The sequence below is a fragment of the Malaclemys terrapin genome, chromosome 1 (genome assembly GCF_027887155.1).
Source record: "Malaclemys terrapin pileata isolate rMalTer1 chromosome 1, rMalTer1.hap1, whole genome shotgun sequence".
In the NCBI taxonomy this organism is placed as follows: domain Eukaryota; kingdom Metazoa; phylum Chordata; order Testudines; family Emydidae; genus Malaclemys; species Malaclemys terrapin.
In genome coordinates, this window is record NC_071505.1 from 106,750,928 (window position 1) to 106,810,129 (window position 59,202).

At 41.5% G+C, this 59,202-nt stretch overlaps 1 protein-coding gene across 5 annotated transcripts; it reads right to left on the minus strand.

The window, feature by feature from the left end:
- Positions 1-2,792: 2,792 nt before the first annotated feature.
- On the minus strand, positions 2,793-55,204 carry DNM1L (dynamin 1 like). Of its 5 annotated transcripts, XM_054034380.1 has the most exons (21): positions 55,033-55,108; positions 44,291-44,375; positions 41,783-41,930; positions 35,274-35,312; positions 33,618-33,664; positions 31,704-31,775; positions 30,380-30,466; positions 29,055-29,217; positions 25,714-25,834; positions 24,242-24,373; positions 23,714-23,920; positions 23,354-23,474; positions 21,733-21,888; positions 19,937-20,026; positions 17,372-17,464; positions 15,817-15,873; positions 14,601-14,678; positions 11,545-11,712; positions 10,786-10,895; positions 7,905-8,064; positions 2,793-6,274 (listed from the first exon to the last, which is right to left on the minus strand). In XM_054034380.1, exons 2-21 carry the CDS (start codon positions 44,318-44,320, stop codon positions 6,218-6,220), a joined length of 2,136 nt encoding a protein of 711 aa, XP_053890355.1. In that variant the 5' UTR covers positions 44,321-44,375; positions 55,033-55,108; the 3' UTR covers positions 2,793-6,217. The 5 variants fall into 5 exon arrangements, with proteins under 5 accessions (XP_053890355.1, XP_053890334.1, XP_053890344.1 ...); XM_054034359.1 differs by lacking the exon at positions 44,291-44,375 and having other exon boundaries at positions 55,033-55,204; XM_054034369.1 differs by lacking the exons at positions 35,274-35,312; positions 44,291-44,375 and having other exon boundaries at positions 55,033-55,204.
- Between the last annotated feature and the right edge of the window lie 3,998 nt (positions 55,205-59,202).

Here is a 59,202-nt window from a genome sequence, read left to right on the forward strand (position 1 = left end):
GTCAGTGTTTACTATGCAGACAAGAAAAGTTACATTTGCTGTTCAGCCGTTTGAAAATTAAGTGTTACTTAAAAATTTTGAACAAGGCATTTTAAGTTGTTAGTTCTCCTGTATTGGGGTAGGTAGCAGAGCAGTACCATGAGATGAGTAGAACAGGAAGAAGGCAGAACTGAGACCTTTCAAAGTTTTGGCGCAAGCGAGGGAATATGGGGTTATTTGAGCTCCCCGCCTCAGATGCCAAAATATTGTGGGCTGGCCCTGGCTGGGCGGCTGCCACACTGGGAATTTAGGGGAGCGAGGAGCTGATGGGGGGCTGCTGGTCCACCCTGGTTGCAAGCCCCCACCAGCTAGCTCCAACAGGCTGCTCTTCCTGCAAGCAGTAGACAAAGCAGATGGCTGCCAAACGTTATAAGGGAGCATTGTGCAACTTTAAACAAGCATGTTCTCTAATTGATCAGCAAAGAAACAACGTTAACCTGCACGACTAAGTGAGGAGTTACTGTCATTCCTTCAGTTTTGTGGGAGAGAATGTGTCTTCTGGTGGCTGGGTCAGGTTCCTTAGAGGCTTCTTTTGCCTAGGACTAGGGAGTGATGTTATTTGCTGAACCTTCAATTATCAGTTTCCCTCTAAGTTTTGTCTAGACTTTAATACAGTTGAACTCACTTGCTGCTATGGTAAGAGCCATAATTTAAAAAACAGTTCTCTCTTCCCCTGACCCTTATATTCAATATATGTTTTTATAACACACTCATTGCCATTGTCTCTGAGCTCTTTCCAATATAGTTCAGTAAGGATTAAGTCATGTGACTACACCTCTGTCACATATTTGGTCTCTCATCCTCTTCTCAGAGGCAGACGTGTGTGTAGAAGAGTGGTTTAGTTTAGTAATGGATGTCTTTTTATATATAAATGTACCGGTTGTGTATTTATATTAGAGAAGGCAAGGTCAAAGAAATGCACCTTGCACTTGGAGCGGAAAATGATGTTTGTTCCTGGGCAAGTTCATTCTACAGTTTCACACCACCCCTGGAGAAAGCTGTATCTTGCACAGACGAGCCTTACTCTTATTACACAAAGTTCCATTGTGCCAGAGGAGAGTAGTTGTAGACCATGGTCTTCCTCCTGGAGCTTTCAGGATTGTCCTGACCCAGGTCATGGAATGCTTTGCAGATAAGGGCTGAGACTTTGAACTTGATTTGAGATTCTATGGGAAACCATCATAGGGAGCAAAGGACATCTTCGATGTGTTCCTGGAAGCCTGTATTGCTGAGGAGACATGCTGCAAGATTTGTGTACTAGTTGGAGTTTCCTAAGTGCTGAAGGCTTTATGCCCAAGTATATTGCATTCCTGTAATTCAGGTCGAGAGGTGACGAAGGTACTACTAACTGAAGCTAGGTCTTCAGCTGCCAAGATGAGACAGTTTCCTAGCCAAGTGGAGATGGCAGAAAGTATTACTTGCTGATACTGCTATGTGAGAGTTCAGCATCAGCAAGGACTTCAGGAATATTCTAAGACTACGGCCTGAACTGACTAAGAGTGGGTATAAATCTTCAACCAACAGAGACTGCACCATGGCTATGAGATCTTGCAAATACTTTCCTCTAACCACCAGCGTCACCTCTGTCTTGCTCAGGTCCACCTTCAGGCAAACATTCATTATCCACTAGCTGATCTCATCCAAGCACTGGGCCACAGTGATAGTAATATAGTCAAATGTGGTGAAGGACAGGTAGAGCTGTGTATCATCTACATATTGCTTGCACTTGAGTTAGTCTCGTGTGACCAGTTAACCTTGTAGTTGCATGCGGATATTGAAAATGACTGGACAGAGAATAGATCCTTGTAGAACTCCACAAATGGGGTATAGTGGTAGAAGTGCAGTTACCCATCAGTACTTCTTGCACTGTTCTTCCAGGAAGGATTCAAACAATTTTAGCATATTACCCTGGGCCCCTGCCATCTGTCTCAGGTGAGACAGCAGAATCTCACGTTTAACAGGGTTGAATGCTTTAGAGGTCCAGCAAGAGGAAAATAACCCATTGACCAGAGATCATACATCAGTGCCGCTAAAGCAGTTTCAGTTCCATGTCCTGGCCTGAATCCAGAATGTGCTGGGTCTAGAATGTTAACTTCAGTTACACAAGCCTGTAGTTTGCCTTTTGCTAGATTTTTTTTTTTTTTAAATGAGCTTGCTTAGGAATGGGAGGTTTGACATTGGGTGGCAACTGGCTAGGACTAAAGTATCCAGGGTGGGTTTCTTCAGTGTTGGTTGCACCAGTGAGTGTTTGAAGGAGGAAGGGAAGATTCTCTGAGAGAGGTGTTAACTATTTTGGTCAGGAGTGGTGCCAGCTGTTCATGATTCTTTCATAAGCCAGGAAGGACATGGATTGGATTCACAAGTCTTGGGTTGAGTCTCATTTAGGGTGTCCAGAACTTCTTGATGTGTTACTGTACTGAACTCTGTGAATGTAGGTGGGCTGTTGGTTGATGGAGGCGAAGCAGATCCTTACTATTTGAGAAGCCTTCCCAAATGTGCATGGTCTTCCTAGCAAAGTAGGATGACAGCTCTTCACTAAGGCTAAGATTTTGTCATGGTTATTTTTAGTAAAAGTCACGGACAGGTCATGGGCAATAAACAAAAATTCACGGAAGCTGTGACCTGTCCATGACATTTACTAAAAATAACGACAAAATGGAAAGAAGGAGAATCCAGCACCCAGTTGATTGGGAATAATGCCCTTAAGTATACACACATATCTCACTCCCACATAAGTAAAATTTAAAACTGACCACTTAAAAAAAGTAATTTATTGATATGAAAGCTATGTGCAAGTCTTTCACACTGTCAGTTTTATTTACAGTAACATACATACGTCAGGTATATTAAATGTCAAATTTCTATTTCTCTGACTTTTCTCCCTTGATTACTTGCTTATGCCAATAGTTTCATTGGATACTAGATTTGTTCAAGGGGTGTGCAAAAAGAATAGCTGTTCTTGATGAACAAATGTCAAATTAAATTTCTCAAGAGGTGTTAGACTTTCATTTCCACAGATTTAGGTTTCTATGGAAGAAAACTTGTAACAGCTTGTGTGCACAAAGCAAAAAATAGAAAGGATTGGAAATGAAGTCAAACTCCCTCCCTATTCCCTGCCAAGTAAAACCAAAGAACTACAGCCTGGTCTACACTAGGTTTCTTTCACTAAAATTTCCATGCCTTTTCTTCCATCGATGGAAATAACAACCAGAGTGCTAGCATAGACAAAGTGCCAGTGACTGCTGGCATTTTAACTATTCCATTATCTAGCACTGCTTAAGGTAGTTGTAGACAATACCGTGCTTAAAACACAAGCAGCCACCCGAGTCCTGTTGACACTAAAACTCCCACTGCTGTACTAGAACTAGTGATGGGAAATTCTGGGAGAGCAAATCACAATATAGAAAAAGCTGTACAAGTGATGCTACATCAGAAGCCTAAAGATAGTGATGGGTATCTGACCCAGTTCCTCATAATTCACAGTTGCGTATCTGGTATAATCAATACACTATATATAGCAGGGGTTCTCAAACTTCATTGCACTCTGACCCTCTTTTGACAACAAAAATTACTCCACGACTCAAGGAGGGGAGGTACGGGGACACAAAGCCTGAGCCTGCCCAAGTCCCACCACCCTGGGTGGGAGGGCCAAAGCCAAACCCAAGGGCTTCAGCCTGAGGCAGAAGGCCTGTACCCTGAGCCTCACTGCCCAGGGCTGAAGCCCTTGGACTTCAGCCCCGAGTGGTCAGGCTCGGGTTTTGGCTCCGGGCCCCAGCAAGTCTAAGCCAACCCTGTCAACCGTATTAAAATGGGATCGTGACCCACTTTGGGGTCCCAACCCACAGTTTAAATAAGCTATAGTTCAGCGGTTCTCAATCAAAGGATGAAGTAATATTAAAGCATGGACTGATTTGTTACAATATGCAGTGATAATGGCAGACCAAATTCATTTCTTTCAAATCATTATATATCCTCAGCTTATTTACAAGTTAGTGAGATACCAAAATATTATCACAGCATTTCCAAAAAGAATTCAGATCACCAATGCTAATTAACACTTAATCAATTGTATCATTTCTTGTGAAATTTACCTTTCACTTGTGAGAATTTCTTGAGTAAACTGCATTCATTTGCTTTGTGCAGCCTTCTGAAAGTTCACATGATTAGTGTATTTCCTGACAAGGAGAATAAATTATATTTGCCAATTAATCACTGATTAACCTCTGTCAGCCACTAACATGTTGAAAAGTAGCATTTCTAAACCAAGAGGGTATATAGGTGGGTGGATGGGGAGACTAGGGCAAGAAAGAAGCACAGTTGCAGAAAGATGAACTGTATTAAAAATGGATTCCAATTAAAAGACGTTTAAGGCATTTAAAATAACTGTTGGTTAAATTAGTATGAAAACTAACAGTTTGAGACCCTCTCTCTTTTAGCCTCATGTTTCCAGAACCACAAGAAGCATTTTTCCCCGGTAATTAAGAATGTAAATTGGTTTCTTTATGTTGATTAAATAGGATATTTAACATGTAAAGTTCTAGACTGCTTACAAATGTGGAATTTAACGTGGCATATTAGAGAGACAGGATTCTTAAGCCAAATGTTGTTTCCATCTGTTGATCTTAATTCAGTGTGAATGTATCAGTGATAAATGAAAACTGAGAATTAGCCATTATTGTAAACTAGTCCCTTAAATGTTTGCAAATGATCAGGTTTGTACATTTATAATTTTAGCAGCTTAAACAGGAATTCAGTTTCTGTTAAGTGATGAAATAGTGAAGGAACTGTGTGTGTGGGAGAAGAAACCCAGGCCTGTTGCACAGAGAAAAGCCATAAAAATGTGGACAGTGATGTCTATTTAATTCTTCTACAAATAAATGTGCACGTGAGAGAAACAACATCAGGAAGAGCATCATGAACATTTCTACTTTATCAAATAAATAAATCTATGTGAAAAAATACATGCAAGTGTGCTGGAGTTTAAATTCAAATTGTAGGAAGCTATAATGTATAACAAGATTTTAACTTTTAAGAGGCTAGTGTGATCAACGTGTACTGTGCTGGCTATGGCCAGAAGAAAATAACCATCAACTTTATTCCCAACCTCACATTTATCTTAAAACAAATTGGGTTCTCTTAGAAAAATTCCTCATAGCACAGTAAAATTTGTTTCCCCAAACGGCAGTATTTAAAGTAGACTCTGGTATAAACATTCTAGTCATGCTTTCTCTTCCACAGATACTCTTAGCCTTCATACTTTCCAAAATTATTTGAAAAGAACTAAAACAAATCCCACCTCCTTTCTGTCCAACTTAATTTTAAAAGAAACACTTACTATCCCACAACAGTTTTGAAATTCATTTTATTTTTAAATTCTATGAGAACAATTTTGCTAGTGGATGGTCCAGAGGTTTGGTCCCAGAGGGGGGAAAAAGGGGTTCTTGCACTTGATTATCATCCCCAACAATGAAATGCAAACTCTGGTGCACATTCATTGGTTTGCACCAATTCTTTAGTACGTCCTCCTGTTTGTTTTTTAAAGTTCCAGGCTAATTCACCTACAGTGAAATTCATTTATCCAGTTCAAAAATGTGTTTTATAATGCTGCTTTCTTTTAAAATTCTGAAAAAAATGGGTGCACATATACTTATATAGAAGACATTTTTACTGTGCCTGCTATCAAAATCAGGTCTCCGTTTGCCATGGTGCATGCAGTATACTCATGAAAGAATACCTGGTGCCTTCTCATCTTCATGGTATTTAAACCTCTATTATAAAAGCAGCTTAAAACTATGCAACAAGACTACACTGTCCATCTAACCCATAGGCAACCTGTTTAGCAAGCCAGGCACTGGAACTTTAATGGTTCTGCCTAAGTTTAAATGAGACTGTCACAGGACAGTAAACTTGGTCTGTTTTATTTGCACCAGATAACTGGTAAGGAAACATTTAGAGGCATTTATTATGTGGATTAAATATGACTTGTTTTGCAAAGTACAGCATACTTTTCTGTCTGTAAGCCAAACCAACTGTCTTTACATGAGCAAATTTACACATAGTTGCAGTACACAGATAAGAGTTCATAAATAAAATTCTACCAAGTATACAATGCTTAGCAAATTTTCAAGTCATCAGGATTCTCCACCCACATAAACAGTGTGGCGGGTAGAGATAACCTTCACCAAAGATGCGTCTCCCGAATCTCAGCAATAATCTGACTGGCTCGCTGCAATGCCTGCAGAGAGGGGAAAAACAAAAGAAGAAATATTAATTTTTTTCCTTATTTGCTTCTCATATGACAACCAGGAGATCATTCTATGGAAGACAATGTTAATTCAGCAATGTTTTACAAAACAAGATCAATCATTGTTTTCATTGTGAGAGTGTTGGGAGGATTAATTCACTAATATTTGTAGAGGCCTCTCCCTCAGATGGAGCATACTACACAAGTGCAAAATATGACAAAAACACGAAGGTATTGTCAAGATTGTAGACCAGAGTTATTGTGTCAAGTCACCCCCTCAGCCTCTCATTCATGAACTGAAAATGTTAGAAATTCATGCAAAACAGGTCTCAGTTTAAAATAAAAAGGTTCTGTTCCAGTCATAACTTTTTTAGATTTCTCTTTTGTTTCGAAGATATTCTCGCCTACCCAAAGGCCCCAAAGCATTTGTATTAACACTCCATGTGGATCAATTAATCTTTAGGTAAGCTACACAGATATTTGCACCACGTATCATCATAAGAAAGAATAAAATAGTTTCTTTCTGCAACTAACATATAAATTGCACTTATTTTGTACCTTTAAACCTCTTCACGAGCATTCTGCCTAATTCATGCAACACTGGACTATGTCCAAATCCTGGCAGCTTTAAAACAGCTGTCATTTTAAACAAACTTAACAAATAAACCAGTTTATGATAAATACCAACAATGTACTAAGTACTGTACAAAACAGATGACTCATGCCCAAAGAGTTTACCATCTACAAGATTCTCTCTGACTCAAACGTGTGGGTTAGGTAAGAGCAGAGATTTAAAATTACACTTGCTACATCCAGTCCTGGAACAGTGACAGGTTAGGGGGTCTGGTATCTCAAACATCCAGAGTCAATGCCTGCTGCATTCTATGAGAGAACTGACCCACACTATTTCTCCCTCACTGTGCTGATTTGATCTTTTAGAAAGCGTATTTCTCTATGCCAATTCAGTGCAAACAAATGGAACAGGCAGTATTTGGTACACCACAAAATTAGTGGAAAATTAGAGCTTTGGAAAAAAAAACAATTTTACTCTATTTATGACAAGTTCAAACTCAGTGAAGTACAAGAAACACAGATGCAGCATCTGCAGTCACAGCCAAATCCACAGCAGTATGTCCCTGATCAAAATCTTTAGGACAGGATACTTTATGACAAAATAGTTTGGTACTATTCACAGAAATAAGCATGGAAATTTACGTGTGGGGGAAGGGTAGGGGAGAGACCCCTCTTAACCCCACCTTCAAAAGGAAATTCTGTCAAGGGAGGGTTACAGAGCTTTAAAAGAGTATGTTGGAAAACCTAATGAAGTTCACTATTCTAAAACTCCTTTATAAAAGAAAGTTAATACCAATCTAACAAAGCTGTGTTTGGGGTTTACTCCAGGAGCTAGATTAATGATGTATAGTCAACATTACTAGTATTTCATTATTGCTTTCTTGCTCACGCAGGGTTTCTATAAAAGAATGAACTAGATCAAAACAAAACTGACCTGAATCCAAAAAGCATGGCAAAAACCTGAAGACTGTTATATATTTGAAATCTCAGCAGATTTAATATGCCTCAGTTTAATTAACAGTTCATTGGGTGTTTTGATTTTCAATACCTTTAACATGTCAGCTGCCTCCTTTCTGCGCTGTGCCATGTCCTCAGATTCCGTCAGAAGGTCATCTAACAACAAGGATTTGTACAGCTGTCCAACTAGCTCACTCTGAAGAGTGTCTTTCACATGATTCACCAGAAAATGCATCACCGCCTTTGGCACACTGCGAGCAAAAAATAAAATATCAAACAAGCCACATAAAGCTAGGGCATTAGCTATTCTAGATTCAACATGCAGTTTGAGTAAATCTATGTTCCAGTGTAAGCAATTATACAGAATCTTGACAGAAATCTTACAGCAATGTGTCTTAAATAGCTGTAAAGTGACTATGTGCAGTCCAACAGCTGCTGAGTTTATTGCCTGTGAAATGGCCGCATTTCAAAGTGAACTGAAACCCATATGTACAACCCTGGACAGTTCTATACCAACTGTTAGGTCTAAATTATTTTTATTACAGTAGCACCTAGAAGCCCTAATCAAGATCAGGCCCATTGTGCTAGGCACTGTAAAAACACTAAGCTCTTCACACCAGGTTCTGTCTATTAATATATCTAAATAGACAATACAAAGGATGAAAAGGGAAACAGAGGCATCGGGCAGTGACTTGTCCATGGTGTCACGCTAGGTCAGCAAAAGAGCTGGGAACAGAACACAGGTCTACCAATTCTCTGCCAGTACCCTATATATTGGACGATGCTGCTTCTAAGGCACCACACAGCAAGAAGTGTGGGAATTTCAAAATGCGAGGAGAATTTAGACAAGCAGAATATAATTACCCAAAACAGTTTGGCCATGACCCAGCAACAAGACTCTTATTCATGAAAAGGCAGCTATGAAATCTTTAATGATCACAAGTGGGCAAGATCTCAGTTTTATGTCACACTTGAAATACCAAGAAGGAACATTGGTTTAGTATGGATTTCTGTAGTTACAAGTGCCCCCTGAATTTCCTGCAGTAAATTCAAAATACTGACCCTGCCTTGCTTATGGAATCTGACAGGATCACAGCACAGCAGAGCTCTTCTGACAAAGTGGAAAAATCAATATAGATAGGAATTGGCAAGATAAAAACCATGCACTTCTTGTGGAGTGATAAGTGCAGTGAAAACATATCCTAATAGGTGATCAGCAGCCAGCACTTGGGATAGCCTAACCTGGATGTAAGTAGCTACACTGAAAAGCCATACCCAAGTTAATGTGTCCTCACTGGCGCTATACTATGTCTGTCACTAGGACTTTCTGGGGGCATACCCCATGGTTTGTTGTGCTGCAGTAAGCCAAGCTACTCTGGTTCTTTCCAAGTGAATTGTGGGAGAACTTGTCTGTCCTTTTGGGCATGTGGGAAGATATTGTAGGACAGTGAGCAATCAAGTGATTTAGTCTGTGTCCTCATTTCAAAGTGGGCAGGTTACCAGCTTGAGTGAAAACAGGTTTTAAGCCTACAGTCACAGATGAGATAGCTAACCTAGGTTGAAAGCACCACTAAACTCAGGTCAGATATGTGCGGATGGGTGGACGATAGAGGGTTATAGGCAACATCCAAGTAAGAGCCTGAGTTAACTCTGCAACGACACTTAGAGATGCCAGGCACAGTGCGCTCTTTTCAGTGGCCAATTCCTAAGACATCTTTGCATGGGAACACATAGTGGCTTTTAAGTGTTGTAAAGTTACACAGTGCAAACGTAAACAGCCATGACACACACAGTATGTGAGCCTATGGGGGAGAAAGTGCATGAAGAAGGGAGAACAAAATTATTTAGGGGAGCACAAGAGGATATATAACGTGGAATACTAGGATAAAGTGAAGTAGAGATAAATCAAGGTTGAACATCTGGGGTAAAAGGACTTTTGGATAGCATTAAAATGGAAAATGAGGAAATACCATTTGAGTAATTTAAAATTAAACTGGACAGAATCATCATAGGACCTAATCACATCAGCCATACCATCAGGGGCTCGTTCACCTGCACATCTACCAATGTGATATATGCCATGTGCCAGCAATGCCCCTCTGCCATGTACATTGGCCAAACCGGACAGTCTCGCCGCAAAAGAATTAATGGACACAAATCTGACATCAGGAATCATAATACTCAAAAACCAGTGGGAGAACACTTTAACCTGTCTGGTCATTCAATGACAGACCTGCGGGTGGCTATATTACAACAGAAAAACTTCAAAAACAGACTCCAACGAGAGACTGCTGAGCTAGAATTGATATGCAAACAAGACACAATCAACTCAGGATTGAGAAATGGACTGGGAATGGCTGAGCCATTACAAACATTGAATCTATTTCCCCTTGTAAGTATTCTCACACTTCTTATCAAACTGTCTGTACTGGGCTAGCTTGATTATCACTTCAAAAGTTTTTTTTCTCTTACTTAATTGGCCTCTCAGAGTTGGTAAGACAACTCCCACCTGTTTATGCTCTATGTGTGTATATATATCTCCTCAATATTTATTCCACTCTGTATGCATCCGAAGAAGTGGGCTGTAGTCCACGAAAGCTTATGCTCTAATAAATTTGTTAGTCTCTAAAGTGCCACAAGTACTCCTGTTCTTTTTGCGGATACAGACTAACACGGCTTCTACTCTGAAACCTGTCTTTAAAAGTAAATGAAGTTTAAGGTGCAATACAACAGAGTACTCAAAAACAAGAACTAGTATTGGATGCTTTGAAAAAGTGTGCTCTTTTTGCCTATCAAGTGGACTTCAATTTTATAAGGAATCAAATTTCACAGCTCCTCCTTGTAGAGCTACTAAACTCTGCCTAGAGAGTTAAAGCAATATAAATGCAATGTTATATTCAGCAGCAAATGACATGGCTATATCACACAAAGATTTGCAAGGTTTACATGTCTACATAAAAGTTAGCTATTACCTGTCCTGAATGTTCTTCCTGACAATAAGGAAGTAGGATTTGATAAGTCGTTCAATCACTTCGCAATCTCGTTGCTCACGGGAAGAGAGTCTGCGTGCAACAGGTACAGGCTACAGGAAAAAAAAAAGAATCTTATTTTAATGTTTACAGGTTGATTTTATTTAAAGCACTCTACCTACCTACTTTGGATAGCCGAGTGGGAACTCCATTAATCTTTCAGCTTGATTTCAACTGGTCTTGCAACAAGTGTTTACGCTCCCCAAAACAGAACTACAGATATTTTGACAAGTCAAAAACATGAGCCTGAAACTGATTTGAGAGGTAGTACAAAGGACAGGAAATTTTCAAGAAAACAACCTCTCAGAGAAAAAGGCAGCAGTGATTTAATTTAATCAAGTGACTTTAGTTTTTACAATAGTTCCTGACAGTGAAAGTGATTGTCCACTTGATCTTGCTGAAGTCTAGGGAAATTTTGCTACTCTGACAAGAGATTAATCTTTTTATAGCATTAATGAAGTAGGCAAACAGTCCCTTAATTTAGATGGGTGTGAAAGTAAGTCAGTTTCCCCCAGTTCTGTTCCATGAACTGAAGGGAAAGGAAGTGTTAATGGCAGAGGACCTCAGAAGGTACCTACCGGTCCATATGCCAATAATAGTTTCATATTCTACAGGTACAGAATTCATACAGATTAAAATCTGGTTTCCTGTGCCTGAGCTAATCATGAGAGGTGCAGATATATCATCTCTTTCACAACTCACCACATCCAACAGGTTTACAGCATGGCCTTTTTGAGGACTGGCAGGTAGGACTGTAACTGGTTTAGATTTTTCTTCCATTAATAGCTCTTCGGCTTTTGAGGGTTTCAGCATTCCTCTCCAGTTGCCTGTTCCAGGTTCTTGTGTCACATCTCCCACCCCAGGAGCAGCCTGCAGAAACAGGACAATGCAAAGAAATATTGGTCAGCCAAAACTCAGGCACTGCAAGGCCGTCTCCTGTGAAGCTTACTACTACCACCACCATGTGATCACGCATGGCTCACTTCATTTCATTCTTTGCTTCCAACAACTTTTCCCTCCCTCCAAGTTTCACCTTAGGTGATGGATTGGGGGGACACATTCAATTCACTGTGACAATGTTGAGCAGTGTCAGTGTAAACAAACTGAGTAAAAGTTTTCAAATATGCATAATAGTCTAACTCCCATTTTAAAAGGTGAATTAAGCACTTCTGAGCCTAAATCCCATAAAAGTCTCTGAGATTTGGGCTTGTGTACACAGGACCTTTTCCAATATATTAAGATTATATTATGATTATTATTATAGTTTAAGAGCTATAGTTATATTGGTATAACTACTCTGCCTGGATATTCTTATTCTGGAATAAGAGAGTGTCTTCTTTTGGTTTTAGCTTAAACTGCTCCCAGTGACATAAGCGACACCAGAATTCTAGAATAGGAGTGTCCCTAGGGGGAGTTACACCGGTATGGCTACAGTGCCTTAAACTCACATTCTCCCTTATAGCACTTCAAGATTTCCCATGTAGATCAAGCTTAGACTCTTAAGTACCTAGTTCAATTTGAAAAATGGGAATTAGGCTCCTAAATCATTCAGGCACGTTGGAAAGTGTTACCCCCTATCTTGTAGCAGTATGCACCTATGAAAACTGAAAGGAGCAGCTTTTGTTAAACAGATTTGGTTCGGTAAGTATATTTCTAGACAACATAACTCTGAAAGGCTTGAACCTATTCAACAGATTTTCTCTAATGCCTCAATTCAAGTAGAAGCAAGAACAGTCCCTTACAATAACAGTTGTAAAACCCCATGCATTCAGGTTCCCAGGTATTAAAAGCTTGTATGTGTGCTGCAAAGCTTTAGGGATCTGTCTCCAAGAGCTGGCATACAATGAGACATAAGCCAGAGTTAAATAATCCAGATCAGCAAAACAGAAGGAAATCTCCACCCACTGGGAGACAGGAAAGAACTGGCGTTCTCAGCAAGCAAAACTTCCCTTACAGAGAAAGGCTGTTGTTCTTCATCTCCCAGTAAAAGGATGTAACACCCACTCTGGGTTGCACATTAGGGACGCTGGATGAAAAAGTATTAATAGGTGATACTGTTGCATTACTTTGAAGACTGTTAGCTTGAAGGCTACATTGCTAGAGGCACCCATATTCACAGAACTTGATCATCCATCCTGCACCACTCTATGACTCTACCATCTGTTTTATTCACCCTGCTCATATACCTTTGACAAAGCGATTACTATCTGTGAAGAGAAATAAATTTAAATCTCACAGCTGAATCACTGAGAACCTTGAAATACTTCTTATATCTTGTTTCAAGTGCATGTGGAAAACAAGCCAAACCCCACCTTCTATGCTCATGGATTAAAAAATTAATAATTACCACAGTTTATCATGGGTCAAAAGGAAACTACAAGCAAGCAAGCAAGCAAGCAAAAAAAAAAAAAGGTGGTATATATACTCAACAAGTTAATGATGAATCCATCTAATCAGAAGACAACCAACTGTCTGATTCAAACAGGTGTTTTGGTTTTTTTTCTAAATATAACTGTTAACAGTTAATGTGCATAAAACACACTGATTTGAATTTTTACAGTCGTAATCTTAACCACTAACAAAACAGGAGATCTCTAAACGCACCCCATATCCTTTCAGCACAGAATCAGTCACATATATCACTGTCCAAAATATTCCAGAAACAATCTCAAAGAAAGACTACATTCTGTTAAACACACTGAGAAAGAGTATTAAGATTAGCACATAGCCTTATCAAATTTACAAACACAAATTTTATACAGTGAACAGGAACGTACTTGAATTCAACAGTTCCCCTGCAACCAATCCTGCCATCATAATACCTAAGGAACACACATCACTAGTACGCAAAGCCTAGTGTAAGAAGAGCAGTTTTCAACTTTTGTTTAGGTGACTTTGGTGGATTAGACCCCCCTAAATCACTTGCTACAGTGTACAAATAAAACTCCAGTTTCAACTAGAATTTGTTTTAGGTTCTAACTCCTTAATTGGGACGAGGGGGGGAATCACGACGACACACGACAGTGTCTTTGCATATATACATGCATGATCTAGCACAATGGGGCATGAAGCTCCTGTGATATAAATATTCAACAGCAAACATTTCTGCCTGTAAAATAAAGATGACTAGGGGGGGGGGAAAAGGCTTTTCACACAGATGTGCTGTGAATGCAACAAAACAGGCAGTACACCGGAGCTGAAATGTAAAGAGCCATTGCAGGAGGTATTGTACAGATACAAATAAATTGGTTAGCAGGGGTTATTTTTAAGATGACAAAAAGGGGGTTCAGTTAGAACAGAGCCTAGAGAGATTCCCTGCAGGCAGTAGGAGACTCACATTTTTAGTTTAACTTCTGCTTTCTTCCATTAAACATTAAGACATATTAAAAACACATAACTTGACAAACACGCTCAAAATGTTGGATTACAGTATGGTAGTTGAATAGACTATTTTGGTGAAACAATTTCCTGCAAATTATGGCTCTCCGCATTCGCACCACAATTCACTGAAAACAAATATGCAGATAACGAAAGCAATGAAATTTCTATCTGAGTGTACCTCGCACATTACTTGCCCTGTACAATCTAATGAAATGTGAGTAATGCTAGGCAACCTCAGCACTACAGGACACATGATCTGACAGATGCAGAGGACACTGCATGACAAAACACTATGTACATGAACTACTTTTTGTACTATCCAAGGTGCACCACAACGGAATGAGCATGCAGTGCTAATACGAAGGATCAGGACAGACCTTGCCATCAGCCTCAGCAGAAGCAGCAGTAGAGGTCTCCTGGGAGGCAGATGTCAATGCACCTGGAGGTTTAGTAGACTAAAGAAGGTAAGAAATGCAGAAAAAAAATCAACTAAGGGCAGACACTGAATGTGCCTAATACAGTCATACATTGTTCTCTACTAACATCTTAGCTATCCAGAAAGACAGATAACTTGTGGATTTACAAGCAGCCCAGCATGAACAGGAGAAGAATCCCAAAGGCCTTCAAAAGCAGCCAATTAAAAATTAAACACCTCTGGCTTGTTTGGCCTCCAAACCATCGCTAATTCCCATGTTGCAGATTTAAATTTGACTGTGCAATGAAATCACAGAAAAGCATGATGTAATGGGCATGATCAAACAGCATACAAAACAAGCTCTGTACTGCTGCTTAACACTCCCAGTTCTTCCACCAACTGGTTCACCAGATCCTAGGTTGATCCTATAAAGTAATATCGGATATATTTTGAAAGCTTCTCTCACTTGTTTAATGTTCGGTTCATTAACTGTTTTTTAAATTACAAATTGCAACAATTCCTGCAAAGCTTAAACAGTATTTTGGAGACTCATGAAAAAGATTTTTTGCACCAATCTGGGCTTATAATAAGTTCACACAACACAGTGCATGAAATACTCTAAAATAATGACAGATTGCCCATTTTCACAACTAAGTACACTTTTCTATGTCACTTAGTGCTGCCTCATGTGTACTTACCAATTACTCAACTTATCCTGAGAACCTTGCAAACTTAAACGAGCTGATGGGATACAGTTGAAAGAGCAGTAATGTAATAGTACTGGTCAAAAGGTTGGAATTGAATAGATAAGATCTATGTCTAAGCCTGAGAATAAACTCATGCTACAGTTTAATTTTCTTCTTCCAGAGAATAAAATGCTGCATTCTCAACTTTAGCTTTAAAAGTGGCTTTAAAAGTTTGAATCATCATGTTGGCTTTGGGATCTCAAAAACAAAAAAACCACCACTACACCATAGAGGATTAAAATCTCCAGATTCTCCCTCAAACCACATTTAAGCATACAAGTTATGACCCACTTTTTCTTTAACACTTGCAAACACATTAAATCTCACCTACTTAACAAGATGCTCATGCACCGTAAGTGTGTAATACAGTTCTCATGCTTTGAATCAAAGATGGTGCATTACACAATTTTTTTAAAATCAATATTCACTCACCTTGTCTCGTGGCATAGCAGAAGGCAATTCTCGGGCTAACCTGTTACGCCTTTGCTCCTTTAAAAAAAGCCAGCAAAAACCTTGATTATGTATCATTCTGGATCAAGGCATATTCAAGCTTTATTGCTTCAGGGACAAGCACCTAAACCATAGAGACTGATGCTAGCGACATGTCTCTCAGTTATCGCAAAGTAGCTTGTATCCCCCACTATGATGTTTTAAATCAAAACCTGTTAGCTGGACAAGACAGTTTGAAGGATTAAGTGGCCAAATCTAATTTGGAATATAAAATCTGAACTGAACAAAGTGTTCAATGCACAAAGTATTCAAGGCACAGATCTTTGCAGTACACTCAAACAATTGAGCTTCTAAGCCACAGCCCTTAAAAACCAAGATACAGCTTGGATCAGGATGGATTCCCTATAGTCTTCATTACGAAGCATGTTTATGAAATAATATCCATAAGGAACTGACTACTAGAGCAGCATGGTCAGGTTGATAATTACTGGCCCAAAAGACTGGGGGAAAAGGCGAGAACTTGCACTACCTATAGAACAACGAAGTAGCAGTTGAAGCAAGTCAAGGTGAATAAGGGGAAAGATTGGACTTTTATGGTGATTAAGAATAGATCGCTCACTAGTAAGGACAAAGCATTACAAACTTAGAAGAAACAAAAGATTACAGACCCAGTATTTTTTTTAGGAAAACGTTAGAAAAGGGGGTATTATGTGCTATTCAGAATTTGTATAAGATACTATAGAAGTTTACATGCACTTACAGAGTCCTCATTCCTGCAATCGGATCATCACAGACAGACTTTGTTCCCACACTAAGTCAATGGGAGTCCACCTGCGCAAATCTGATGGCAGCCATAGGTAAAAGACTTGCCGCCAACGAGCTTACCATTTATATAACACAAAATAAATAATAAAAAGCGTCAAAACATAAGAGACAAGAGGAGACTATTAGAAGTCAATGGACAGTGAGAGATGTGATTGGAGAAGTGAGAGAAGAAATTAATGTTAGGGTAGGGAGAAGTGGGAAGCCTCAGGATAATGGCCAGTTCTCAACATCTATAAGGCTATTTTCTCTCTCAGAGATAGATAGATATTTAGGGGAGAAAAAAAGCCAATCACTTGTGCTAAACAATGTACATTAGTTAGTACTGGTCTCTGTTCTGTGCAGTTTGCGTCTTGTCAATTAGTTTTGTTTTGTACTTTAAGTGGCATTTGAAACGCATGGAATTAGTATTTACAATGTATTATCCGAGTTTATTTCACTTTGCATATTTTAAAAACATGCTATTTTAAGAAAGAATAAGGAATACTTACTGATGTCTTGAGAAACATGCTCCAGAGGAACATATAAGCAATGTCTTAAGTTTATATTTATGGATTGTAATTATAAAGGTTTTCATATCAAGTATATAAAGGCACAGGACAGTTGTAAGAAAATACAATTTATGTTCAGGTTTAAAAAAAAAAAAAAAAAAAGTTCAACTTAGAGTCCCTTCTAACTAATCAGTGCATCGCTTAAAATGCTGTGTTTTCCTTACCTCTATGTTATTGTTTATTAGCCCACAGGCATCAGCAAAGTCTGGGTGTTTCGTGTTGATATAAGCTAACTCAATGGCCACCAAATTGTGAACCTACAGGGAGAAAAGTCATTCATAGTTAAGATTTTATGAGTTAATTTACTGCTAGGAAAGCGTGTTGGACTGGCAACTCCAGACACTGCAGTCTAATTATCCACACTACAGCATAAACACCCACAGCATAGGCTTTGCCCGCACTGCCCTGCGGCTGCATTTCATTTCTGACCCAAAAGGACAAATTCTTAGGGCAAGAAGGTAATTCTTCCGTCACGACCCAAGTTCCCTGTAAGCTGTGTGGCTGTGCAGCAGCCTATTTAGCACCCCGCAGATGCTCAAGGAACCCGCCTGGGACCTGCCGCAGCCAGGGGAGGGGCACCCCTCCCCCAGCCCCCATCTCACCTGGCCCCCAACCTGCCATTGGACCCCTCCCCCAGTCCAGCTCTGGGCGCCCAAACCCAGCCCTAGCCCGGTCCCTAGCGTGGTCAGAGGGGTCCAGCCCCAGGTGCAGCCAGGGTGGCCCTCTCCCGGCCTGGACCTGCTGGGGCCGGGGTACCTATCCTGCAGCCCCAACCCCAGAGCTGCTGCAGCTGAGAGAGTGAGAGCTGGGGGGAGTCCTCTCTTCCCGCCATAGCCCCTGAGCACCCTCCTGCACACCAAACCCCTCATCCCTGGCCCCATCCCAGCACCCTCATCCCCTGCACCCCAATCCTCAGCCCCAGCCCTGAGCCCACACCCCCAGCCAGAGCCCTCACAGCCTTGCACCCCAACCCTCTGCCCAAGCCCTGAGCCCCTCATCTCTGGCCACACCACAGAGCCTGCACCCTCCAGCTGGAGCCCGCACATCCCTGTACCGCAACCCTCTGTCCCATCCCTCAGCCCCCTCCCACACTCCAAACCCCTAGGCCCTACACATCACCTCCATATTGGTGCACATAACAAAATTCATTCAACACATGGGTGGGAAAAATTAGAGGGAACACTGATCATGACATATTAAATCTTTTCCCTGTATTGAACTCCCCCCCCCCGCTCCCCACAAACTGGCACTCTTGATGGCATTTTCAGGCAGACATCTGTCCAGTAGGAATTGGGTTAAGTTGCAACTCATTTCACACTGTTCACCTAACAGCTGCGACATAGTAACTTTCAATCACAAGCAATCTGCACCACATTTGAACCAGTAACCTGAGAGACTGTCCCAGAGTTGCTGATGCCATCCAGTGGTGCAACAGCCCAACATGTTTTTGTACATTAGTACTGACTACATCATTCTTTATTATGAATGGTGATCAGTCAAAACTACCATTACATTTAAGTTTGAGCAATGAAATTAAATTACAAAATCCAATCCAAGACAACACAAGCATTATCTTTTACATTTATCGTAGGATAATAAAAAAAAATTAGTTAGCCTAATTTTGGTTAAGAAAATACCATTCACTTTAGTTTGTGGCCAATAGGGAAAAGGCCCCAATCAGCAAGTAAATGAAGGCCGTGAGAATAAGAAGTAGTGTTATGGAAGGATGTATGATTTGAAAAGTAAAAGTAAAAGAGCTGCAGTAACAAAACAAAGGGAAATTGTCTCAAAAGAAAAACCCACACCTTCCCACTGTTCTTTTGTGCAAGCAACGATTGGGGGAGAAAGAAGATTAGAGAAGGCCTTGAAGGATGTAAAGTAGCAAGGAGAAACTGCTTCAAACTAGGTTTTTGCTAAAGCTAGTAAATTAGCTGGAGGGTATAAAGAAGGCCATGAATTGGTGTTCTTTGTCAGACCCTACCTGATCATGCTGGAGCACACCAGAGTGTGATGGTCATCCCTAAGTGTGGCCTATTTGTAAGTATAAGTCCATTAATGGCTATTAGCCAGGATGGGTAAGGAATGGTGTCCCTAGCCTCTGTTTGTCAGAGGGTGGAGATGGATGGCAAGAGAGAGATCACTTGATCATTCCCTGTTAGGTTCATTCCCTCTGGGGCACCTGGCATTGTCCACTGTCGGCAGACAGGATACTGGGCTGGATGGACCTTTGGTCTGACCCAGTATGGCCGTTCTTATGATGTATGGTGGTACATACTATATTACCACTCCACAGCAGCAGCATCAGTGTCTACCATACTAATCAGCTATAGAAGTGAAGCGAGTAAGTTTAGCAACATATTTTTGTGCATCTCTGAGTCTGATAAAGCACAGCTTCCATGTTAGCAAGAAAATAGAAGGCTAAGAGGTTTAAAACGTGAATTCTAGGTAAAACTTTTTTTGAAGGGGAGGGGGATTTTTTTTTTTTTTTTAAATTAGGCCTAGGTATTCAAAATCAGGAGCCTAAAGTTAGGTGCCTAAATATGGATTTAGCTTCTATTTTTGAATATTTTGGTTTAGTCTAATGTTTTTGAAACTTAAAGATTATATGGTAAACAAAAGCACGTAGAAAGGAAGCCACCAATAGAAACAAGCTATTAGAAACAAGCTATTGGTTTGCTAGCAAGCAGGAATGGAATACAAGGTGGTAAGTAACAAACAACACTAATTACCATTTCATTTGTAACTGGTAGCCTCTTACGCAGAAGACTGGTCACTACTTCAACTATGGCATCATGTAGTTTGGGAAACCTCAGCAATTCCTAGAATACAAGGAGGAAAAGCAACATAATAGAGTCAAAGTCTAATGCCACCATTAGAGTGACCACCATATCATCTAGTCTGACCCCCTTTATATTACTGGCCACCAACACCACCCATACACTAAACCCAACAACTTAAATTGCCCTTAAAGTTGGAATTGCGATTACAGTTCTTGTTGATTTCAATCAAAAGCAGGGTTAATACCGAGTCAATGAGCAATAAGAGTTAACAGCAGGGAATGCGCCGTTATCGTTTATAAATTTTGTAGCTACAGCTTGATATTGTTGTCCCACTAGGCACATTTAGGGGAGATTTTCACAGACAAAAAATGGCAGTCACCTAACTGCAATTTGTGCCTTTGATAGTATCCCCCAATGTAAATTAAAATTAGTGTTGCATGCAGACAATTTGGAGATGCTGAAGTTACCAGAGTTTACAGTATCCAATTAAAATTGGTGAGAAATTTAGACAGGCAGAATAAAGTAGCCAACTAGGACATACCAAGTTGCTGGGGTTAACACTTCCATTAATGAATAGCACTGTGAGGAGAACTTTTATAGCCACATGTACAGTAGTTCGGACCTCACTTATGTCGCATCCAAAAATAATACACTGATTCCTACCACTGAACTGATTGTGCCTCCAAGTTCCTTCCTATCTCCTATACAAATCTGCTGTGGCTTCTCTCATCGATGAAAGAGGGAGGAAGAATAAAGTTTTTCTTAATTAGGCATTTTCCTGCAAGTCTCAGCCCTTCCCAGGTGTTGTGTTGATTCAGAATATGAGAAATTTCAACACGTACGCTAAATTATCAAGGTTGAGAGACCTGGTAAGCAGGAGATTTTTCTGAAGTCAGAGCAGCATGAGTTTCTAGTGATCTTCTGTAAGCTCTGCCATCAACAATTTGTGGCTTAATAAATTACTCAAAAGTGTAATTAACTTCATTACACTTTATTAACAGACTACAAAATACTGAAAATAGGAAGCGTCTTACACATTTTTAATCATTTAAACTTTTTTCTAAGGGAATAAGAGAGTCTTTGAAAGCAACACTAAAGTTTTCCAATAAAGTTTCTTCAACACATTCAACAGATATATGTGGAGGGTAAAAAGCTAAAAACTATGCTCATTCTGAGCTATCAGTGAGATGAGAACGGCATTTTCATGAGGACTGCAAAACCTGAGAATCAATTTTATATTCTTGTGGCCCTGCAAATATTAAGTCTAGTGTGAGGAATTACAACTTTGAATTTTCAGACTACCGCATTTAAAATCATAGTCTAAACAATCTCAACCATTGTATTAACTTTTGGCATTCAATAATTGTACCGTATCTGCATCTCTTCTATCAAAACTAGAGCATCTGAACCTTATGGCCAAATCCATTATTGCCTTATTAGAGTCACACGCCAACAATGACCGTCTGCCCTTATGAATAAGATCCTTTGTATTCTGTGGGAAATGTGCACTTTCACGAGGGTGTTTACACAAGTTCACAAATGATTTTTATGTACACTGACAGAGTCTAACTGACTTTTTTTTGTTTGTGTATATAATGTGGATACTGAATTTTTGCCATAAAAGAGGCTACTCAATACTGTTAGACAAGTCGCAATGCACTGAAGCCGGGTCTTAAGAGTTTATGATATTTCTAAAAAAATACTTGTACACGTTTCTAAACTTAGTAGTCAACCTCTGCTTTTACCTGTGTACTGTAATTGCTACAATGTTGGATAATCCTCTGCATTTCCTCATGAACCAGCTCCACACAGCGCAAGCTGGGCTCCTCTAAACGTTTGATTTGCCTCTTCACCAACAATTCAAATGAAACTTCAGGCACGAACAAGGCAGGTCGGGGTCCCTAGTCGAAAAAGAGAAGAAAAGGGCAGATATTTTTTGTATGATAATAGCACCCAAAGTGTGCTAGGTGCTGCATGAACCCTAAAGGGACATTAGATGATGAATCCCAAAATTAAATCATGTTATTCCCACATCAAAATATTATATTCAGATGAAGATAAGGTTGAGAGTATGTATCAGTAACCTAAGGGTTTAAAAAACAAAAAACAAAACAAACCACAGAATAACCCCAAAACAGCACAGGGAAGATGTTGTAATTATCCAAAGCAATATAAACTCATTTTCACATTAAAAGAGCAGCTCACTAGTACACAAATGCTGCACAAAAACCACTCAATCTGCAGTTGATTTATAGGTTCAGAAGGGTAGATTAGTGAGAATTGTACTATGAAGGAGGAAGCAGGGAGAACCCAGTCCCCAAGGCCTGGTCTACACTGGGGGGAGGTGTTGGGGGGGGGGGGGGGAAATCGATCTAAGTTACGCAACTTCAGCTATGTGAATAATGTAGCTGAAGTCGACATACTTAGACCTACTCACCATGGTGTCTTCCCAGTGAGTCGACTGCTGCCGCTCCCCCATCGACTGCCTGCACCTCTCGCGGCGGAGGAGTGCAGGAGTCAACGGGAGAGCGCTCGGGGGTCGATTTATCGCGTCTAGACTAGACGCGATAAATCGACTCCCGCTGGATCAATCGCTGCCCGCTGATTTGGCGGGTAGTGTAGATATACCCCAAGTCTCTGTGCTTTAAGGTCTTTTCCCTTCAATCATACCTCAGTTCCTCTGGTAAAGGAGTTGAGGCAGCAGTGCTATGGGGCGCCTTTCAAGTATTTGGGGGTGTCAAACTATTATGTGACCATTGAACCTTTAAAGACCAGTGTCCGTTGTATCAAATATTCTATCAGTGAAAACTCTTGACAGATGTTGTCCAGTCTTCCCCATAGAATTGCTGCATGCAAATTAGCTGTAGAGTTAAGGTGGTGAGTGGTTGAGTTACCTCTGATGCCACAATGACCCCACTCAAGAGTTGCCTGAGTTGTTGACCTGAGCCTGTCTGTAGCCTAAATGATCATAGTAATGAGATCCAATCATTAATCTTATCTTAATTCCAATCTAGTTTCTTTGCTTTATAAACTATGCACAAGACTGATTATTTTTGTAACTATTAGGAAAGTTTGAAGTGCATGTGTTATTCCACTGTTAAGATTACTTGGGACCAAGAAAAGACTGACACCTTTACATTTCTTGAAGGACCTAGTTTTAATTAATTTCAGTTAAAATTAATTTAACTTGTATGGTCTCAGAAAACGTGGGGAGGATGTATTGTTTTCTTCACACAATAAAGAATTCCTCCTTTAAGCATAACCTTAATTTCATAATACAACAGACATGAATCAAAACAAGATTTTTTAAAATCCCATTTCAAATCCGACAAGCAAAAACCTTACGAAACCTAAGATAATACTCACTGTAGCATTTCTAATAGCAGTCAAAATATCTATAGTGTTAAGGCCACCTAGTGGATCAACAGATTCTAAGGTTCGTCCAAATGTCTCATGAAAAATGTAGCAAATTCTAGCTCCACCACATCTAAAAAAGATAAAATTAAGATTGAGGTTACAAATGAGGAAGAGGAAAAAATATTAACTGCAAGGTTTTTCTGTGCCAAACACATTGAATATTTTAAAGTTAACATTATCAAAGTATAAAATCTTTAAATATATTATGATTTGCTTTTACTACTAGTACTGTAGTTTTAAAGTAATGTGATCCAGTGTTTCATGCCAATTATCACAATCTAGATTCTATAAACAAACAATTATACTTACAGCTCAGAAGTTTCTATATATTTTGCTGTTCCTTCAATGGTGTTGCAATATTCAGTGGCAAACTTGGTAATCAGCTGCAACAAAGTGGCACTCTTGTCCTCTACAGGTTCCCCATAGCTGTTCAGCAGAGACTGATACTGAGCAGCTAAAACATTTATTCTAGTTTTCAGTTCTGGCAAGCAATCTCTGATATGATGCATTAGTAACCTAAAAATAGAGCAAGTATAAATTCCTCTGTTAGAAAAGGGAAGAAATCTTCTTCAAACTTCGTTACCTCCAGCACAACTTAAAATATAAACAATTATGATCAAACAAATATATTCGATGACATTTGCTAAGAAAGAGTACAGTAACCGCAGATACTAAATTTTATTTCAAATTTCAAAGGGAGACATCCCAATGTTTCACCGTAAAGCAATAGTACTTAAGGGATGCTAAAGATAAAAATATTTTTTAAAACATTAATTTTAAAATCTTTTTATTTGTTATTTGCTTTTTGCATTTTGCGTGACAATTTATCTGTGGTACCTGTTAAGTGTCCTAGCGAGATACTTGGTTCCATTTCGGTTGGCTAGAGATGGATACTTCTTTTGAAGAAAAGCATATTCATCACGGATAGAATCAGCTACATTCTTCTTATTGTTAATATCTAATTGACTCCTAGAGTAAAAAAGAGAACTATTAGTAAATAAACGTAAGGTGCAATTATCTTATTCATGCTTCCACTTTTCTTGACAGCACCATCCCGAAGTCATCAGAACATCTGCCATTTTTGCCTTCATTCTTAACCCATTTCCCCAACCATTTTCTCTCTTTCACTAACCACGTTTACCCAAAGTTTGGTCAACATTTTCCTCGGACTATAAAGGTGGTGGTTTGGTACTGGGGATGAAGACATGTCATCTCTTCTGAAGGTACTAGAAACGTGACTCCACGGACTGACTCATTGGTGTTGTGCAGCAAATAGGAAATCAGTATGGGCAGTAGCCATCCCCAGTAGACTAAGCATGCAGCCTCTACATCAAAGTGGTATCAGCTCTCACATGGAAGATGTGAGGGGTAAAGCAGGTGGGAAGAAGATTAAGCTCCTGAATCCAGGTACCCACACAGCAGCCAACATTTTGAAACTAGGCCACCCACTGCTTATTTCTTTCTGTAATTAAATACAGATGCTATTTTTGTCTCCAAATCCCTTATTCTAAATCCCACACCCATATGCTTGAGAAACCTAAGCATTCCTTTGTATTAAGGAAAGATCCAGCTTTCAAAAGAACATATTAATTGCCATCCCCTACACCAGTGGTCACCAACTGGTAGATCACAGAGCCTCTGACAGTGGATCTCAGTCTCAGTCACTCAGCCAATCACGATAGGGTTGCCAACCCTCCTGCAGCCAAACCAGGAGATCGGCTGCTAACAGTCCCACGGCACAGCAGAGCTAAAGCAGGCTCCCTGCCTGCCCTGGCCCCACGCCACTTCTGGAAGTGGCCAGCATGTCCGGCAGTGGCTCCTGGGAGGGTAGAGGATCTTCACGTGCTGCCCTCACCTGCAGGCACTACCCCTGCAGCTCCCATTGACCAGAAATGGGGAACGGTGGGGAACCGGCCACTTCCGGGAGCAGCGCAGGGCCAGAGCAGGCAGGGAGCCTGGCTTAGTCCCGCTGCACCACCGCCTGGGAGCTGCCTAAGGTAAGCGGTGCCCGGCTGGAGCCCCACCCCATAACCCTCCTGCATCTCAACCTGAACTCCCTTCCCGCACCCTCTCCTCCACCCCAACCCCCTGCCTCAGGCTTAGTCCGGAGCCCCTGCCACACTCCCAACCCTTCAGTGAGCAAGACGGGGCCTCTGAGAAGGGGCGGGGCAGGGAACGGGGCAAGGGTGTTTGGGTTTGTGTGATTACTATTATTTCTACAGTTTCTTTGAGGTAGATCCTGGGTTTCACTTAAATTCAAAAAGTGATCTTGTACTTAAAAAGGTTGGAGACTACTGCCCTACACTCACCTGTTCACTATCCCAATTATGCCAAGTTTAACTGGAATCACTCTTCCCATAAGTACATCCATAGCATCAGTGCCAGCATCCATGAGATCCAGCTTTGTGATAACAGCAAGTGTTCTTCGACCTATCAAAACAGCAGGAAAATTGTCATTTACAAGAAGTCTGTCAGCCTTAAGCAGTTTAGTATGGCCGTACAGCAGGGGTGGGCAAACTACGGCCCAGGGGCCACATCTCTCTCTTCAGATGTTTTAATACGGCCCTTGAGCTCCTGCCAGGATGTGGGGTCTGGATCTTGCACCACTCCGCATGTGCCATGGCTCTGCATGGCTCCCAGAAGCAGCGGCATGTTCCCCCCTCTGGCTCCTATGCGCAGAGGCAGCCAAGGGGCTCCGCACGCTTCTCCCGCCCCAAGTGCCACCCCCGCAGCTCCTATTGGCTGGGAACCACAGCCAGTGGGAGCTGCAGGGGCAGCGCCTGTGGATGAGGCAGGGCGCAGAGCCGGCTGGCCGTGCCTCCATGTAGGAACCGGAGGGGGGACATGCCGCTGCTTCTGGGACTCCTTGAGGTAAGCGCCGCCCGGAGCCTGCACCTCTGACCCCCTTCTGCGCCCCAACCACCTGCCCCAGCCCTGATCCCCCTCCTGCCCTCTGAACTCCTCAGTCCCAGCCTGGAGCACCCTCCTGCACCTCCAACCCCTCATCCCAGCCCCACCCCAGAGCCTGCACCCCCAGACGGAGCCCTCACACCCCCCCACACACACTCCAACCCCCAATTTTGTGAGCATTCCTGGCTCACCATACAATTTCCATACCCAGATGTGGCCCTTGGGCCAAAAAGTTTGCCCATCCCTGCCTTAAAGTATTCAAGAAGGTCCTTAGTTGACTGCAATGGTCAGAACAAGATGACTAGAACTATGATGAGCAAGATTCTAGGCTCTACAGAGCTCCAGTAACCTGCATAGAAAAGAAGGTTTCACTGCTGCGTTGGCTGGAAATTCAGATAATTGACATCAGTGACAGGAGCACTGTGTCAGCTGAGATGGGGTTAGAGTGAGAGATAACAGGAAGTACTAGGCTCACAAGCTTATAGGTTTTAAGAGTGAGCTGAAAGAAGAGAGCCCTGGTATATACCTAGAGCTAGCCCTGACTTGTTTGCAGTTGTACAAGGGCTACACTTACAATACTACCACTATATGAATGGCTAGAAAAAAAAATTATTAATTCTATTCTGTACACAATGAAACAGATTTAACCAGTTTCTAAAGTATATGATCAGATGTTTCTCAAGGAAAATAAGAACTTTATACTTAGATACGAACATCTCTAGACCCAAATGTGGAAAGAAACCTGTGTAGGAATACTGGATTTGCTTACTCCATGAAATGCTTTAGAAATAAATAAAACTTAGGCTATCTTGCAGCCTTAACATCTTAAATAAATTTGTTAGTCTCTAAGGTGCCACAAGTACTCCTGTTCTTTTTGCAGATACAGACTAACACGGCTATTACTCTGAAACCTGGTAAACTAAGCAGAGTTTGACTGGGTAAGTATTGGGATAGGAGGCTACTGCAGACAAACCAGGTGCTGCAGGAAGAGATAATTCAGTATTCAGTACTGTCCCCAAATCTATACTGAATCAGCATCTCAGCCCTGCGTTAGCTGTCGCTGAGCTGTTATTGTAAGAGCCATCTTTCCAATGGATGCAGATCAGAGGTCCTGACCACTGGCAGGCATTAAAAAAATCCCATAGAACTTTTTGCAAAAATAAGGACGTATAATAATAGCTTCAGACCAGCACACCTGTTACAGGCCTCAAACCTTTAAGGCTGGGAATTATGGAAAGTAGTCCTAGGGTTATATGCCTGATCATATGAACAAGGCAATAAATAAAAAGCAGGATCTGTTGCCCCGTCAGACAGCCCTGGTTCAAGGAAAGACCTAGGAGGAGGTTCTCCAAGGGGTTAAGAAGGTGGGACCTGGGATGGAGCCCCTGAGGGTACGTCTACGCTGCAATTAGACATTTGCATCTGGCCCATGTCAGCTGACTCAGCTCGCAGGGCTCAGGCTAAAGGGCTGTTTAACCACAGTGTAGAAGTTCAGGCTTGGGCTGCAGCATGAACCCTGGGACCCTCCTAACTCACAAGGTCCTAGAGCGTGAATGTCTACACCTCAATTAAGCAGCCCTTTAGCCCAAACCCCATGAACTCAAGTCAGCTGCCATGGGTCAGATAGGTGATTTTTAATCAGTGTAGACACACCTTGAGGGGCTTTGCCTGAAGAGGCCCAAGCAGAGACTACGTTCCTGTGCCTGATACAATGGAAAGGGAAAAAATATCCCATGCACCAAGGGGAAAAGTACTTGGGAAGCCACATTAGAAGGGTGAAGCATTGAATATATTTTGTTTAATAATAAATGAAACCCCAGAACAGGGAAGGGAGAAGAATTTTGTTTTGAACTTCAACTCTGAGTTGGGCCCCGAAGAAGAGGGGAAACCAAGGCAGGGTGGTGCACCAACAGGTAAGGCAACTGCATGACAGGGTGTTAATCCCAGTGTCTTCGGATAATTTTAACTTGAGTAACTACATTCACTGTCTCTACATATTTCTTCTCTAGGTTCAAATAAATAAAATACTTTTAGCTATTTCAGCAGTTGTGAAAGTGATTCTCACATACATACAGTCAGCAAGTGTGTAGAGTGCTTTAGGACTCATTTGGATCAGTCGCTACATAAACATAAAATTAGTATATATCCACTGCTCAGAAGAAGTTCAAATCAGCAGACTTGCCAGACAAATACAGGGCACTGAAGTGAGCAATATCTGAACACCAAATGCTACCAAATGTATTTTCTCCCTTTTGAGACTAGAATAGAACCATACGCAACAGCCAATTACTAACTGTAGAAGTATTCATTTTCCCTGCTACAAGACACACATTTTATTCCTCCAAAATTGTAATCACCTGAGCAGGCCATACTCAATAACAACTCTCATGAAAGCAGCCTTCTTCAATGCAATTATATTGCTTTGTAAACAGCAGTGGATTACATGACCATATTAGAAGAGTAACAGGATCTGGACTGGCCTTGCCTGTGAGCCAGCAGGCCCTTAATTAGATACTAATTCATCTCAGCATTGTTAACAGCTTCCGAATCGCACAAGCTACAATTGGAAAATGTTATTTGTTAAAATACAACAACTGTTTCCTAGCAAAATCCACTAGTATGAAAAACAAATACCATTTTTTCCAAAACTTTAATTTGGAGAAAATGTTAGGAAAATCCTAGGAAAATCCATTTTAAGAGAAATACTAAAATGCAGGCTCCAGTATGTCTTGCTGCTTACCATCTGGATCTACCTCCCGTGCAATTTTAAGTGCCTCTGATGTAGCCATGTCTGTGTTGGCAGCTGTGACTGCCAGAATAATTGAATTTGGGTTACTAATGAATCGAAGGATTAGTTCTCTGATTTGAAGTTCAATGTCCTTAGGCTGATCACCCACAGGTACCTAAAGGGAAACAAACAATATAGAACTAAAGGGGGGAGTGAATCATGCAAATCCAAATCACACACTTCTCTCTATTAAAAAACACAACAATATAAAACCAAATTTCTCTGGACTAGAAATCAAGTTTGAAACCAGGCTAATGAAGATACTATAAGAAAAGTACAAAAACATGAAAATAGTGCACAATGAGAACCAAACCAAATACTCCAACTTACTATGTTAATTTTGAGGAGATTTTCAAAGGAACAAATGGCAGTTCTGCCCCTAACTTGCACTGCAAGTCTAGGGAAGTTACGCACTTAACTGCCATTGGGGACCCAGAAAAAAGCCCCCTTCCTGTAGAAAAGGTTACAGTTCAATAAAAAACTTTCATATGGGACCTGAATATTTCCTCCCCTTCAGGGCACCCTGTGTGTCCTTCAGAGCTCAGACGGTTTCCACCATTGTTTCCTTGCTTTACACAATTCTTCAAGCATTGCCACTTCTGTAAGAGGGGGAGGTGTCATTTTGATTCTGGTCAATACTTACCTAATTAACTACAGGTGTTACTGCTGACACTAAAGTGCTACCTCTCCTATTAGCCAAGCATGCTACCTCCACAACATTTCCAAGCCTCTTAGTGTACATCTACTCTGCAAAAGAAAAAAAAAATCCCAAAGCAGCAAGTCTCTGAGCCCAGATCTACACACATGGGCTCACGGAGCTTGTACTGTAGTGATAAAAATAGCATGTAGACATTTTGGCTCGACCTCTAAAGCCCAACTCTCTCTCCGGTCTTCAGAGCCCAATCTCCAGCCCAAGCAGAATGTTTACATGGTTATCTTTAGAGCCGTAGTGCAAGCCCAAGTATGCAGACCCAGGCTCTGAGACTCGCTGCTGTGGTTTGTTTTCTGCAGTGTAGACATAACCTTTACAAGAAAACCCTCTCTCCTCAGTGTACAGCACTACCAAAGATCCAAATTCTAATCACAAGATGGGGACACTAAATTTCAAAGCCATACAGAATTGCTGGTCAACTTGATGGACAATAACATTTTCTGTTTTTAAAGGGAATCTTAGATGATTTATCAAATGGTACAAAATGGTCAAAACAGAGGTCATTTTGCCCCCCTCAAAAATAATCTACCTGCAGCAAATCAAAAGGTAAAATTCAGTCTCTTACCTTTGTCATTCCTGGCAAATCCACAAGAGTCAGATTGACAACATTCGGTGAAAAAATTTTAAGGTGAATAGGTTCAGGACTGATCCCCTAGAAATACATTAAAATCACCAAGAATTAGAGTTAGAGGATTTGTTTAACTAGACATACCACTCAGAAAGCCAATTCTTTACTAAAATTAAACTCCTGCACCAGAGACCTCTACACAAGAATTTGTCCAGAAATAAAGTCATCAGTTTATCAACCAATTTCTGTGTGTGTGCAATCCTGCCTTCTCCTACTTGATGGATAAAACAAATTTCAGCAACAGCACATATGCACATAAACATGGCTGCTGATTTTACAAGCTAAACAAAGTGTCATACATACACACAAGGCTGTTTATATAAACACCATATGGGTTCGACCTAGGGAGGTGGAGGCTACTTCCCCTTGTGGCACTACTACATAAACAAGTTTTGAAGCGAAGTCTGATACCCAGAATTCTGCCAACATAATAATTTCATAGCAGTGCTGGTGTCACCTCAGAACTATGTGAACTACATGTGCTAGTAGATCCACTATGTTATTTACTGTACACTGGAGTTGTATGAGCCTGTCTCAATGTTTAACCACCAGATTTTCTGCAAGTGGGATGGGGTGTTTGCCCCCACATCAGCCCCAAAAGGGCCAAGGAAGCTGAAAAAGGGCCAATTAGTGGCCACACATGAGAGGTTTAGGCTGCCAAAGCAATCCCTGATTGGAAGACGGCATTCAGCTGAGCAGAAAATGGCTGCAGCGACCCTCTGTGCTTTAGAGAGGAAAGGAGGGAACCTAAGGAAAGAGTAGGATCCTGTGGTCCTGGCCCTGAGAGAAGGATGTACCTAGCAGAGAGATAGGAAAAGAAGAAAGCCTGCTAGAGATGAGTAGGAAGCAGTCCAGGGAGAGAAGGAACTGAGCAGCCCTTGGCTGCATGTTGTAGAGTCCCTGGTCTGGAACCCAAAGTTGTGAGAGGGCCTGGGTTCCCCTACAAGGCACTGACGGAGTGGCATTGCCTGGACAGCTGGTCCACTGTGATTCCATACCCCAGAAGGGGAAACAACATAGTGACCTGGCAGGAGGGCTGAGTCACAAAGAGGAAGCTGCAGTTCCTGGAGTGAGGGAGGGGCTGTAGAGCGAGAGAGAAGACAACAGGCTGAGACCCTGCAAAGAGAGGTGTCAGACCTGGAAGAGAGCTAATCCCCTGAAGAGCCAGGAAGAGGTGCCACCATCGAGTACCCCATGACAGTAAGGAATTTTAGAAACTATGATATTCTGTGAACTAGAGTGGAGTTCATCTTGTACCAACCTTATTATTTCCTGAAATCCTCTCTGTTTCATTTTCTATTTCTTGTCGAATTTCATCAAAGTCTGTATAGAGCTAAAATACAGAAGCAAAAGTAACAAAGTCAGACAGCAATGTACTTACTGCATACATCTATCTATGAGAGAGAGAGAGAGAGAGAGAGAGATCTATACATCACCAAAATGTTCTTCTTGCCAACATTAAGTGATAAATACTGTAAGTATGCACATAAAAAGCAAGAATCATCTTCAGCACTATTTTACAATGCTATCAAAGTGAACATTAATAGCTGGAAACCGATTATTGAGTAATAACATTCGCCTTTTGCTACAATGGGCAGCAGGAGTTATTACTCGCTACCAAGATCTCATCAAGGGGAAAGATTTATCCACAATAAAATGTTTAAACTATATTAGTTTTATATCTAATAAAATTTTGTCTTTGAAGTTTGAACGCGAATAGGATACACTAACACGGGTAGGCAACCTATGGCACGTGTGCCAAAGGCGGCACATGAGCTGATTTTCAGTGGCACTCACAGTGCCTGGGTCCTGGCCACCGGTCCGGGGGGCTCTGCATTTTAATTTAATTTTAAATGAAGCTTCTTAAACATTTTAAAAACCTTATTTACTTTACATACAATAGTTTAGTTATATATTACAGACTTATAGAAAGAGACCTTCTAAAAACGTTAAAATGTATTACCGGCACGCGAAACCTTAAATTAGAGTGAATAAATGAAGACTCGGCACACCACTTCTGAAAGGTTGCCGACCCCTGCATTAACATCATGTTGCCCTCTGTATCTCCCAGGTACCCTGTTCCTCCCCCTCTCCAATCCTCTTCAACATGCCCTGCCAATCTTCTCTGGTCTGCCTCCGCACTCTGCAACCACTCTTCCTTCCTTAAACAAAACACCCCCAGTCCAAAATTAGGCAGCACAGAGCTATGTCATCCAGTCTTCCATCCTTCCTGGCTCCCCATCTCTGTATGTATCCCTCATCATTCTACATCTTTCTCCATCTCTGGCTTTGCCAGAAGTTGTAGAAACAGTTTGGCATCATCAGCAAATCAACTAATAGTTAGAAAATTTCATAACAGTGTTCTATAAACATGTAAAAAAATATCTCTACATGAGTGACCTAAGCCATAGCTTCAAGCAACACACAAAAAGGGGGGAAAACACGACACAAAATACTGCATTCTGCCACACCTCTCCACAGCAAATTTCTACTCCCTGACCCAAAGTACAGGGAGTCAGAACTGGGGCCCTCTTCAACCCACTCCAAAAAGATCCAAACCAAAATCAACAAGCAAGTCATCAAATCAAGGATGGCTTGCTTCAACCAAGGGAGACAAACTGTCCTTAACATAGAAAGCCTCTTTAGCATTACAGTCCTTCAGTCTTCACCACATGGCTGGGGAAGCTCTTTCTAGTCCTTTCAATCCCCCTCCTCCAGTCTTCCACTACTTTCCTCTTATATCTCTGCTCAACTAAGTCTCTAGTTAACTCCTTCCCTGACTATCTTAATGTGGAGTAATAAAAACAATTTGTGATGGTATATGTACTTATCTTTGTAATTTCCACTCAATGCTTCACCAAAAAACACTAAAAGCAAAGCCAACAATACATACAAAGTTGGAATTTTTAAAGCCTAGCCATTCAGGTGATACAAGCCAATATAGTGAGGACAAGCACTGTAGAAGAGAAACAACCCAGAGACACCATAACTTTAAACTTCCTTTCCTGAACTTAAAAACCCCACAAACTTCTCAAGAACAAAGTTCTACCTTGGCATGAAATGTAGCATGTGGAGTTCATCCCTTTTAGGGGAAATTGATGGAGGAGAAAGGGTTGGAATTGAACTTCAGGCTTATAATAGAAAGCTAGCTACTGTCACTCCATAATAAACATACCTTATTTTTGGTGTGAAGGAATTTACCCCATTCTTCAGCATCAATCCCTGAAAACAAAACCATTACATGAGTTAGAGAGGAAAAAAGTTTCATTTTCAAGGACACCCTACTAAGAGCCTAAGGAGGGATAGCTCAGTGGTTTAAGCATTGGCCTGCTAAATCCAGGGTTGTGAGTTCAATCCTTGAGGGGGCCATTTAGCGATCTGGGGCAAAATTGGTACTTGGTCCTGTTAGTGAAGGCAGGGGGCTGGACTCAATGATCTTCAAGGTCCCTTCTAGTTCTATGAGATCGGTATATCTCCATTTATTTAGGGAGGAAGGGATAGCTCAGTGGTTTGAGCATTGGCCTGCTAAACCCAAGGTTGTGAGTTCAACCCTTGGTGGGGGCCATTTAGGGAACTGGGTAAAAATCTGTCTGCGGACTGGTCCTGCTTTGAGCAGGGGGTTGGACTAGATGACCTTCTGAGGTCCCTTCCAACCCTGATATTCTATGGTTCTATGATCCTGGTGTCTTTTTCACTTGAATAGTTTGTTGAAAACCAAGATACATTTTCTTTTAAAGTAGCAGCAGAAATGCAAAAGTTAATCTACTTCCTACTGTAAGAAATTAAATGGCTTTAAATACATATATTTAACATTCTGCATCTCATTCCAAATTTTAATTTGTAGAACCGTTGCCTAATTCCCACTCTCTGAATAATGGATTTGATTAAAAGAATAACTCATTTTCCTATCCTAGCAGACCCCAGAAATGCCCTGCCTATTTAAAGATCAGTTTGTGACTGAAAAAAATAACTTTTTGCAACATCCTTTTTTGTGTACAAGTAAGCATACATACAGTGCATTGTACAGAGATCAGATTACAGCTGAAAGAAATCGTTAGAAAAATCTGCTCAAGCAGAAAAAAAACAAGTAAAACACTTATGTATTGTTTAACAATGAAACCTTGGGGGCATAAGTCTTATAAAGCCCAATTCTGCCAGAGGCCAAGCATCCTTAGCCATACAGACTTCAACGTTGGCTGACAATACTCTGTGCTTCTTAGGATCAGGCCCAAAACCAGCAAAAGAGATACAGAAGTGGCCACTACTGTTATTGAGTGTACTTAAGCAAAAGCTCCTACTAAAAAAAGTAAGTTTTAGTCATATCTGGAGACATCTGTATTCCCCCAGCTAGATCTCCATTTTTTTAAGTGATGTTGCATTTCAAATTCCCAGTTTCTCTATACAGAAATCAGTTCTAGAAAGGAACCAACAAGAACTCTGCTTACTATTTGCTCATCCAAATACTGCTTATCTAAAAGTAAGTACCATTCGAACGGTCTCATTCTGGTAGGAGTCCCAAAAGACACTCACCAATACATATTAAAAACACATTACATAGCTAAAATGTTATGAAAGTTATATGATAAAGCAACACATTGCAAAAGAAAAGTTAAATTCATCCCTTGCTAATGCAGAGCAAAGACAGAAATTACTGAAATTGAAAAAAAAAAAAGCCACAAGACTGACCAAAATAACCATCAGTAAACACAGTAGCCAGTGTGTTAAAGTAAAAGTGCAGTCAGCAATAAAGTGGCATGAAATGCAGGTAGTTAAAATACATAAACATGCAGATAATTGTTGTAGGGACAACAAGCAAGTGGCTAAAAGAAACCTTTAGTAAGGTGTCTTGGATTTTTCCATGTAGCAGGGTCTGCAGTAAACACAAACAGCATTGAATAAAGTTTAGTATTTGCCATTAAGTTTTACATAGCATTCTCTTTACCTTTCTGTACCAGACTTAGAGGGATTATAAAAGCATGCAGACAGACATGCATGCTATTCAATTATTAATGAAAATGCATAATGCATTATCACAATACACTGTAAACAGATCTTGAACACTCATCACTAAATGATACACATTAATCAAATATATTGTCATGTTGTTTATTTGATGCCTTTATTATTGCTGTTCATCTCAGAATTACTGTTTTGAAGTACTTTGATTTCAAACAAAAAAACAGTGCCCTTTTCAACAGAGCAATCTAGAACGTCCCTTGATGAGGGTCATTTCTCACCCTGGATAAGCTATAAAACCTATTTGAAAACAAGGATTTCATGTAAGTGCATTTTTTTTTACATATTGCTGGAGGTGGCTAATGTGCTGTAGAGAGATCATTAACTTTTTGCTGCATAAATCATAGTTATGCATGACAACTTCCTGCACATCAATGAGAAACTCATGAAAATTAAAATAAGCAGGATACAATGGCCAGAAATCTGAGATTATTTAAGAAGAGACAGTGCCAGGTAATTTAGACTTTAAAAATGTAGGTTTCAAAAACCAAGTTTATCCACATCCTGTATCTCCCTTTACACTAAGAAGGCTATTTCCTCACACCATCCTCTACTGGGAGCGGAGGAAGCCCACTAGGGTCATAAAAAGCTGCCATCAGAACCCCAAGATCTTCTAGGTTGAGATGGGGACAGCAAGGACTTCCCAAAACAGTCAGGAGCAGCACCACTGGTGCATGAAGAGACCCAGCTGGTCTCCCAGTTCTCCCTCTCCAATACTTTACAGTCCCTAAACACCAGTAGACCACTTCTTATTATCTGAAATCTAGACTTTATTGTTCCTGTTTACTCATCCCTTTCTTTCACCCTATAACAAACAAAAATAAAGAAATGGAACAGAAGAGAGACATGCCCAGCCACATACTGATGATGCTGTACCAGTTACTCCACCCTTTGTCTTTTTAGATGGCAAGTTCTTTGCAGCAGGAACTGTCTTCCTTTGTGCTTGTACCAACTACAACAGGGGGCCCCAAAACCTGACTGGGGCTTCTGCCTACTACTGAGATATAAACAGAACTTGCTTCAGATATCACAAGGTCCTATGTTTGGAGGTACTGATGTGAAAAGCTGATAAAATAATGTTGCTTTAGTAATTCTAGATTCAGACTCTGGCTCTTATCTTCTGGCTCCATATTAACTGTCCAGTAAGACTGCAACATTTAACTTCCCACCTCAAATATTAAAATAGTAAAGGTTACTAAACTGATCCGTCATACGTCCTCTTCCCCCATCCCATCTTCCCACAAAACGGATGAAGTTTAATTGTAAAAATGATTCTTAGCTGCAAGGCCAATTTAATAATTAATGGGGGCAGAAATTTCACAGAGCTCTCTCAATTGTTTTCTTTGTCCTGTAATTCAATAGAAAACAGTGTTCTATTGCCACAAACATGTTATATGACTATCAACAAACAGAACTATTATGAGGTATTTGCTCTCATCAAACCAAGAACCTCTCTCAGACCTCAGTGTAAATGAGAGTTATGGAGATTGTGTCTCTGTCAGATGTGATGATGTGAAAATACAGTGCTTACTCCCTCACTTCTAATGGAGTAGATTATTCTCTTTTGTTAATATATTTTCTGTATTTTGGGTTAGAAGCTCTTTGGAAGCTTCAGATTCTTTTGTACTGAATAGCAATCGTATTTACTATCCCTTCATTTCAGTGAAGTGGTATGATTTTATCATGTCGGGGAATGCTCAAAAGTGACTCAAAAATAGTTGCTCTTTGGTCTGGCACAAAAGAAAAATCAGAAACATTGTCAGTTACATGGTTCTTAGACTTATCCTCCCTACCAGAGTGCTGAGGATCAAACTCAAACACAGTAGGTAGGGTTCAAGAGAAAAATTATATGGGCTCATTCCTCAGGTAAATCACACCGAGTTTTGTCAAAGGCTATCAAAATGAAATTAGCATCACTGGAAAGTAGAGGTTATTTCCACCTGCCTGTACAGTTATGTCATGTCAATGTATTTACCTTCAACTTCTTTTTGAAAAACAATCTAGTATTTGGCACAATAATATTAAGATCTGAAAACAAGTACAATAGGTGACAATTTGAAAGTCTTTAACTACAAAACAAGGGAGGAATTTTCTGGGTGAATATACCTATGCTGAAGATAAATTTCAGTTTATAAAAACGTATCATGTATAAAGCCTCACTTTTGGAACCAAGATGTGTATGATTTATATACAAGCTTTAGTGAATAAAACTGGTGTTAAAATGTTAAGTCAATAACAGCACAATATAAGGAGGCATTCAAATGAAAGCACAAGGAACCACTATGTGTTCTTATGTTTATGAGCATGAAGAGTTCATTAACAGTATGTTCAGAATAGTACAGTGCACTAGTGCAGAAACTGAGGACTTCTTGTATAAGATTCAACTAGCAGAAAAATCTCCCCTCACTTAGGGACAATGTGTCATTTTGATGGGCAAATATTAAGTTTATTTTCCTCATTCTAATTCATTCAAATTAGGGGTGCACCATAATATTTTTTGCCCAAGCTAGTAATTTTTATTGACAATTTTGAAAGTTTAGTGTATTTTTTTAAAAAAATGGAAGTAAAAGCAAATATGTCAATTTATGTAATGACCAGATGCTAAAATATGCTTGAGAACAGATTTCCACAAGAGCTCTGAAACAGAAACCAAGTTTACTAGGCTGGAATAACTGGAGCAGCTATAACATTGTGGAGAATATGAAATTCTTCTTTATTATACAATAAATGTCTAGCATTCCTGATTATCCAGCATTCTTGCAAAAATGTCATATGTTGCTATCCAATGCCATGTCTGGGGATAGTGATATTATGGTAGCTAGCCTATGACATTACCTGGCACTTTAACTGGTAACCAACTTAATCAACTACAGTCAAATGCCACAGGGTTAGTTCCATGAAATGCACTTAAGAGTTAGACGTGTAGAGTTCAGATATGCAACTGTCCTTAAATTTATTTACAAACTGTATTGTATGGCCACCAGATGCAACGACTATACATCAATTTTGGAAATACATACTTTCATTTTATTAGCAAGTGGAATATAATTCTAATTATTTTGAAAATAATCCATTCCTTGCACTATTTTTGGAATTTTAAAAATCAACTACCAAGTTGTCCTAGTTCATCTGGCAAAACCTTCACACTACATTTCAAAGCTAAAATGGTTCTTATAATTCTGCATATGCACTAGCACAATGATGTCAGCAGGAATATATTTAATTCTGAGAATAGCATTTGTTAGGGAACAGAACTAGAGGGCCAATAGATTAAGCATCAAATCCACTCCTCTCCTCTCCCTCCCCCCCCCCCACTGTTTGTCCTATGTTGTCATTCAGCTTCATATTAATAATCTTGGTTTGATGACAAAATTACACATACAATTCAAATTCCAGAGGGTATTTACCTGCCGGAATGTTTTTGGTTTCTTTTAAATGTAAGTCAAATTCTGGACTTCATCTCCTTAACAGCGTTTGCTTTATAATATCAACAAAACAGACCCACTGACAGCAGGCAGCTTTGACATTATATGAGAAACAACAGACCATGCTGACTCATTTAAGAAAGGCTGCAGTATTACTGACTGTAACTCAGCAGTATATAATTTTGTAAATACTCAAAAGAAAGCAAAACAAGTTATTTTTTCCAAAAAAGAAAATTCTCTAAATCCCTAAAATTATTCTAGGACAACTATGCGTAAGGATACTATATAAGGATAAAGTTCATAGGGTTATGCTTTATTTCATGTCATTTTAGTCCTTGAAGCTGGAATGAAAAAAAGACAAGTCTGATAATCATAATTAGCTACATGTAGGTTTATATATATATATATATATATATATATATATATATAGACAGTTGTTTGTGTACTTATATCTAACACACAAATAGGGCCCTACCAAATTCATGGCCATGAAAAATGCGTCACCGACCGTGAAATCTGGTCTCCCCCATGAAATCTGATCTTGTGTGTGCTTTTACTCTATACTATACAGATTTCATGGGGAAGACCAGCATTTCTCAAACCGGGGATTCTCACCCAAAAAAGAGTTGCACGGGGGTTGAAGGTTATTGGGGGGGGGCGGGGGAGGGGATGTCACAGTATTGCCACCCTTACTTCTTCACTGCATTCAGAGCTGGGTGGCCAAGAGTGGCAGCTGTTGGCTGGGCGCTCAGTTCTGAAGGCAGCACCCTACCAGCAATACCATACCGTACTATGCCATCCTTACTTCTGCACTGCGCTGGCAGTGGCTCTGCCTTCAGAGCTGGGTTCCTGGCCAGCAGCCGCCGCTCTCAGGCCACCCAGCTCTGAAGGCAGCGCCGCAGTCAACAGCAATGCATAAATAGGGGTATCAGTACCATAACCTCTCCCTCCAATAACCTTGCGACCCCCCCACAACTCCTTTTTTGAGTCAGAACTCCTCCAATTACAACACTGTGAAATTTCAGATTTAAATATTTGAAATCATGAAATTTACTATTTTGAAAATCCTATGACCTTGAAACTGACCAAAATGGACCGTGAATTTGATATGGCCATACCCATAAAGAAAGGTATCTATTGAAAAGTGTCTGTGTATTTTGCTTTAATGTTTGTCCCTGCTTCTTGGAGCATCCGTGCAGTTTGTTTGCACCTCAGTAAAAACATTCTAACTTAGTTGATAGAAGCCATAAAGCTCTGTCCATTCCGATCAGATAAGCCTACCTTACTCTGAAAATTAAAAATGTAGATATAACACTTGGCACATATGTAGTGGCTTTCATCCAAAGATCTCAATGGGCTTTATACCATAAATATTTATTTAATTCATCATCCCTGTGCAGTATGTGCCATTATCCCCATTTTACAATTGAAAAGACTGAAGCCCAAAGTCACAGGAAATTTGTAACAGAGCTGAGAACAGAAGAGATGCCTACAAACTCCTAATACTCTGTCCTGGTCTACAAAAACATCTTTTCTACCCTTAACCTTGCAGACTAGGACAAAAACTAGTAATTATCATGCATCTCATTCTACTGTGCACGAGGTGAAAGCAGCTCAAAGGGTACCAAAACATTAGGTGCAAATAAAATGCAAATAATGTGAAATTAAATTTCACGGATACTTTAAAGAAACCAAATGTGTTATATGGTTCTATTTTAATATTCATATGCCTCTCAGAGCCCATCCTTGTCAAGTAGTTTATTGTGCTGCATGTTAAAAACTTAACTTTTATACATTGGATTTGTGTTTTCTGTCACTTTCAGCAACAATGGCATTTGGAGCTGGAACACCTTCAAGGTTCTCCAGTGTTTAATAGTAATTTTTCAAGTACCAAAAGATACAAGAAAGTATATTAACAAAACAAGTAACAGACTTCTAGAACCTTGATTTAATATTTTCAGGAATCTGTTCTGAACTAAAGGTTTTAAAAGGAGCTTTATTTAAATTCAGGGAAAAGTAACAATTCTAGTATATATATATTTAAGTTCATCATACCATCAGAAGTGTATGTGTTTTCACTGTCAAATGAAAAGATTTTTTGCTATGACTGATTAATTCTAGTGGTCTCACTCTTACATAGACCAAGAGTATTACTTAATGCAAAGTGAAACTGTTCCAACTCCCAACAGGCAATTGAGGTGACACTCTTGATCTGCTAACGGATAAGGAGGAGTCGCTAAAAGAGACTAAAGCTTTAGACTAGACAAGATTTAGAATAATCTAAAACATCCTACTTTCATATGGCTTAGAATTTCTCAATACTGCTTAGTAAAATGATATCAATAAGCCACTGGAGGTTCCAATTAAGTTTTAAACTAATAAAGGTTTGTTTTCGTAATCCCCAGCCCACTATTTTTTCCAGTTACATACATTCTTTAACTCCTCTCCACAGTCATGCACTTGTTGGGGAGGTTTTATTTATCAGCAGGAACAGAGAACCTAACCAAAAATGCTCTGCACACCCTATGCAATCACTACCAGTCAAATACCGTAATACTCTCTTCTCACAGGTGCTCACTGAATACAAGGGAGAGAACAAAGGTAAGCCTAAAAATATGAAACTCAGAAAAGCTATTGAAAGAACCAATTATCCTAATTGCCAGAGCTTTTGCAGCTTCTGTTGTATGGGTAGCATAGGTGGTGACAGTGGCTACGTTTTCTCAACACAATTATATGTATAAAATAAGCCTCAAAGGAATAAGAAAAAATGTGCAAATACATTTTAAAATTAAAGTTAGTAATTTTTTCCCACAAAAAGGATAGAAATATCACGAGGTATTTCCTTTTAAGGACAACTATATAAACACGAAGATTAAAATCCCAGTTGGATCACTCTTACCATTTTCATCTCCAGATGTTTTCCGACGATCCTCTGGTGAAACATGCACCAGCTGCAGAATAAGGGGTCTCCGGGTGATAATTCCAGTACCTCTTGGGAGCAGATCCCTCCCCACAAGACTTTCCAGCACTGAACTCTTGCCACTGCTCTGAAAATTGAAACACATCTGTGACTTTCTTATATACCTATTATTGCAATGCTGTAATATTAACCTTTTAACTTTTTATTTTATTTAAAGGAAAACAAATGCCTCCATAGATTGTATTCATTTATTTCACCAACCTTGAAGTAGGAACTTACTGGGTTTAAGAAAATATTTTGCACTTTTTGAGATCTCTGGATGGAAAGTGCTAAAAGCACTTTAAGAACATTAATCTTCACAACAACCTTTTGGAAATAACTGAAAAGTTGTTTAATTATACTTTAACTTCTATAAAGCAACTCTGTATCTTCCGGGGTGACTATTTTGTAACATCTTACAGTAACACTACAATGAGTAACAGTAGAGTAGAGAGTTAATTTTCCTGGCTACACCATGATGGAAACATACAAGTGTCACTGAAAAAGATGTTTTGCATTTGGGTACTTATCCTTTCTACATCGATACAGTAGAATCTTTCACATGAAAATGAGTACAAGTCTGTCGCATCTTACGCGCATTTAACATGCGCGATTTCAGCTTTACACGGTCGGCAAAAGCAAACAAAAAAAACAAAAAAGAGAAAAATAACAATTTTAATACTGTACCTGTAGTGCAGGCGATTCCGCCCGCCACTGAACTCAATGTAATTTTGACTATATGCGGTTTTCGCTTTAAGCGCTAACCGTGGAACAGAACCCCCGCGTAAGATGAGACAGACCTGTACCCCAAGTAGAATTTTGCACGGCTATTGTACACTTTTTGGCAGGTAACTCCACGGATTGCAAAGCTGATGCATCTTGCCTATAGGCCAATCAACCAGCGGCAGCTGGCAAAACATATCAGTTAAATACTTTCACTGAGGACTGGTCTACACTGGGGGGCGGGGAGGGAAGGGAAGATCAAGCTAAGTTACGCAACTTCAGATACGTGAATAACGTAGCTGAAGTCTACGTACTTAGATCTACTTATCGCGGTGTCTTCCCCCATCGACTCCACCTCTCGCTCCGGTGGAGTACTGGAGTCGACGGGAGAGCACTCAGTGGTCGATTTAGCATGTCGTCACTAGACGCGATAAATCGAACCCTGCTGGATCGATCGCTCCGGAGGTAAGTGTAGACATGCTCTAAGACTGCACAATCCTAAATTCCCTCTGAGTGTCATTTCCCTCTGCAGAACTCGTGTATGAGGTTGGTAGAAGTGTAACGAGATTGGCAATAATATATACATACAGGTTCGAGGAAATACCTTGTTAATCATCTACTAACATTTACTAAGCCTGGGCACATCCCCTCAATTCACTACAATTCTGGATTGACAGGTTTGGTTTGGGGAGTTGTTTTGTTTTAATAGAACCATACTACACTATTCAATTTCTCTGTAGTTTGCAATTGAGGGGTAAGAATAGAGGGCAAGGAGCTAAAAAGGTATTTGTCAATCACTGAATTATTGAGTCCCCAAATTATCACCGACCAACATGGTAGTTATTTAATAATCATTGAGCATATTGACAAGTCTATCTGCTACACAGTAGCTCTATGGAACCCTTTCCACTGGGTTCCAATCCGGGGCCCAATAGTAAGCTGCTAAGTCCTAATACTCCAAGTGCTAGACGGCTGTTTCGCCTACCTAGATCACTTCCTACCAAATCCCTCTTTTCCCCATGGATAAAGTAAAAATATGAAATAACTGAAACCAAAGAGTCTCAGACCTTCTGAGAGCTGCAAGTCCCTTTTCTGTGGGTTTGGCAAAGGTGGTACAGCTAGTAGCAGCACCTGCAGTGCTCCTTCCCAAGAGATCAGGGTGTAGGTCAGTTCTCCACCTCTGCCAGCCAGTTACTGAGCTGTGCTCCCCTTTTAAGTTCCTTCTCCAGCCCACGCATGCTTTGCAGGTGAGGCGGGGCAGGGCTGTCCAGGCCCAAAGTAGCTCCTTACCCCCTTCCTTTCCAGTGCAGGGTTTGTACACGGTCACGGGGGTACTATTTAAATCAAAATAGTAAATAAAATTTGGTAACAATTGTCTCATTCCCAAGATTAACTGCTGCTACCCTTCATTATTTTCAGAGTAGAAAGCAGTTTCTTTAACAATAGTTTAAAGTCAAGAACGGATATGGAGGTCATGAACCTAATCATATCATTGTTTACAAAGGCAGATTAAGGTGTCATAGTGAGAGATGGACACAGTGAAAGGAGGATAAGAGAATGGGATTAAAAAGTGACTTGCTAAGGGGTTAAATTATAAAGTGCAAAGTAGTAACAAATTTTTATTGATGTGATGGGACAAGACAGCCAAATCACTATCTGTCCCACTAAAGGGAACACACACAGCAAGAGAGTATTAAAGAGAATATTTATGGATAAGGCATCTACCTTAGAATGTATCATCTCCTCCTCAAGCATACAGGGCCAAAACCTTCAGTTGTTACTCAGAATTTCAACAGGAACGTTGCCTAAGCTTTAATTTTTAAAAAAAAATAAGAGTTTCATGCGGTAGAAGAGAGCTATTTTACCAACAAATAGAGAAAGACTTAAAAAACACACTAAAAGTTATGCTGCTGTCAGATTTGCAAACCACAGCTGGAGTTACATTATGATGAAAAAAAGTCCAAAATAATCACACCTAAATAATCTGAATTGGAATGTGGACCCACTCTGAAAAATAACTACATAAATATGGCACTCATTCCACAGATCTGTTCCCTATATGAATTTTGGATACATCTTCTGATTTGTATATTTTAACTACTTTCTCCCCAAGCAACTCTACAGAGCCAACAGTTAGAAAATAGGACTTGATTCTATCCCTTTTCATCCATCCACAGCCCATGTCTTCACTGCTAAATTGAGTTACAGGCAGCTCTTGGCTTAAGTCCATCCACACACAAAAATCCTTGAGTCTGATGTTGTTTTTAACTCAAGTTGGCTGGCCCACCAGGAGATAATAGAACACAGCTGGAGTTAGCACAACTCCTCAGCAGTTCATGTCTACCCCCATTCTGTGTAGCTCCAGTGTTATTTTGCAGGATGGATTCTCTCACTCAAACCAGGCTAACTCAAGAGGAGTTAACTTGAGCATAGATAATTTACATTAACTCTGTGGTGAAGATATAGGGTACACCTACACACGCACACACACAAGTTGTGCTCATATTAGTGCCTACAAGTAGCAGTGTGGCTAAGCTGGCATGGATGACAGCTCACACAAGCCGCCTGAGTATTTAGCTGAGGGTCAGAAGGGCCTGTACTCACGCAGCTAGCCCAAACTGCCACCAATGGCATTTGTAGTAGAAAAAGAGAGCCTGGAGACATAAGACCTGCTGTAAAGCCAAAGGCCCTGCTTATATAAAGCAAAGTTAGCAAGAATCAGGCTATAAGCAAAAGTCGGGTCCTGTTACAAAACATGCCTGCCTGCAGGTTCACTGTCCGGAACATGAACTTGGCAAGAACACGGCTGGTGTTGAAAAAACACAAACACTCCTAAAAAGTGCTAGGCACTGGACACTTGCATAAACACATTCCAGAAGATCATGCCAGACACCCCCACAGCTCCCGGCCACCGCAGCTGGCAGGGGGGACCCCCACAGCTCCACGCCACCGCTGCTCCCGGTCACCATGGGAGGCAGGGGAATCCGCTGCTCCCGCCCAGCAAAGGGGACCCCCGACTGCTCCCCACCCATCCACCGCAGACAGCATGGGGGACCCAGCAGCAAGAGACCCCCTCGGAGCTCCTAGCTGCTGTGGGTGGCAGGGGGGTTCCCCACAGCTTGGAGCCTCCAGCAGAGGGGGACCCTGAAGCTCCCAGCCCCCACACCCTCTGCCTAGGCTACCCATTTTGTGATGGGTATTTTTTAGTAAAAGTCAAGGACAGGTCACAGGCTTCGTGATTTTTTCATTATTGCCCATGACCTGTATGTGACTTTTACTAAAAATATCCATGACAAAAACTTAGTCTTAATTACTGTACCTGTAACCATTGAGACAGGGCATTAGAACTGTGCTTCGTTAACAATAAACCTGGTGGAGCGCCTTCGCCACTGAACCAAGTTTGTGGTCTTCTTGGACAATTCCATCAAAGTCTGCGGTATGGGCTATCTGGCCAGACCCACTGCAGCACGCAGAGAGAACACATGCAGCCAACAACAGACACCACCACTATGGCCATACTGCTATTTTTATGCATTAGCTCAAGCAGCGCTAGTGCACGTACATCTACCCGAGCTGGGAATCACATCTCCCACTTGCTGTGTAGGTGTACCCATACCATAAGTTCCAACTGCAGGGCCAAATTCTTTCCTAAGTCACACTTGTACAATACAAATGGGTTGCAGTGGTTCAAAAGAATTTCTTCTTCAGAATCTTTATTATGAGTGAGACTACATGAGAAGGAATAGCCTCAGGTTTACTCAGATTCCATTATGAGTTTGCAGGACTGAGACTGAAACATTCTCAATCAATAACTAATGATACACAAGAAACAAACCCTACAATACCAGTTTACAGTCATTTTCAGACAAGAACTGCACCCTCACCTAATTTCACTTCAGACATTAACACTAAGGCTTGGTCTACACTAAACCCCCAAATCGAACTAAGGTACGCAACTTCAGCTACGTGAATAACGTAGCTGAAGTCGACATACCTTAGTTCGAACTTACCGCCATCCAGACCCGGCAGGCAGGCTCCCCCGTCGACTCCGCGTACTCCTCGCGGCGAGCAGGATTACCGGAGTCGACGGGGAGCACTTCTGAGTTCGATTTATCGCGTCCAGACTAGACGCGATAAATCGAACCCAGAAGTTCGATTGCCTGCCGCCGAACCAGCGCGGTAAGTATAGACAAGCCCTAATGGACTTGTACTAGCTGTAGATATTGTCAAACAACAATTTAAATTTGTTGTTGCTCTTTAAATGTATCATTAGGTCCTTCCAAGATAAAGTTTCTCATTTTAAGAAGTGTTTCCAGTGAGGGATAAGTTATCAAATGCAACTATTGAGGAATTTCAAATCCTCAATAAGGATAATTTGTAAATGCATCATCTTTTGCAGAGTTACACACAACTGCATTAGTGGAAAAAAGTACAGAATTTATGCGTGAGGTAACTTACAGTAGGACCATAGAGCAAAGCAGAGGCAATATAGCCCTGACTTGGCAAAGCAATGATGGCAATATCAGAGTTTCCCCTACAATATGAGATAACGGCAATGAGAACTCAGAAAGAGCAAAACCTTGCACTACAGGACAGAATCATCTCCTCAACATTTTCTTAAAACTAGCTACCAGCCCTGCTTTGAGATTCCAGATGGGATTTGCAAAGCTGCATTCTTTCCTTCTTGCATACGATCACCAACAGTAAAAGTCCAGCTGGCCAAATTATGCTCTCTGTAACACCTGTGTAAATCCAAGGGGTCGGGGCGGTCAGAGGGTGGGGAACAGGGGGGTTGAATGGGTCAAGGGGTCCCGGGGAGCAGTCAGGAAGGGGGGGGGGTTAGATGGGGCGGTGGGAGGTAGTCAGAGGTAGGGGTTCCAGGGGCGGTCAAGGGACAGGGAGAAGGGGTGGTTGGATGGGGCAGGTGTTCTGGGGGCGGTCAGGGGACAGGGAGAAGGGGTGGTAGGATGGGGCAGGGGTCCCGGGGCAGGGGGGGGCGCCTCAAGGAACGTGGGGGGTTGGATGGGGCAGGAGTCCTGGGGGGCAGGCCACAACCCCCTTGTGGGGTGAGGAGCGAACCAGTTCAGATTTTGGCAGCTCATCACTGCTCTCAACCCACACCTGGATCCCCCCCCAAAACTTGGATCCTGCCTTGCTCAGCCTGCATGCCCACACATGGTGCACCTGGCCTGGAGAAGCAGGGACCTGGGTTGTTTCTGGGGCAGGCCCGGTCCTTGCGCTGTGTCAAGGTTGGGTGTAGCCTCACCTCTGAATCTGTGTCCCCGGGGGTGGGGGAGATGCACAGTGATCTCCCACCTCTATGCAGCCAGTGGCCTATGCTCCCCAATGCCATGCTGGAGCCTTCACATTTATTTAACAAATAAAATTTGCAGAATTTTAAAATATTGTGCGCAGAATTTTTATTTTTTTGGCGCAAAATGGCATCAGGACTAAAAGTAAATATCCTTAAAGCGGGGTGGACAGGCCAGGGAACAGGCCTTGTGAAGGCTGAGCTGATTAGGGGAAGTGGCTGCAGCTGGGGCCACGCCCCAAACAGCCTCAGCAGGCCCTATAAAGGCAGAGAGCCAGGAGCTCAGGCCAGAGTCTCTCTCTGCACTCAGGAAGAGAAGGGCCTGGCTGCAGGGAGCTAGAGCCGGAGGGGTGAGTCCGGACTCCTTACAGTCCCATAAGAATTAACGTATGATTTGATTTAATCCTGTCAGCCACCCTTTTTGAATAGCAGAAAGGAATGACAGACCAGAACAATCCTTATGACTGATTATGGTCACCCTTTTGTTTTAGGATAAGTTATGTCTACTATGGTTTCCTATATGTATTACAAATTAGGCACTCTAAAATATAAATTTCTTTGTTTTAAGGTTAAGTAAGTAAGAGACAGGACCTTGTATTGTATCCTATGCTAAGGAGATTAGAGGAATGTTGAGGGCCTGAAGCCCCAATCTGACTTGTTTTAGTTATAAAATTTAGCAAGGCTTGATTTACAATGTAGGCTGCTAAATATACAATACTGTTGTCTGTATACCTTTGAAGGTTTCTGTAAGAGATTGTTTGTGTGAATGAGGAATGCATGCATCAGGAAAAGATAAGGTGTGAAAGCCGTCACAAATGTCCAGATGGTCAAGAAGAAGTGAGAGACTTGGAAAGACCAGAAGACAATCAGAAAACATCCATTGTAGCCCATGCTAAACATGTTAGCAGCACCCCAGAAGTGAGGCAGGCACCCCCGAAGGCGAGACAACAAATAGGAGATAACAATGGGAAGCCCGACAATAACCATCAAATGATAACACCACTTAAGGACTAATGATTACAGGATGACATTGCAAAATGCATGGACTCAAATGGGAATGTACAACTATAAAGCTGGGGTGTTTTGCCATGGAACTCTGGGTTCAGTCCTGCAAAGCCTCGGAGCATCAGATCGCGACTGACGAGCCCAGTTCCACACTCATGTTCAATCTAACTGGCCATTAGATTGACTCAAGCTACAACAGACTGGTAACTATAAATATCACTGGCAGGACTCTGGGTGCGTGTCTATGTGTACGTGTGTGAGACTGAAAAGCACATGCTAACTATTGTATTTTCAATAAATGCTGCGTATTTGCCTTCCTCTATAAAGATCCCGTGAGCTTTGTATGAGCATAACAGCTGTATTAGGAGGAGAACATCACCAGACGTTTAAATTGTTTTATTTAACTAAAACAACAACGTTATGTATGCTAGATTTTTTTTTCTTCAACAGCAAACAAAATATTATAACAAAACAAGCATACAAATTTTTGAATTCAGTTAAACATTCAAGATTTTTTTAATGAGGTTTTTGTTAATTGTTTAACTAAAATAGTTAAATTGAATTTTTTTTTTTAAATATTTCATCGACTGTCAGCCAGGTCAACATGAGAAACTTAAAATATTGGCTTCTGCAGCTAACTCAGTCGTCTTCACCTTCATTTTCCTGTTTGTTCAGAATCTGGAAAAGAAAAACAAGCTTCCCTGCTTTTTCAGGACCCAAACAATTTCTCAATTTGGAATGAATTAGTCCAAAGGAAAAGAATATTCTTTCTACACCAGCAGTAGAAGCTACTGCTGTTAAAAGTGAGATTATCGCTTCAACAGTCTTGGCTACACTTGCAGCTGTACAACGCTGTGAGGTAAACCTGCCTCCCTACAGCTGAGTAGGGAAAAGCGCTGCAGTCTGTCCACACTGACAGCTGCCAGCGCAGTGGTGTGACCACACTTGTAAATTTGCAGCTGTGTTGGGAGCGGTGCATTATGGGCAGCTATCCCAGCATTCATGTGGCTGCAACGTGCTTTTCAAAACGGGGGGTTGGGGTGGATTGTGACAGGGAGTGTGGGGGGAGAGAGTGCTTTTTGGAGCACGTCAGCTCTCTATTTTGCAAGTTCCAAACTCCCGGCCCCCTGCTCATTCATTTAGGGCCTTGGCTACAGTGGCAATTCACAGCGCTGCACTTGCTGCACTCAGGGGTGTGGAAAAAATACCACACACCCCCCCAAGCGCAGCGAGTGCAGCGCTGTAAAGCGCCAGTGTAATCAGCGCCTCCAGCGTTGCACGCTCGCAGCGCTGCAAGCTATTCCCCTCTGAGAGGGGGAGCTCTCGCAGCGCTGGCGGCGCGACTACACTTGCGCTTCACAGCAGCGCTGTGAATCCGCAAGTGTAGCCAAGGCCTAAGTGACTTCTACCAGTTCACTGGTGCGACTTTCTTTAAAACATCATCAGCAAACATATATTTCTTGAATGGCTCTTATTCCCAAACTGGGTCTCTTTTACGGCCTGCTGCCATTATAGGTTTTCCCTTCTAGTGAGAGAATGGTATGGTAGATCTCAAATCAACGAAGGTTACACTCAGAAAGACCTCAAGACTTCTGGAATATGCTGCTCAAAGTTTCACTTCTGTTTCTACTGCCTGTCCCTCCCTTCTCACATTTATCACCAGACTTTGTCTCCTTGTCCAGATCTATTCCGCCCCACTGAACTTTTTGAAACTTTGCACTTTTAGAGAGAGGTAAGGGACTCTGTGTATAAAAATTTGCAGAGGGACAATAGGGTTGAGGTCTATTATTTCTCACCTCTATAGATTATTTATGTATTTAAATTTTTTTTTTTGCTGTTAACAAGCAAGTTGTCTCTGGAGACAAAACCAGTTTGAGAACTGCAGAACTAAGCATCTCTGATGGTATCTTCTAGCACTGAGTCCCATTAGGTAGATAGAAAGATTAAATAATCTATACAGAAGCTCCTGGAACCCCATAAGATTGGGTCCCTAATCCATGAACTATTGGAACTCATTTACAAAACTTCTCTTAAACATTACATGAATATATTGTCTCATACTATAGAACTAGAATTTATAATCCCTATTCCATCTTTGAGCTATAATGTATCTTATCTAAAGCTATCTTTAAATCGGATTTTTTTTTGCTAAAATGCTTTTAAAAACCTATTTAAAAACAAAACTTTTTTAAATAAAAAAATCATTGATTTTTATCCACCCTGCCTTAAAGCCAATTATAAGAAGCTCTCAAGCACCATTTTTTCTCTCTTGCCTATCCATAAATTTTTATCATTATCAATGGAAATATCTTTTCATTCATTTGGGGGGAAATTGATTACTGACTTTTACCAATCAAAATCTAATCCTTCTAAGTCTATCTATACTCAGCTCTGCCCACACGCTATAACTAGCTAGATGTATCCACTAAATTGATCAGCAGGAAAACAGTCAACACTGTAATTGGTTTTAATGTTAAAATCCTTTAGATGAAGGGGACACAGTTCATGCTTCTGTACAACTATCCTTTCATTCATCCATCTGCAGACTCGGTGTGAGACAATGAGGCACTGATCATTCTGAAGGTTTTCTTCACAAACCTAAAGGCCCTAAAAAAAATTCTGCAGAAACTAACAATGGGGCCAGAGATGCACCAGTACAGCATGCCATCAAGTACTGCTCAATCTGGCCTAAATTAGAAGTAGATTACACAGTATCTTGAAAGTGTAAACAGCTAACTAATGTCAATTTCACATCACTGCTCCTGCTCAAAGCAGGCACCAGAACAGCCAGGGTATGAACCATGGGGAGGAGACACTTGAGAGGAAGAAAGACAATTACACAAAAAAACAGACCCCATGAACAGCAGATAAAAACCATCAGGGCTGGGGGGAGTTGGGGAGACAAATGCACACTCCTTGCCAGTTATTGTCTAGATTATGCATTTGCAGTTCTATCTCATCAGTGGCCAGCCACTGGTGTAGATGCACAGGTGTAAACCCCTTCTACGGGCATGAAAACTGGAGCTTTCCCAAGTGGAGCATACCCATTTGAAACCTGGGTAAACGACACTGGTGCAAATTGCAGCTTGCCCTATCTAAAGCAGGGGTTTACACCAACATATCGCAAGCACACCATTGTTTTACAATTGAGAGCTGAAATTGGGACAAATCCCCAGTCAAGAGAAGGCCGTAGCAGCTAAGCAGGAGAACTCCAATTTAACAAACTAAACCAGGGCTCGCACAAGTACCAACTCTCCAGGAGGATATCCTGATATAACATCTGGTACACTTGCCCCTGAATCCCAGTAGTTGAGTGTGTACACCTGGCTTCACAAACATTTTTTCCCAAACAGTATCTTGCTGTGAGAATTATAATCTTAACTTTATCTAACAGAATACAGTGGATGTGCAGGATAGCTATTATGCAGAACCTGACATACCACATCATGACCTTCAGAGTGGTTCTATCATTGGGGTACCAAGGACACGACATCCACTCAGCAAGATTAGAAAATAGAAATAAAAGAAATTTAAGGCAATCCCAAATCTGAGCGACACTCACAGCCATTAATAGAATAAAACAGCTGTTGTCTTTGAAAGATCCATGCAGGAAGGCTGTATGTTAAATACTGGGAAGTACACTTGGGCACTTTCCAATAGGAAGTGCTACTAATGAGCACATGTGCAGCTAAGTATTACAATGCCTCACCTGAAATACTGTCCCAAAGTCATGCCTGGGATGCACAGATAAAAATCACAATTTTACACATAGTATGGGTTGACTCATAACTCATTTCTGTAATGGTATAATGGCATTTACTACTAAGCTAGTCATTATTTAAACCAATGGGAGAGGCAATGTTTTCTAGGAACCCCCTGCAGAAGGCAAACAATAACCTGGAGGAGTAAAGTTACCTCATTCATAGCCATTTGGATTAATGCCTTCTTGCGATGCCCAAATCTGATAATATTCTCATTCTCCATAATGAGCCACATGTTTTGACCTCTTCTTGAATCCAGACCTGATTTTGTAGTGTAGGCAATTAACCACAGCAATAACTATCACACATTTATTTTGTATGTATATACATTCAAATAGACTCATTGTTTTGGGAATGTTCAATATCGCTCCTTTCTTTTTATTGTAGTGTTTTGTGCTATTAGGTTGAAGCCATTCCATAATGCTTTGTAAGTAACTAGTCTTAACCACAGAGCAAAGTACAGGTATAAGATGGAGACATCAGAGTGGTTGGATGCTATTGCACTATTGTATTGTGTGTGTTGCTTAGGCAGTATTCCCTGCCTGTGCCTTTTCATGAAATTTGATAATGCAGAAAGCGAACATCTAAAACCAAAGGAGAAATAAAAGCACATACTCACCACTAGGAATGACAGAATAACCAGAATTAGTGACACAAGATTAGTGTAACGGGAAGGGTTCAAAGGGCAGAAACCAGTAGTAACAACTCTCAACTCCTTTTGCTAAGGCTGGCAAAATGCTAGCAAAATATCTATACTATGACACAGAATTGCTGCTCTACACAATACCTAGAGAGAAGTGGAAAATGAACAATTCTCACACTGTTTGGAGTAACACAGAACATGACTAGAGGAGCAGAGGCATCTGAATAATAGTGCCCAAAGCCCAGTTAGGAAATATTTTATAATGAGGACTAAAATGTGTTTACAGAGAGAAAAAATAGGACACTGAAGTTCAGCAGAGCATGTTTTCAAGGAATGCAGGAAACATTGAATCACAAAGCAATGGAGGAAAGGAGCACATTGGGCAAATAGAAAGCGTTCAAAGATAAATTAAGTGCATGCCCGCAGGATATGGGCAATTTCTAGCTAAAAATACTGTAGGAATGAAAAGAATCCACACAGCATGCACAAAAACACAAAATATATCATGGATAAGAGAAAGGCATAAGCAAGGTATGAAATATTATATACAGAGAGAGTGGAAACATTATAATATAGAGGGAGAACAAAAGTGATGCGTGAAATTAAAATTACAAAGAAGATTAAAATAATATTCCTCTCCAAGTAGAATGTATATTAAAAAATATGGCCATTTAAGGAGAGAAACAAACAGAAGGGTAGGGACGGTTTTATGGCCTGCAGCATGCAGGGGGTCAGACCAGATGATCATAATGGTCCCTTCTGACCTTAAAGTCTATGAGTCTATGAGAAGGAAAGAATGAGAACAATTCACTGACAGAGGAGAGAGAAAAATTCTTTAATTTGACTGTGTCCGTTTTCCACAAAGAATGAGTCAGGCGAAGACTAAATACAGAAACGGATTTGAAAAGTCAAAAAGAAGAAAGGCAAAATATTTTTAAAAATCTTTAGATGCCAGCAAACTACTAGGAAATTAGACATCTTAGAAGAACTCCAGGGCCATATGGAACTTTCTCTAAGAACTAATTTTCAGTCTGATAGGTAAACCCTTATTAATAGTCTATGATTTTATAACTTGGTTTTAAAAAAAATTAAGGGTCACATTTAAATTGATAACATCCCTTTAAACAACAGTAGGGTATCAATTTGTTTTTTAAAACATACTAGCACTGCTAGATTAAACCAGTAATGTGTTGCAATTATTTTGAGCCAACACAGGCTTGTGGGTTTTAAACAGGTGCACCAAATTGCCATTTAACACAAATCAATCCAAGTAACGGCCAGCGATGTTAAATGACTGTACAGGAGAGCAGAGGGCCAGTGTCACAAAGATGCGGTGGGAAAAGTTACCTTACCAGCCCCAGCTTACTACACCCCCTTTCCAACGTTATGCAGCCCAAGCACCGGGAAGGTCAAGCCCAGAATAAAACGGGGGCCCAACACGGCAAGATGCTGGAGGGGGCAGCGCAGTCACCTTCAGCGGGACAGGGGCATTTGGAGCCGGTCACTTCGCCCCCACCTCGCTCAGGCCCCCCCCGCCTGCCGGGGCTGAGGCACAATCAGCCACTGACGGGCGCTGGGCGCAGCAAGGCGGGACACCCGCTGAAGGCGCCGACTGCTCTCCCCGGGGGCCGCCCCGCGCGAACCCAGCTCCCCTCCCCCGGTGCCCTTCACAGAGGCGCGGCTGCCGCCCGGCTCCCTGGGCGCCTCCATCCCGCCCCCGGGCCCGCAGCGCCCCCGCCTCGCTCACCTGCGTCCCCACCACCACGATCTGCGGCAGCTGGATGATGTCGGCCCCCACGGCGTTGAACACGTCCTGCAGCTTGTTGATCACCGGGATCAGCGCCTCCATGGCGGCGGGGCGCCCGGCGGCGATGAATGGACCCGGCAACCAACGGTTCTACCTCCCCCCCCAGGCCACTACCCACCACCCACCATGGGCGCCGGCCCCGCGCGCAGCCCGGCCCCAGCAGGCTGTGCGCGCGCCCCCGCTCCCGGGGCGGTGGCAGTAGCCGCAAGGCCCGACGGGAGTTGTAGTGCCAGGCGCCCCGCAGCGCCCTCTAGTGGCTCCCGGAGGCAGCGGCAGGCTGAAGTGGCGCAGGCTGCCAGGCCTCGCCCCTGAACGAGCGGGAAAGGGTGCAGCGAAAGCCACAGTCCTCCAGCCCACCCCCGAGTAAACAAACCACAGCCCTGAATTGTCATTAATTATTGTGCCTAATAGAACAACAGATACTGTACTACCGAGGTGCTGCAAGTGGGGATGCTACTGCACCCCTTGGCTTCAAGTAGTAACAGCCCCAAGACAAGGTTTCTGCCCTCAGCACCCCTACTATAAAAATTGTGCCAGTTCCACTGCCGTACTAATACCAAAGTCCCTGCACTAGGTAACCACAGCATAACCAAACCACCAGGCCTTCCCCAGCCATACAGTATTTATTTACTACCCCCAGGTTTACATAGCACCTTCCCCGCTCCCTCCATAAAAGGCTTCTCACAATACTCACAAAGTTCCCCTCTTGCCCTGCCAAGATGCAGATGTAGAGATTAATAGGGGGGGGGACACAGGAGAGACCCTCAAAGAGTATTCCTCAAAATGCTGCGGGACTCCTGCCTTGCACATGTGCAAGTTAACTCTGTCTTTCACCTCAGTTGCATGCATTTTTATTTCTATTGTAAGTAATTTTCAGCAGTCAGTGTGAGGAGATGGCAAATTAGCATAGGACACATGCTAATAAGCGCCAACCCTCGCACTGAGATACGCTGGAGAAATATGTCTCTGAAATGCAATCAGGGGAGACAACCTGGTTGTTGTAAAAGCACAAGTGCCCTGTCTATGCTATAATTCCCATTGCTTCCACTGATGCAGCTGCACAGGTGTTGAATTACAATTCTGAAGTTTGCTAGAGCTCTGTTAACACAAGCAATTAAAAATGAGTGCATCAGCATTACCTCCTAAGCAACTTGTCTGAGGGCAAATTGGTGCACTTCCTCAGTGATGTTAACCCTGCAAGGTCATCCAAACAGGAGAAAAGGGGAGCCAAAGGGATATGAAAATACCATAATTGGACAGAAACATAAGTAATAGCATTAAGTTTCATAACTTGCCACATTTAATAAAGTGGAGATGAGCCCAAACCCCAACATTCAGATCCAGATCCAAAACTTCACTAAAGCAGAAGTAAAGCTGATCTAGTGTTTCAGCTCAGATCCGTTTTACAAGGAGTCATGAGGGCAATTGCACATGCACAGCAGGGGGATGGTGTGGAGAGGACCTCAATGAGAGTCTTCTACTTTTATCCTCCTGTACTGGGCTTTCATTGGGGGCTGGATTAGAAATGGGGTGTTGATCTTCTATTGTAACTTATAGTAATTGAGAACGGGGTATTTGCAGAGTTTAGCTTCTGGCAGCACTAACAGAGGAGTCCTATATTCCTCAAAACATGAGTGTTTATGGGAACCCACCAAGGGCTGTGGAGGCTGATGCCAGGAACATCTAGTGCCTTGCCTCCACGCTCATGGCACACAGTGAACGCTACCACACATCTAGAGGACTGGTGTACCATCAGCACTCACAGCGACACCCTGCAATTGAGTCAGTTACATAACCTATTCTCCCCTAAAAGATGTCTCCCTTTACTTGCAGTTATCTTTTTGGCTTCAGGGAAGAGCAGCAGGTCATTCCCTCACTCTCCAGCATCTTCAGGGAGCATCTCCTGTATGCTTTTTGTTGCGAACTGGGGACTCCTGGCTTCTCCCCTTTTTGTCTCTGTCCTGGGAGTTAGGGAGTTTTATGGTTTCCTCCGTCGCTTAGCTTCCCTCCTCCACCCCGCCCCTGCGCAAAACTGTATGTCCTTTTTTTATCCCCAGTGTCCGGAAGTCAAAATGCCTCTCCTCTAGCCCCCTCAAAAAAAAGACTACCTCCACCCCACTTCCAAAAATAAACCCTGCTCTGCAACCAAATTTCCTGATGCCCCCTCAACACCACATCATAGCTGCCTTTTGTCTGCCTGCACAATAATCCCATAAAAGGAAGGAAATCTCTCTACCTTGCTGTCCTGACACATGGCACCTTGGTTTGGAACATTTGTAAAAACTTAGAATTGGACTGGCTAAATGGAGACTGCTGGAAACCATGAAGGAAAGGACTGGGGAAATTTATAGGGGGAGAGAAAGACTACAAGCGATAAGCAGACTCTATAATATGTAAGGCATCAGCAATATTTGGCAATAAGATGGATCCCAGATTTAAAATCAGATGGATGAGGGAAGAAGAAAGCTATCAGCCAGATTTATTGGCTAACAGACTTTGCATTAAATGTTTTTTTGTTATGTCCATAGCATCTAATTACTGGCAAATTACATCCCAAACTGGCTTCTGCTAGCCAACTTTTGCATTTCACCTTGATGCTCAAATCACATCTGATGGGCTTTATCCCTGCCAGCAGGAGCTCATATGACCTGTTATACACAGAAATGGTTCCAGAGGGAAACTATTCCCAAGTGCTGAGCACCTCTCCCTAAATATCTACAGTACACTGAAACCAACTTGCTTGATGTTCTGGCACTGGACCATGTTCAAAGTGTCTCTAGGCAAGGGACCTTGCTGTTGCTGGAGCATCCCCACTCTTATGCGCTATGCTCACTGACGTTCATGCTAAGTGATCACTCCATTATATTTATTCACCTTGGTTGCTTATTTTAAAATCATTGGCTTTTTCACCTGTCCTCTTCCTATCTGTAACATCCTCACTCCAAAGCACACAAAATCAGTTTTAAAGAAGGTATATAAGGTAGCTTGTTGAGCCTTTATGGCATGAATACAAGTGTTCACTCAAGAACTACCAAATGAAAGAGTTATGAATATAATGGAATTGAATTTTGTTAACTTTTACCCCACTATTCAGCCAGCTCTAGTACTGACACTCCAGCACTTGTTTGAGTCTCTGACAATTAAGTGCTGGATAACATCATGCTTTGTATTCATTCTATGGGTAAATTGGTCAGTCCTTTCCCATTTCCGCCAACCATCGAGGAGCAACAGGAAGGTAAAGACAGAAAAGGGGAAAGAGAGCAGAGTAAGTCTTGTCTTCTCAATCAGCATGGGATCTTCTCTGCACAATTCTTATTCCTAGTCAGTAAGATGTATTTTCCAGCCAGATTTGGATTTATTATCCATTTATGTTTTCACAAGTGAGACATCCATAGCAAATGGAATCTCAGTGCTGCTGGAATGACTAATATTTCATGACAAAAGTTTAAAGCAAAAATTAATTAGTCATAAATTAATATATTCACGAAAGAGAGAAACAGTTAAAGCTCATGCAAGGTAAAGTGCAGAAAATTGTGCTTGAATGACTGTACCCAGGGCCGGTTCCAGGTTTTTTGCTGCCACAAGCAAAAAAAAAAAAAAGGGGGGGGGGGAATGCCGCCCCTTGAAAAGGGCCACCCCAAGCACATGCTTGGAACGCTGGTGCCTAGAGCCTGCCCTGATTGTACCTGGTGGGGAAAAGTCCCAGTGGAATGTATTATTCCCAATAATGATACATTAATCCACTATGATTGTCCTACAGTGGCATCCATTAACCCTTAGAATGCTAACGCTCAGGTATTCCTGTCAGGCAGGAACACTGATTTCATGGGCAGCTCTGGTTGGGGCTAGAGCTGGGGAGGCTGCAGTCCCCTCAGCCCTGGAGCACAGGGGAGGGCGGGCGACCACAGCCTCCCCAGCTTGGTGGGGCGGGCGATGCATGGCCCCAGTCCCCCTGCCTTGGAGCACCGGGAAGGTGGGTGGCATGCACAGCCCCAGCCTCCACAGCTCTGAAGCACTGGGAAGGTGGGCAGCGCGCAGCCCCCCCAGCTCTAGCCCCAACCAGAGCTGCCCATGACATCAGTGTCAAGTATCAGAGGGGTAGCCATGCAG

Coding starts and splice junctions, on each gene's coding strand:
- DNM1L (XM_054034359.1), bottom strand. CDS start 55,134: ATGGAGGCGCTGATCCCGGTGATCAACAAGCTGCAGGACGTGTTCAAC. Junction 29,218..30,379: donor ATTTGCCAGGAATGACAAAG/GTAAGAGACTGA, acceptor GTTTCCCTTTAG/GTACCTGTGGGTGATCAGCC. Junction 6,275..7,904: donor AGGCAGCTGACATGTTAAAG/GTATTGAAAATC, acceptor CCCTCTCTGCAG/GCATTGCAGCGAGCCAGTCA.